The 60,948-nt window shown below is 37.3% G+C and overlaps 2 protein-coding genes across 8 annotated transcripts; one reads left to right on the top strand and one right to left on the bottom strand.

Annotated features, from left to right (window-relative positions):
• Positions 1–965: 965 nt before the first annotated feature.
• EIF2A (eukaryotic translation initiation factor 2A) lies at positions 966–35,953 on the bottom strand. 7 transcript variants are annotated; one of them, XM_047727802.1, is made up of 14 exons: positions 35,827–35,951; positions 25,235–25,304; positions 23,323–23,397; positions 20,021–20,139; positions 18,522–18,621; positions 18,084–18,166; positions 16,639–16,712; positions 16,357–16,501; positions 16,065–16,181; positions 13,073–13,644; positions 9,610–9,723; positions 3,745–3,873; positions 2,898–2,963; positions 966–2,084 (listed from the first exon to the last, which is right to left on the bottom strand). In XM_047727802.1, exons 1-14 carry the CDS (start codon positions 35,852–35,854, stop codon positions 2,019–2,021), a joined length of 1,758 nt encoding a protein of 585 aa, XP_047583758.1. In that variant the 5' UTR covers positions 35,855–35,951; the 3' UTR covers positions 966–2,018. The 7 variants fall into 7 exon arrangements, with proteins under 7 accessions (XP_047583758.1, XP_047583776.1, XP_047583766.1 ...); XM_047727820.1 differs by lacking the exon at positions 35,827–35,951 and adding an exon at positions 23,501–23,576 and having other exon boundaries at positions 25,235–25,288; XM_047727810.1 differs by lacking the exon at positions 23,323–23,397 and having other exon boundaries at positions 35,827–35,953.
• Positions 35,954–36,099: 146 nt separating this feature from the next.
• Positions 36,100–41,880, top strand: SERP1 (stress associated endoplasmic reticulum protein 1). The gene is made up of 3 exons (XM_047727878.1): positions 36,100–36,610; positions 36,911–36,986; positions 38,229–41,880. Exons 1-3 carry the CDS (start codon positions 36,527–36,529, stop codon positions 38,267–38,269), a joined length of 201 nt encoding a protein of 66 aa, XP_047583834.1. The 5' UTR covers positions 36,100–36,526; the 3' UTR covers positions 38,270–41,880.
• Positions 41,881–60,948: the final 19,068 nt, after the last annotated feature.

Genomic DNA, 60,948 nt, shown 5'->3' with positions numbered 1-60,948 from the left:
CCTCCCAGGGGAGGTAGGGAGAGTTTTGCCACAGTTCTGCCGCTTGCTGGGCCTCTGCTTGGAGAGTGGTCACCCAACTGTGCCACAGTTCCTGGTTTATGGCAACCCTGAGCTGAGAACCCACTCCTGGGCTTGCTGATTGCAGCCAGCTTGCCTGCTCTGATGCCTGGGAACTCTGCCATGTGGGCACCGCACCCTTCCTGTGACCCCAAGAACCCTGAGACCATGCTGTCCCACCCAGGATTCTGCCCCACTCTACCACCTGAGCACCTTTCAGACAGAGACATTCCTCAATGGAGCAGACTTTATTTTGTTTTATTTATTTATTTGACAGAGAAAGAGAGAGCATGAGCAGAGGCTAGGGTAGGGGGACACAATGGGCAGAGGGAGAACCAGACTCCCTGCTAAGCAAAGAGCCCAACGTGGGGCTCGATCCCAGGACCCCAGGATCATGAGGTCCTGAGCCAAAGACAGATGCTTAAACCACTGTGACAGATACCCCTGGAGCAAACTTTTAAAAGTTCTGATTTTGTGCTCCACTGCTATTATCACTTGGCCAGGCTGCTGACAGAAGCTCCTCCTCCCCACAGTTTATCTTCCCATTTATTGCCTCAGATTCACTTGTCTGCACCTTCTCCCTTGCAGTATGTAGTCACTTTTCCATTTGCACAGTTGCAGCTATTTTCTTAGATCTTTGGTTGTGTTCACAAATATTCAGAATGATTTGATAGCTATGTAGCTGAATTCCTGGGACCAGACAAAAACTAAGTCTCCTATTCCTCCGCCATCTTGGACTATCCCTCCCTGTCAAAATACCACTCAAAATTGTAATGAATTACATTTACATCCTTGCCCTGTGGGGCAAGGATGAATAATGAATTCATCCTTGCAATGAATTGTAATGAATTACTGATAAATCTTAGTAGAAACTCTGGGATATCAGTAAACTCAGTCGTTTATTCTTGTCTCTCAAGCTGTTTCTGTATTCTTTTACCTATCAGTTTAAAGATTACCTCTGGAAAATGAAAACCTGTATTAAGGCAAATGAAATAAAAGCAGTTTCAAATGTTAGGGTTCCTGGTTGACTCAGTCAGGAGAGTGTGTGACTCTTGATCTCAAGGTCATGATTTTAAGCCCCAAGCTGGGTGTACAGATTAGTTAAATTAATCAAACTTTTAAAAAAGTGACTTCAAATGTAAACCTGATTAAAAAAAATTAGTTGTAATAGACACTAAAACCATATATAAATTCATTTTCATAGGTAAGTGTCTTGAATTATCATTACATCTTTTTTTCACCATATGAATAAACAATCAAAATAATCAAGACTTGACTACAGCAAAATAATCATAGTTCATGTTTCAAAAATATTTACTTCATCCTTGAATCACCAGATCTATTATCTGAAATATCAAAATAAAATGTTTTACTATTTTCTATTTTTAAAGTCTATATTTACTTTAGAACTAAGCACAAAAACTATTTCAAATACTACAAATAATATAATCAATTTAAAATGTTTAGCACAATCAGATTTTTAAGGCTTTAATTTAAAATTTGGACAATATAATAATTCTTTAGGATTAAAAAAAGCCATTTTATACATTCAAAGGAAAAATTCCCAAATTTGTGTTATTAATTAATAAAGGACTTGTTAACTTAGGAACTTATAACAAAGCCAACGATGATTAAATTTAAATGTTTTTATTCACATGTATGGTAAATACTGTCCCCTAATAAAAAAACAATGACATTGTCTTTCAATCTGTCAAACTTATTAAAAAATTCATGTGTTTCTTTTCTGTATCATGTGTTGACATGATAAAGGATACAGGTTGTAAAAATCAATTTAACAGACATTATTAAATAATTTCAAACATATGCAGAATCTTGGATAAATGGTTAAAATTATAGATGAACATTAAATGTGGGCACATGGATATTTCATGTCCACCAATGGGTTTAACAGAAAATGTGTTTGCACTGATTTCTGGTAATAACTTGCTTTCTGTGAATCTTTAAACGCCCAATTCCAAATCTTCCAGCTCCTGGATAAGGGCTTTCTCTTTTTGAATTTTCTCCAACTAGAAAAGTTCAAAACAACAAAGTTATTAAATAGGAAATGAAATAAAATAATTACTGGATATACAGCCAAAACAGCAAAGGAGAAAAAGTTTATAAAAAGAGTATTTCTGATACTTTAACAGATCTACTGGAAAATACAGATTTAAAAATACAGGGAAACAAGCTCTAATTTTTTTCCTGGTATGAATCAAGGGGGCAAAGATGCTGTCTTATTGCAACATTGAGGGTCCAAGAAATTTTCCATTCTACACTTGGGCTTCCCTCAGAAGGAAAGAAAAGAGCAAACAGGGCAGTATAACTTGAGATATAGGAAGAAAGAGAATCTTATGTTTATCTATTTTAATAAATTGCCTTTATTTTTGATAGCAATGGCCTTAGTATACCTCTTGGGAATAGTGATTCTCTCATTCACCATGACCTACATCCTATCTTCCCCTATCCTCTTCTAAATGTAAAAACATTTTACCAGGGCGCCTGGGTGGCTCAGTGGGTTAAGCCACTGCCTTCGGCTCAGGTCATGATCTCAGGGTCCTGGGATCAAGTCCCGCATCGGGTTCTCTGCTCGGCAGAGATCCTGCTTCCCTCTCTCTCTCTCTCTCTGCCTGCCTCTACATCTACTTGTGATCTCTCTCTGTCAAATAAATAAATAAAATCTAAAAAAAAAAAAAAAAAAAACATTTTACCAAATATATGGCATATGTTTTCAAAATAAGTTTTTCAATTATAAGCTCTCCCACTTGATTAAATAATTGTTTATAGTAAAAAGAAGAGTGGTAGTAATTACAAACATAAATGAAACATGTAAAAATGACCTGATTTTTTTCTAGCTGTTTCCCAGCTGCTGCTTGTTCTTTCAGTTGTTCGATTGCTTTCAGTTTCTGTGAAAATCAAATATATTACGAGTCAAGAGGAAGGAAGAACAAGTAATTTCAGAATGCAAATTTTCTTAGTAACAACGCAATCACATGGATGGGAAAAATGAGTAAGAAGAATCAATTATCTTACCCTTTGGATCAAGGATAGTCTGTTAAAATGCTAAGGCAAAATTTTTTGTTTTTTAACTTATATGTAAAATTGAATATGTTAAGAACATGGGATTTGGCAGAAAAATTTTCAAGCTCTCAAGTAATTATTATATTATATATGTACATGTATAAGTATGTAAATATATCACCAACTTTACCACTTCTTCCAGCACTTCATTGTACCCAGACAATGTGTTTGGCTTTAAGAGATATTTTGTAATGCAGCCTGGGAAGGCTCTAGAAACCTGGTTTTACCCCAGGGCCATCATCACAAACTGGCTGCAATAAGACAAATTAATAAACTTCTTTTTCTCTCTGTTTCTTCATCTTCAAAACTGGGATAAACATCTGTTCCTACCTATCTCACAAACGTCTAATGAAATACTAAGTATAAAAGTGTTCAGCGTATTTCTGTACAAATGTACATTTCTTATTACTCCAAGAATCAATAATAAAAACTAATAATAGCTATCAGACATTTGTGACTAGAACTAAAATCAGTTCCCAAATTATAGAATTTCATAGAGAGAAAGCAATAATCAGAACTGCTACAAACTTCTTAGATGCCTCTCTTTATATATTTCTCATGGATTTCTTTCAATAAATACATCTGGTTTTTACTTAAGTGTCTCACCTTCTTTAGGTTCTTGATTTTTTTGTCTATTTCAGGGTCTCCAGAGGTTGACTGTGAGACAGTATTTCGTGGTGTGCTCTGTGGGGCAGGAGTAGTTGCCAAATCTGGACTCTTCTCATTTCTTGCTTCCTGCAGGAAACATTTTCAAAAATTCAATTTTCTAAAACGAAAACATTAAAGTACTTCAACCAACACAGTCTTGGTATATAAAATGCAGAAACCAAAAGGTGATTTTATCTTTTATACTACATTTTATATAAATGATCTGAGTTGAAAGTCTCATGAAGTAGCCACATTGTCCCATAACAGAAAGATATAATACAGCTTAAAAAAAAAAAAAAGAAAATCACAGTATAAGGAGACACCCAAAAGGATTTTACCATGCAATCATCATAGGGAACACTTTCTTAGGTCTAAAATTTGGAGCTGAAATAGCATAATAATAAAATACTAATAAATGATAAATTAATAAATAATAAAATAAAATAATTAAAATAAAATAAATAAAATAATAAAAATAAAAAATAAAATAAAATAATAAAATAGAAAATAATCTTATATATGAAAAAAAATGAAATGATTTTAGCAGAAAAACACAGGTTTCTGTATCAGCCTACAAGCCTTCCAAACTTTTGGATATTTTGGGATGTGCCACTATATGAATGGTTTAGAAATGTGAGAGGGCCCTTCTAATTTAATGTGTTAGAAGTTTCACTTTGATGATGTCCTCCAAAAACTCTAGTGAGTATGTATGATCAAGTACATGTAATGGATAATGTTACTAGATAAGCCCTGCAGAGATTTATTTATAATCAGATCAGTTCAGCTCTGTGACAAATTCCTAAGGAAAACTCAAAGGGATATTGCTCTCAATGTAATCAGACCTCTGATTCTGAACCACTTTTATTTCCCCTCAGGTGCCATATACTTGTTTTCTGGCCTTTGTGTGTGCTAGAACAACTTCAGGTTGCCTGGCTGACTCTACTTATCATAGAGGCCTTTTGAAAAATTCTCTCCCAACCCAGAAGACTGGATTAGTTGCACAACACGTGCTATGTATTCCTACTGTAACAGTATATTATACTATCTCCCATTAGATTGTACCAGAGGTTTCTTTGTTCACTGTTCTGTTTGTGCCCCCAGCATAAGACCTGCTTTATGGCACATGCTGAATAAATGAAGTAGTCAAAGAACTACTCTGCTTTTGTAATTATGACAAGACATACATTTTTACAAGAGGGGGGGAAAAGGTTATTTAAGGCTTTATTAGCCTCAAGACAGAACTTCTATTTCTTCCTTATAGAGTTCCCAGTGGAATACATAAAGCCCCAAGGCCACAACTCTTACTCAGAGTTCTGGGTAAAATGCTCTGAATACCAAAGCATCCTAGGGGGACATGAACACGGTATCACTCGTATCTAGAAATATTTGCCTGAGAGTTTTTGGAGAGCATAGAACTGGAGTCACTTTTTCTTTTTAAAGCATGTTAGCTGTACTTTTTGTACATTCCAGTTCAATAAATATTAACTTCTAACCTTCCATGTGAAAACGCATTACTAAGCAAGTACTTTAATAAATAGAAAGAAACTGTTTAGATTCTACTCCTAAGAAGCCTATTGATTCTAATAATATTCATATTATTAGAATAGTAATATGTTTTCATAATAGAAAACTACAGAAGAGTGAGTAAAAGGGGAAGAGAGATACTGCGCCTATCAAAATTCACTTCTGGGGCACCTGGATTGCTCAGATAGTTAAGCACCTGCCTTCGGCTCAGGTCATGATTCCGGGGTCCTGGGATTGATTCCCGCATCAGACTCTCTGCTCAGTGAGAGCCTGCTTCTCCCTCTGTCTCTCTCTCTGTCCCTCATGAATAAATAAATTAAAATCTTGAAAAAAAAATCATTTCTGATATCAAGTAAGTATTTTTAAAATTTAGTTTGCAAAGAGCTGAGAAAAATTTTCTTCTAGGAAAGAAGACTAATGTCAATACATGTGAAAAACTACCAAGCAAAATATGAAATTTAACTTTCTACCATATTTTTGAAAACCAAGAATAAGTTAAAATGTCTGCATTATTATACTTAAATTCTGGTCATTCTCTAAAAACAATGCATATATGGTAAGATTAGATTCTTAGGTTCAATTCCTTTTGGTAGAGTTCATAAGCTTATAAAGTCATCACTAGTTTATAAAAGCACTTGGTTAGATTATATGTCCCTAACTCCTTTATCTTTGATTACTTAACTCAAGAGTCAGGGCTGAGAAAGTGGCTATTGTCATGGACCATTTACCTTTGTTCTATCACACGAAGTTAACTAACTCTAACCATCCATTTCAATAGACATTTTCCCGAAGATGACATACAGATGGCCAACAAACACATGAAAAGATGCTCAACATCACTCATCATCAGGGAAACACAAATTAAAACCACAATGAGATATCGCCTCACACCTGTCAGAATGGCTAAAATCAACAACACAAGAAAGAACAGGTGTTGGCGAAGATGTGGAGAAAGGGCAATACTCGCGCTGATGGTGGGAATGCAAACTAGTGCAGCCACTCTGGAAAACAGTATGGAGTTTCCTCAAAAAGTTAAAAATAGAGCTAACCTAAGATCCAGTAATCACACTACTAGGTATTTACCCAAAGAATACAAAAATACCAATTCAACGGGATACATACACCCCGATGCTTATAGCAGCATTATCTACAAGAGCCAAATTATGCAAATAGCCCGTGTCCGTCAACTGATGAATGGATAAAGATGATGTGGTATATATATACAATGGAATTATGAGCCATAAAAAAGAATGAATCTTGCCATTTGCAATGACACAGATGGAGCTAGAGAATATCACACTAAGTGAGGTAAGTCAGAGACAAACACCATATAATTTCACTCAGATGTGGAATTTAAGAAACCAAACAAACAAGCAAAGGGAAAAGAGAGAGAGAGAGAAAGTGGCAAACCAAGAAACAGACTCTGAACTATAGAGAACAAACTGCTGGTTACCAGAGGGGAGGTGGGGTAGATGGGTTAAATAGGTGATGGGGGTTAAGGAGGGCACTTGTTGTGATGAGCACTGGGTGATGTATAGAAGTGCTGAATCACTGTATTGTACACCTGAAACATTATACTGTGTGTTAACTAACGGGAATTTAAATAAAAATTTAAAGAAAATCTTCTAAAATAAGTAAATAATCTTTTTTTAAATTTTTTTCTTATTTATTTATTTGACAGGCAGAGACCACAAGTAGGCAGAGAGAGGTGGACACAGGCTCCCTGCTGAGCAGAGAGCCTGATGCGGGGCTTGATCCCAGGACCCTGGGATCATGACCTGAGGCGAAGGCAGAGGCTTTAACCCACTGAGCCAACCAGGTGCCCCATAAATAAATAACCTTATAATAAAGAGGAAGAAAAACCATTTACAAAAACAAGATTCTTAAATTGAGTGGGCTTCAGAAAGCCCTTCCATCTCAACGAGAAGGAATCTTATACTGCCACTATGGGCAGATTGGAGGTTCCTCAGAAAACTAAAAACAGAGCTACTATATGACCCCGTAATCCCACTTCTGGAGATATACCAAAGGAAACAAAACCATTACTTCAAAGCGATACCTATACTGTGTTCATTGCAGCATTATTCACAATAGCCAAGGTGGAAATAACCTAAAGTGTCCATCGATGGATGAATGATAAAGAAAATATGGAATATACATATAAAATGGACTATTATTCAGGGGTGCCTGGGTGGCTCAGTTGGTTAAGTGTCTGCCTTCAGCTCAGGTTACGATCCTGGGGTCCTGGGATTGAGCTTCACTTTGGGCTCCTTGCTCATTGGGGAGTCTGCTTCTCTCTCTCCCTCTGCTGCTCGCCCTGCTTGTGTTCTCTTAAGTGCATACTCCCAATCTCTCTCAAATAAATAAATAAATATTTGAAGGAAAAAAAAGGAAATCCTCCCATTTGCAATAATATGAATGAACATGGTGGGATTATGCTAAGTGAAATAAGCCAGACTGTGAAAGAAAATACTGCATGGTATCACTTATATGTGGAATCTATTAAAAATAAAGTAAAACTCTTAGAAACAGAGTAGAATGGTGGTTGCCAGAGGCTATGGAGTGGGGGGGATGGGGACAGACTGGTAAAAGGATACAAACTTCCAATTACAAGATGAATAAACTCTGAGGATCTAATATATAACATGGTGACCACAGCTGATAATACTGTATTGTATAACTGAAGTTTGCTAAAGGGTAGAACTTCAGTGTCCTCACCTCTCAAAAAGCAAATATGTTAAAGTGATGGATGTGTTAATAAACTCAATTGTGGGCATCTTTTCACAATGTTTGCCTATAACAGCTTATCACATTGTACACTTAAAAATTTTTGTCAATTATTCCTGAAAATATTAGCTAGGAAAAAAAAAAAAAAAAAGAACTCTAATCTACCAGTACTTAAAAGGATACTACTAATTTGTAATATTCAGGGCCAGTAAGAGATTTCTACTCACACTGATGAAAGGACAATTCCTGTTTTTATACAAGTCAAATACATGGAATAGATCATTATGCTTAGAATGGCCTAAACCTGACCTATTTAAAGATTATCTCTGGAGATGAAATATATCAACTACAAAAGAGCACGCTGATTTTTTTTAAAGCTCAGATTTTGGCAGACTGGTTGCATAATACAATTCTATGACTTAAAATAGTAATTGCCTACCAAAACATAAGCAACCTAGATATGTCAAAATTCCAGCATTACCAGCAAGACTGCATTATCTGAATCTTAAAAATGTGATCACGATGACTTCACTAACCAGATACTCCTAGCCTGGCTGACAGCAGTATCACCGTAAGCCATATACAATCATCATTTGTCAATTATTACACTGGTGTGGTTTTTTTAAACTATAAAATCACATAGAAAAGGGGTGCCTGTGTGGTTCAGTCATTAAGCATCTGCCTTCAGCTCAGGTCATGGTCCCAGAGTTTTGGGATGGAGCCCCGCATCGGGCTCTCTGCTCGGTAGGGAGCCTGCTTCTCCCACTCCCCCACTTGTGTTCCCTCTCTCACTGTATCTCTCTCTGTCAAATAAATAAATAAAAATCTTAAAAAATAAAATAAAACCACATAAAAATTATTTTAGAACAATTCCATTGTTTTGGGTACTTCTGTTGTTTAGACTCCCAGTTGAACAATTTCCTACAGTAATATAATACTGAGTAACAAAATGGCTTTATGGTCATGTAATTTCTGATCTCTCTTAACAAACACATGTTTTCAGAGAGCAAACCATACCACTTCACACTCCAACAGAAGGGTCTATAACAAGTAACATACTACATAATCCCATTAAGGTTTCAGGTTTTAAGACCCGATCCAATTTCCTCACTGCCTCATTATATAAACAGAACTACCCAGAAAATCATAGGCAAATACAAAAGAAAGACATTCTGGCTATTTAAGTCTAACTTCAACTACATTTTATAACACAGTAGTCAAGGCTTAGGGTGCCTGGGTGGTTCAGTTGGCTAAGTGGCCGGCTTCTGAACTGGGCTCTGATCATGATCTCAGGATCCTGGGATCAAGCTCTGCGCTGTCCAGCTCCATGCTCAGCAGGGGAGTCTGCTTGAGGATTCTCTCTCTCCCTTTTCCTCTGCCCCTGTCCCTGCTCATGTGCACGTGCACATGCTTGCTTTCAAATAAATAAATCTTAAAAGAAAAAAAAAACACACACACCAAAAAACCCATAATAGTCAAGTCTTTAGGACTATAATCTTTAAACTTTGAGGCTTAAATTAAGCTAATTTAACTGGTTTTATTTTGTTTCAAAAAGATTAGTGTCCCAAATACCTGTTTTGCAGCTTTCTTAGCCTCATGCTTCCTTTGATTTTTAAGGGCTGTTTTTGATAGTGGCTTATCATTTCCTGCTTGTGGTTTCATATTCTGAGGTGGTTCCTCCTCATGCTGTGGAAAATGTAAAATAAACAACTGTGAAATGGAATCGATGTTTTTAAAAACATGTATCACAAAGTATACAATTTTGTTACTGTGGGATAAATGTATTTTATTAAATTTATTTTAAGATCACTGGCAAAGGATATTTTAAAACTCAGTAGTAGGCACATTCCAACTATCAGGATGGATTTAATGAGGATCTTATTATTAGTGGATATATGATGTCTTTCAGTTATACAAGTGATGGCAAAACACAGTATAGTTTTGTTAAAACAATGGAACTTTTCTTAGTACTACTACTGACACATGCTTCATAGGAAATCAGATACTAACAACAGCTTCTTCAGGCTCTTTTTGGATCTGACTACTGCCAACTGAAACCCAGTTACCTCATTTGCTTTCTTTACACAAAGAATTACTTGCTAGGTCTTTACATGCAAAATCAGAGATTAGAAGATTAAAAATAAAAGCAAATTAAAAACTAAAACAGATCAGAAGGGGAAAAAAAAACCAAACAGCAAGTGGTAACTATATTTGTAAATCCAGGATTAACATAATGAAGAAGCTCACAAAAAACTAAATAACTGGTCAGACTATAATAATAAAAAGAGAAAATCATTTCCATCAGGAGATACTTATATAACCATCCATCAACTATATTCCACAACAGAAAGGATCACTTAAGGATAGGATCAAGGAGGAGCTAGCATAGAACATGGTGACTATGGTTAACAACACTGTATCATATAACTGAAATTGCTGAAATTTGCTGAGAAATCAAATGTTCTCACCACAATAAATAAATAATAATGAGGTGATAGATTCATTAATTAACTATATCTCACAATATATACATATATCAAATCACCATGATGTACACTTAGATATCTTATCATTCTACATGTCAGTTATATTTCAATGAAAAATATATATACACATGTTTAAGTCATCTCCACAGTTGCTTGAGGCCACATGGAGCATGCGTGGTCGCACCACAGATTATCAGGCTCACGTTTACTTATTGATTTCCCTCCAAAGTGCTGTTATCTCAGTGTTAACTGTCTCTTAGACTCTTATCATACTCAGCGCATGTAAAGAACCAGATCTCCATGAAGTTTCCTAAGTACTAGATTTCAGACCCCTGTGGTACTTGTAAGTGCTATAAGGAGATGGGCAGGGCTCAAACACTGAAGGTACAGAAGGAAGAAATGAGAAACCATACTGTGACTTTATCTTAGCTGCATCAACTATTTAAGGTCATCAAAGTTCTCGGTGTGTACATGCTCTACCTGAAGTAGCTAGTATTTGTAGAACAGACAATTTGATGGCAAGTCTCTTTCACTTCTTTATTATCCACACTGCATATAATATTAGTTAAGACATAGCAGTATTTGCTGAACATGTGTTTTATACATCAAAATTCTTTCCACAGTGGCTCTCCTACAGTACCTTGCTTTGGGTGAGAAGCTTCTAGTCATGAGAACGTAAAAAAAAAATGATAAAGCAATTAAAAATGATGTAAGGAAGGACAGGTAATAAGGCTCTTCTACACCATGAACACTATGTAGTCACTGACAGACTTTCATTTCAGACACAGAAAATCCACACGCTACTACGGATCATGAGTTTTTCTGGCCATAGTACTGTGCCCACCATAACTTCATCCCTGTTAATAAAATTTGTTTTTTCATTTATGTCAATTATTACCAGACTGTTTTAATGAGTACACTATAAAAGGGAAAGTTTTTTGGAAAGCCAAGAAATACTTAAGTAGAATTCATTTGTGAATTTTTATTTATAAAAAAAGCTAGGAAGTTTTTTCTTGAAAAAATTCCATCTCTTTTTTGTCCCTTTTGCTATCTAGCCCTCCTCCCTTGTGAAGTTATTTACAAGAATGTCTTTGTTTCTATTAATTTCTTGATTATTTTTTTTGCCACTTAGCTCATTTCTAGAATTTGATACAAACAAAAATTTCTCACTGGGCATGTAATTCCTTCAACTAAAATGATTTAATAGGATCACATAATCACCATGTCACATACAAAAACAAAAATTTAGTGGAAATCTTAAGTGTTACAACAATGCTGGTTTTTTAGAAGTTCTTACAAAGTTTTATCACTATTTTCAAAGTTTATCTTTCTCTTCCTCTCCCTATCAAAACAAATTAGTTTTATGAATCAGAGAATAAAAACACATATTGACTTAGAATTTATTCCTCTTGTGCAACCTTAGAGATATTTAGAAGCCAGGATATGTTGAGGTTGTTTCTGTTTTTATCTTAGGCAAAGGAACATTTTAATACAGAGAATAAGACAAATCCAAAGACTACTGTACCTCTCTTTTTTTATTCTAAATGCCAAGTATCATAAATTGGGCTTAATTTGTTCATATATTTTTATATGTTTTTAGTAAATAATACAACAAGAATGTTTCAACAGGACACTTCAATGAAGTCAAGAAGTTACAGACTACTGCTAGGTTTTGTGGAGGATGGCTATTCTTTTGTTTTTGAGAGGGTTAGGAGTGGCACGGGGGAGGCATAGGAGTATTTATCCTCTGAAAAAGTATCTACTTCCCTAACTGCCTCATAGTTAAGTGACTATATAGCCCTGTTTACTTGGTTCCAACTTACACCGATGGTATGGTCACCACTATAATACTAATAATATTATTGTTCATTCTTGCAGAAAACTTTATTCCTTAACATCATCCCAGAGACTCAGGTCATTAGTAAATGCTTCCCCTGAGCTCTGAGATGCTAACATTTTAAAGCATACCAGAACCTGACCAATGCTCTGGTCCTAAATTTATGATATAGATGGGAATGAACAGCCTAAGGAAAACAAATACGTTTTGTTTGACCAACAGTGTTTTAAAAATTGAGAAATTTTATATAAGCATCCAGACTTGTTTTGTCTTAAAAAATCAGACATTTTGGCAAACTGTGCCCAAATCTCCTATGGAAACAATCAGCTGCTACTGTGTAGCTGTGGTGGCCTTTAAAGAGGGCATGGTCTCTCCCTTGCACCATTCTCCCCTAGTCACCAAAGCCTTACATTACCAGCCTCGCCTGACAGGCATCTGAATTTGAGCCCATGATCTCTATAAAGCCAGTATGTTATACTCCCTTCTCTTTCCCACATACGTAAAACGTGAACTGCTTTCAATTGACTACTTTGTCAACTTGACAATGCTAGCTGTTCATGATCTTCAGCAGTAGGTCTTCCATGATTTCCACTCTAGGGTTTATATTCTAATCAGGTACTAAGTAACGCAAGAAAATGCATGAGGAAAAAGGTCTCCAGAACTCCACACACTGAAAAATCTTTTCCCACCAAAGTAGTAAAACTTTGCTTACCAGTTTGGAATTGGTGACTGGCTTATTTCTTAAAGCTGGGGGTCTGTAAGCTTTTGCAACTTTAGGTTCTTCACTAGGTACATCACTTGGAACTGCTTGGTAAGTTATTGCTTTTACTGGAAATATTCCATCTAAAAACGGCTGCCAAGAAACCTGCCATAATTCTCCATTTGATGGGACATCATACTTGTGTAAGACAGAGCCAGTATAATGCCAAATCTTGTACCCATTATTAACACGTAACCTGGGAGCACACGTGGCTGTTAAGATATGCTCACCATCAGGGCACCAAGCAAAATAGGTAGAATCAGAGGCCACTGGTTTAGAAATAAGTTTGTAGTTTTTAACATCCCATACTTCCATTTGTCCCCTCAGATTTCCAAATCCAGCCAGTACTAATATATGTCCATGTGGGCTATAGTAGGCAGCATTACGGGGACCAGTTCCAAAGTCAAACACAGGATCACATTTCAAGTTGAAAATTGTTGCTTTGGCAGGCATAAAACCATAAACAGCACAAAACTCAGTAGAACTAGAATTCCAAACAACATCATAAATGGGGCCATTTTTTGCTAAAAAAAAATATAAGACCCAAATTAGCAATAAATCATTACATGAATACAATATTTATTAGCCAAGTTATAACTGTATAATACTCATAAACATGTCAAACAGTAAAAAAAATCCAAAAATTTCAAGATATGTTACAATTAAAGTATTATATGATATACTATGGCAATTAATGCTTTATCTTAATTTCTTTTAAACATTTTGGCAATGTAGGCTCATAGAAATATACATTATTAGTCCTAATAAGCTAGTTTTCATTAGAAGAAGTAATATAGGGACATAGTAATAAAAATACAAATTATATAAAATGATATGCCACAAAATAATTCCCTCCACACAAAAGCAACCCTCTATTATATTCTTTGTATATGCTTTCAAAATATTTTTGTTGAAATTAAGCATCTCTCTTGAACACACATATACACTCACACTGAAGTTCTTTGCTGTTTCATTTAGTACTCTATCTTGGAGATTTTTCCATATGAGCACATTAAGATCTGCCTCACTCTTCCAGTGGTAGTGTATTCCTGTATACTCTCAACTGTGAGTGTATACAAACACATCTGCAGGAGTGAACCTGGCTGCTCAAAGGTACGTACATTTACTTGATAAAGCCAAAATGCCCCTCAGAGAAGCTGTACCATTTTACACTATCGAAAGCATTTTTCTTTTAAAGATTATTAACTGGTTTTTTTTTGCAATCTCTAATCCCAGTGTGGGGTTTGAACTCTCAACCCAAGATCAAGAGTCACATGCTTTTCTGAGTGAGCCACGCAGGTGCCCCATGAGCAGTTCTTTTTTTTTTTTTTTTTTTTTTTTTGAGCAGTTCTTGAGTGTACAAATTTTCCCCTCAGTCTCCCTCACGTTGTGTAGTTTCATACTTTAATCTTTGCCAAGCTACTAAGAGAAAAACCTTTCTATTTCTTTTATTATAAACTAAGCACCTTTTAATATATTTATACATAATTTCGTTTGTTTCTGTGGACTGTTTTTTACTGTCCCATGCTTATTTTTCTCTCCAGTTATTGTTCTTTTACTGATTTACTTGATAGAATAACAAAATTCACCTTTCTCATATTCATCCCTTGTCTGTCTAAAAATTTTTCCCCAATTTTTTTTTTGTCTTGCTTAATTTATGGGCTTTTCTTCCTCCCATGTAGAAATCTGTATTTTATATATTTGCTTTCCCTTATTCTTCTGCTATGTTAGAAAATCTTTTTTCACTTTCAAGATTAGAAGAGAAGGTTGGGGTGCCTGAGTGGCAGATCAATTAAGCATGAGACTTTAGCTCAGATCATGATCTCAAAGGTCCTGTGAATGAGCCCTGTCTTGGGTTCCCTGCTTAGCTGGGTATTTGCTTGTTCTTCTCCCTCTGCCTTTCCACCTGCTCATGCTCACTCACTCTCTCTCTCCAATAAATTAAAGAAAAAAGATTAGAAAAAAAGAGAAAAAATCAACTTTAGAACCAGTTTATCTAGTTAAAAAAAAAAAGACAACAAACCTTGGCTTTTTAATTTTTAGGTTAATTTGGAGAGAAATGACATCTTCATAAACACTTCTATTTTTTTTTTAAGATTTTATTTATTTATTTGACAGAGAGAGCAAGCACAAGCAGGGGAGGGGGAGCGGGGGAGAAGCAGGCTCCTGGCTGAGTGGGGAGCGTGATGCTACTGAGCCACCCAGGTGCCCCTATGAAACTCTTCTTAATAAAGGTCACATTTTGCCTCTTAGAAGTTTTTTCCCCATTAGTCCTATGTATTTCTTGCCTTTTGTTAGTTTCTATGGGATCTTTCCTTTCATTATGTTTTTCAAGTGGCTGTTTATACTGTGACTTCATGTACATGCACAGATATGATTCTGTTTTCTTTCAAAACTGTATATTTATTCTTTTGATCAGTTACATTGACTAGGTCTTCCACAATATTAAATTATAGTAGAATCCTTGATGACTTCAGAGGGAATACAAAGTTTTTTTTTTGTAAGTAAGTTTTTTATGAGGAAGTACCTTACTCTTACATGTTCAATTCAAAATGAAAAGTCAAGGAGTTGCCAGAATTTTAGAACGGTAATATTCTCAGTAATTTAGCTCATCAAAACAAAAGATGAAATGGTAACATTCCTCAGTTCTGAAGACAGTGCTAAACTCACTAGACCAACTTACTGTCATAATAAGTAAGTCCCTAGAGAATACTACAATGAAATTACCTCACTCGATAAGTTCCCCAGAACTAAATAAACTGGATTTTGTCAAAATAATCTATGTTTGGGGATGATTTTAGGTTTGTTAATTAAGAGAAATTTTACTTTAAAGGTTATTAAAATATTTGAGTTTTGTCATGTGACCAAGAATTTGCATTAGATCCTCTTTATGGCATAATGATCTTTCTGTTGTTTTATCACAAGAAGACAAATGAATACTCACGCAATTGCACAACAGCACTTTCTCCATTCGCTGCAATGTAGTGCAGTGTTTGTTCCCCATAGTAGGACGCTCCTGTCTTGTCAACATCTGTACTAGCTATTACTAACACAGCAGTAGCTATAATAGTAAAAACTTAAGTTAGATTTAAAACACAAATTAACCTAATATTGATAAGAAAAAAATTCCAAAAAATGTAACAGAGCACATTTTCATTAAATAAGCATCACTATTCTTTTTTTCTAAACATACAGGAATATGTCAATATTTGATAAATGAAATATAATTATCATACCTTTTTTATTCCATAGCATTGTAACTTTATCAGCTTTAAAGAAACTTTTATTAGCTAAAGCTGCATGAGGTCCATCAAAATTAGGGTACTGATACAATCTAACAAATGAAGGTGCACCCTTACTTCCCGGAACATAGACAGCCACCTGAAATACACACATATAAATCATTACTTAGTTTTTTCAGGCATATAAACTAAGATGGACATGTTTTTTCAGTCACTAAGAACCAGGAAAAGGTTTAATCTAGTTACATTCCACATGAACAAAAACAAAGAAATTACCTTATATGGTTGGGGTCCAGGCGATAACACAAAATCATTAATTTTTTGCAAATGCAATTTATTTGCAATTGTGTCTGAAAAAAAGCAAATAGTGTTAGATGGACGAGAGAAGCTAATAGGAACACGATCAATTCTGAATGCATTATAAAAGATTAATTTAACTACACATTGATACTATTCATTACAGTCTCATGTAGGTAAGGCATACGGTGGAAAAAATGTGGAGTGGGAACAACACAGACCTAGATTTGAATTCCTACCTAGTCACTTACTAGCTGGGTGACCTTGGTGAGTAATGGGACTGCACATCTAACTCCCACTGATGATTTTAAGAAAACAGTGTTCTTTCTTATATAAATGGTCCCACTAGGTGACCAAGTAGTAGATGGGGGAATTTCTCTTTATAAAAGTAATATAGCTTATAAGTGACAGAGGAGGTGGGAGACTTGGAACATCAACAATTTGCAACCACTCATAAAATAATGGATCCAAGCACTGAACATTAATGTCAGCTAATCCTACAAAATTAAAGACCATAAGATGTCATGAGCTTCTTGATAAAAGAACTGAGCACCGCTTATGAGGTAGATTTGCCCTCATCACCCCAAAAAGAAGAATCTGAAGCTGACCAGCTCTAGATCCAAGTAGCTATTTAAGGAATAGATGAATATGATAAACTATAGGATAGGATACAATAGCAAAATTTAACCATGAGAAAAATATATGACAAGTAACCTTGTTTCTTTACTAATAAATCTTAATGGGGGGCAGAGGAGATGGGAGTGGGAACTAATAGCTTAAAAGAAACTTAAAGATATATATACCAATTTATAATGTGAGGAGCCTTATTTGGAGCCCAAGTTTAAAAAAAATTATAACATTTGCAATTATTAGAATTTGGATACTGACCAGATATTTTATAATCTGTGATAATGGTATTGTGGCTAAGTCTTAAAAAATTAAAGATATAGCCCTAATCCTCAAAGATACATACTGAGATACTTATAGGGAAAATGATGCTATGTCTAGGATTTACTTTAGCAGAGTAAGAGAGATAGATGTTAGGTAGAGAGATGTATGGATGAGGCAGGACTGGCAATGCACTGAAGGTTATTGGGACTAGGTGTCAACTTTTGTTTCAAATTCTACATAACAAAACATTTTAAAAATCCGTATCACAGAACTTTGATAGCAACTAAACACAGAAAGAGTATGAAAGTGTTTTAATTTAATAGCAATTATTAGATAATAAAAGCTTATTATAGAAAAATCTTTGTTGTAGAATTTTAGTTGGCACTTAGACTTACAAAAGTTATCCAAATGAATTAATGTAACAATGATTATTAAAATATTAACAGTACTTAGGAGAACCCTATGATGCTATATAAGGCAATAAAACTATATACACTTAGAGTAAATAATAAACTTAGTTCATATATCCATACTAAAATTGTTGTTCTCAAAGAAGTGAACTTCATTGTTAACATTTCGGGCGCAGACAGTTTCATCTTCTGACCAAGATGGACACCTATGTTGAAAAGAAAGAGTATGAACTAAATTTAGACAGGTGTAACCTCACATGTTAACAGGCTGAAGTTAGTGATATTGCTTACTATTTAAGGAAAATTACTGATAAATATGTCAAGTCAGATCCCAATAGCTTTAGTTAGCATTTGTACTAGAAAGACACCATTCTCTTTCATTCAAATCTAAACAAATGAAAGATCAAGTTTTTCCTCTACATTCCCACACACAAAACCCCTCAAGATCTAGATTTTAGTTGGACAAGTTATTTTCTATTTTAGTACCTGAGAAAAAATATTATATAATGAATACATTTAAAATATTTTGTAAATAATTAGTATTTTAAAGCATTTATTTACCAATTTTGCATTTTTTTCTGGATGAAAGACTTCAAACATATACCAGTTTTCACATCATAAAGTTGTAGGTTGGGTATCCCAGCTGTGCCATCTTTAGAAGCTAAAATAAAAACATTTTTTTTGTAGTAATTGTCTCCTAATGCTAGTAAAAAGAATTCTTTCAAAGAACAACTTTGAATAAGATTATAAAGATCAAGTGAAAGAGTTGCTTTGAATCAACTTTCTCTTTTAGCTTTAATTATGGATTTAATCATCCCTTCCTAAAGCCACAATTTGACAGCTGTTTGAGCAAAAGTTTAGCATTTCTGAAATGAGTTAATTACTATAGATTTTAAGAATACTTAAGAGACTTGTATTGTTTGACATGGTTTGCAGTTAAATGGATTAAATTCTGATATTACGAAATCTTATTTCTGTAAGTCACACACATAAACGCACAAAATTATATTAACTACTCATGATCCTCAATTTCCTTTTTATTTACTTGAAAATGAAGATTCATTCAAGTCTATGCCTCTTGGAAGAACAAACCTAGAGGGTTTATAACCCAATAACGGGCTATTATATATTTAACTTAAAATATGCCCACGTTATTAAAACATGTTTAAAAAGCCCCTATACCAGTTCTAAATTATTATTCATCTATGAAGCACAGCCATATAAAATGTTCATATAACATATTATCATATCTTTAAATGTGTTAAAAAATGGCACATTTCCTACTCTTTGTCACACCATATGCATTTCTTACCTATTGTGTCTATTTACTTCCTCTTTGAGTGACAATAATTATTTACTTATTTGTTTTTTAAAGATTTTATTTATTTATTTGAGAGATCACAGATAGGCAGAGAGGCAGGCAGCGGGGGGCCAGGGTGGAGGCTCCCCTCTGAGCAGAGAGCCCACTGCAGGGGCTCGATCCCAGGACCCTGAGACCATGACCAAGACGAAGGCAGAGGATTAACCCCACTGAGCCACCCAGGCGCCTTTGACTGACAATGATATATTTTTTTAAAGATTTTATTTGACAGAGATCACAAGTAGGCAGAGAGGCAGAGAAAGGAAGGGAAGCAGGCTCCCTGCTGAGCAGAGAGCCCAATGAGGGGCTCCATCCCAAGACCCTGGGATCATAACCTGAGCTGAAGGAGGAGGCTTTAACCCACTGAGCCACCCAGGCACCGCCTGGCAATGATTATTTAAAATATTTTTCATTTAAGGGCCATTATTGTCCTTAATTTTTCAGATCTTCTCCAACCAATGGTTATTCACTTGAGCTTTTTTTTTTTCTCTATCTCATGATGGATCTTTTCACTAACTTACTATAACCTTCAAATTACTTAAAGTACATTATATTGTGGCCATACAAGATTCATTGTTCAGTGAAGATACTCACAAACACTATTTACTATCTAAAGAGTAATTACTTTCATATAAGGTTTTAAACCTTCTCTCTTTTATTCCCCCCATTGAACTGAATTTTACAATTGGAAAATACTTACTAGTGTAAGGTTGCCACGTAGCCAGGACAGTGTTTTTTGGTGAGAACTCAAGGCAAACTGCCTTTGGGAGGTCAAAGGAGTGCAGCAGTCCCTTGTTAGTGACATTGATAACATTTATTCTGGTTTCAAAAGAAAGTACTTTAGCAATGAAATACTGTTTTAAAATAGCCAGCAAGATCCAAAACATTCATGCCTCTTTTCAAATACAGACTGCTATAAAGTGGTCATTTTCAAAAAAATCAATTTCCAGTTAATTCTAGAAAATATCTAAAGAACACCTTAAAAACAACAACAAAAAGCAAGTGTACATTTTACCAAAATGCCCCTATATAAGGTTGGTATTGGGAAACACAGACTTAGCAGAAGGATATAATAGATGATTCCATTTTTAGCTGAAAAGAAAATAGGCCTTTAAAAGTGGACATAGAGATACAGATAAGCTGACATGTATCAAACCAAGGGAAAACAGAAGTGCTAAACTGAAAGTATATTTTTTAATTTGACTAAATGGAAGTGTAGCGGCTGTGAAATCATCAAGGAGACTTTTGAGGTCTATTAAAATCTCAGAAGTAATCTCCAAAAAATAAGACTAAGAATTATCGTGATATGATAATGATAAAAATTATAATAATTGTATAATAAAAGCCGTTCCACTTTTTGGATGCTTTCTATGAACCATTTTCTGGTCTAACCACTTTATATACATTTTCTCATTTAATCCTCACAAGAAACTTAAAAGATAGGCATCATTGTCTCTATTTTACAAATGGTAAAAGCGAGGCTTAGAAAAATAAATGATTTGATGATTTGTTCAAGATCATACTATTGATAAATGCCAGAGTCGAGTTTTTTTTTTTTTTTATAATTTTTTTATTTTTTTTCAGCATAACAGTATTCATTATTTTTGCACCACACCCAGTGCTCCATGCAATCCGTGCCCTCTACAATACCCACCACCTGGTGCCCCCAACCTCCCACCCCCCAGAGTCGAGTTTTAAAACCAGTTTGGCTTATGTACTTATCTTATGTACTCTTATAGGTAAAAAAAAAAAAAAAAAAAAGATACTCCATCTTACTTTAGAAAATTGCTTAAAGTTACTTTGTTCTACTCAAGTTTGAACCACTGGTTTAGGATAAGCGAAGCTGGTAAGAATGAATAATTACTGCATACTGTTTAAACACACACACACATAAATATGCAGAATTCTTTACAAATTACTATAAATTACATATTTTAGAATTACATGAAACTTTCGTTTTTTGTTATTGTTGATAGCCTTTAATAGTTATTCTTAGTTTAACAGAGTATTTATTTACACTAAAAAATCCCACGTATTTAAGGAAAAATCAGTTATAGTTTCTGATTAATTAACTATGACCTCAGCAAAGACCACAATCAATACACTACATCTGTTTCTCTTGTCCCCAGAAACATTATATGTTGTTGTGGTTGCAGAAATTGAAGGAAATAAATGCTAGAACCAGGGATAGAAAGTATCTATTAAAAAGATGGACACAACAAATGGGCACATATTAAAAGGTTTGAGAGCTGAATACAACAGAAAGCTAATCGGGGATATGAAATACATAAAATAAATAATTGTGAAGGTGAAAACAGACTTACTCAAACAACTCTAAGCTAGTAGAGTAAGGGATACCTCAAAAAGATAATAGACAATGAAAGGAAGTATATTATGTCTCATTAGTAAATTTCTATTAGCTTATTACTCACAGTATAAACTAAAATATAGATTTTAATTTTTTTTTCAAAATTACCCTTAAAATATACATCTTAAAAAATAAGGGATGCCTGGTGGCTCAGTCAGTTAAACGTCTGCCTTCAGCTCAGGTCATGATCCCAGGGTCCTGGAATCGAGTCCGGCATCTGGCTCCCTGCTCAGCTGGGAGTCTGATTCTCCCTCCGCGTGCTGCTCTCCCTGCTTGTGCTCTCTCTCTCTCTGACAAATAAATAAGAAAATCTTAAAAATGAAACAAAATAAAATAAAACTCAAATACTGACAATAGGTCACACCAAAAATAAGAAAATTTGAGAGTACATTCTTTGAGACTGAGATTAAGACTTTGTCTGTTAACACTGTGGATAAGACCCAATATGATCATACTCTTTTTTTTTTTTTAACGATTGTATTCATTCATTTGAGAGAGACAAAGAATGAGTCGGGGTGTAGGGGGAGGAGCAGAGGGAGAGGACCAAGCAGACTCTGTTTAACATGCAGACCCCAACATGGGGCTCAATTCCAGAACTCTGAGATCATGACCTGAGCCAAAATCAAGAGCAGAACGCTCAACTGACTGACCCACCCAGGCACCCCCAATATTATTATATTCTTACTAATTTATGAGTAGTAGTTTACTGGTTGGCTTCAATAACTTAAAAAAATAAGGTGATTGACCTTTTTAATTACAAAAACTAATTCTGCCAGCTACTCATAGTCCTCCAAAGTGAATCATCTAATTCAACACAATCTTATTAGCATTAATTTTTAAAAATCAGGTGTTTAATCCAATCTGACTTTAGAATCCATCATCACTGTGTAACAAACAACATTTAAAATGTACTTATCATATTAATGAATACATTTTCTACCTTTTAAAAAACCTAAGGTATTATATCTGCTTAAAAACAACAACCAAAATAACTTTAAATCAAGCAACAAATACTTAGGCATTTTCCTGGTTCTTTGAACTGAAATGTTGTAGTGACTATGGAAAAATTGAGAGTGATTTTCTTAGTAAAATTATGAGTATTTAATCAGAATACTTTTTTTTTGCAAAACCAATTTTGTAATCTGATTATCTTATGTAACAGAAACTACACTAATGTACTTTTGAATAATTTATAAAATACTTAAATGACATACTTTTACATATAATAAAACTCAAAGAAATAACTGTTGTTATTAATTTAAAAGCATAGATTAAAGTATCTAAGTCTAAGGCAAACAAACGAAGTTATTCTCTAAGTGTTAGTGCTGAACTGAAGAAACCCTTACCAATAACATAGAGCATATTTAAAAACAACTCAGCTTCTCCAGCATTAGATTAACTGCCTCTTTTAATATATTACTTTTTAATCCTAAGAAACTATGGTAAGTCAAGTCATGGCATATAAATAGAAGTTAATAACTTTAGAGTTCTAGGGGAGCTACACTGGAGATAATATCTAACCACATCATGACATTAAAAGAAGGAATTTACTAATGACATCCAAACACTGTTATTCAAATAATGCCACTTATGCTTTATACTGATAAAAATATATTATATAAAGAAACACTAACTTTTCTCCGTTGCCCCAGGCAAACAAGGTGCCATCCTTACTAAAAGTATAGACTTTGCAATTTTTCCCAGATTCCCTGAAAATGACAAGAAAAAAAGTTTAATAAGCATTATTATTTTTCAAAAAAAAATGATTAAAAATTTACAATCTTACTACTAATTTAATGATTATGAACTTACATAAATTTAAGAAGTAATTCCAAAATGCTTTAGTCTACCAAATGCCTTATCTCTTAAAATGCAGTGCCAACAACCACTGTAAAGTAAGGTGGAAACTGATGTTACACCAACAGATCAATCTTAAGAAGAAAAGAGAGCCCTTTTGGGTCAATAACTAGTTTGTGTGAAAACTCAAAAATTAAGTGAACATGGAAGTCACCAGCTGTCAGCCCTAATCTTAAGAGGGCTGAAGGATTTCAATATGGAGACTTTGTGAAGAATGCCCCAGATCGCCTGCACAACAACCTAACTATGGATAGAATACCCTCAAGTAACCAATAAGTGCCCCTGGATTTGAAGGACAAAGATCTTCCATCAATTTCTGATGTACAGAGACAAGAAGTGTAACAACAATAAGAGGATCTTCACTTTGAACTGTGGATGCAAGTTTCTCTATAAGAACAGACCTAGGAAATCAGACTTCTTGGCAATATTCTATCCAATGATCAAAACTCTACATACTGTATCTCTCAACTGGAGATGGCTACTAGGAGTACATCTCCCAGCCATAAGGAACATACAAACAGAAATGTGTATGTGAGCACATGCAGAATGTCCATATGTGTAGTCACATAAAACCAGAACTTCATCAGCTAACAACCATTTGAATTTTTAAATAACAAGCACTGAGAACTGACCAGGACATCCCCCTTAAACTGGATACTATCTTTACATTACTAATCCATCTGAAGATGGTATCTGTGTTTCTGCAATCACATAATAATGGTAGCTTATACTCAACTTGAGGTTACTGAAACATTATTTTTTGTCCTCTTCTCACATAAACAACTATGAACAAGAAGTCCTCCATCTTCCACCTCTGCTGCAACTTATTTCATTTAATACCCAGTCCTTGGATATACAGGTTTTTAAAAGCTCCCCATGTCATTCTAGTGTGCAGCCAAATTTGAGAGCCACTCATCTAAAATCTCAACTAAGGTCACAGGAATCAACTTTAGGGGGGTCACACTAACCTTAAGATGGGACACTCTGATCATTGGGAAGAAAAAAATAATGAGTCCATACTGATATATGCAAGTCTATCCTTTCATTCTTATGCTGAAAAAAAAAACTTGGTTTCTAATGATTTTTAATATGTTATATATTTATCTATTTATATCATACTATGGATTTAAAATGGCAGTATCAATTTTCTGTTACCAAGAAAACAACTAAATGCATTTCAGAATTTTGCATGCCATCATATGGTTATGCCACCAACTTAAACTTAGTATTTTTATTATAATTTTCTGTTTACCCATTCATTGTTTTTTTCTAGGAAAAAATATATCTGTATCTACCTAATTATATATATATATTTTCTATTTCCTTCCTTTCCTATACTTTTTCCATTCTCTGACTTCATGAAGAGTATAGCCAGTGGCTGGTTATCACATTTGCAAGTTTTTCTTCATCCCCCAAGATAAGATTCTGCGAAGCTAAGGGCTTGAACTCAAATATACTAATGTCTACACTTTTTCTTTTAAACATGCTGAATTATTATTTTCACATCTAAAGATTGATCATTTTTCTCGATAAAGATTATGCATTCTTTCCATCTTCTGTTGATATTACATAACACACCCCAAGAAACCAGCCTATCTGTTCTTTCTTGTTCAGAATGTAATAGCAAAAAAATAATTTAGTATGTATCATATAGTTCCCCATAACCTTAGTCAACAATATAAACCATACCTTGGAAACAAAGTGCTTTCTGTAAAATGTGGTGGTCCATTTACCATGTACAGTCCTTCTGATCCTCGGACTAAAGAAACAAAATGGAAAAAACCACCATCAATTTGTTAATAAATACTCAGTAATCACAAATATTTTAAAAAACAAAAAGCTTTCAGGGGCACCTGGGTGGCTCAGTCAACCAAAGCATCTACCTTCAGTTCAGGTACTGGGGTCCTGGGATACTGTCTGAGTCAGGCTCCCTGCTCAGTGGGGAGCCTACTTCTCCCTCCCTTTCCCCCAACCCCTGCTCATGCGCTCTCTCACTCTCTCAAATAAAATCTTAAAAAAAAAAAAAAAAAAAAAGCTATCAAAGTATCAATGAAATTATTAAACATTTCCTAGAACTACAGAATGTTAAAAGGGTACCTTTTTCAATAAATAAATAAATAAATAAATAGGTACGTTTTTCTTAACCCTATTGCATGAAATCCTGCAACTGCTGGGAAATCAATAGGTACTGCACTGGAATGAATGTTTATGTCCCCCCACAAATTCTCATGTTGAAACACTTATCCCAATGTGATAGTATTTGGAACTGGGGCCTTTTGGAAGTAACCCGATTCATGAGGGTAGAGACCTCATAAATCAGATTAGTGCCCTTCTAAGAAGAGCTCCAGAGAGCTAGCTAGCTCTCTTTCTGCCATGTAAACATATAATAAAAAGCTGGCAGTCTGCAACCTGGAAGAAGAGGATATAGAAAGCAGGGTAGCTGTGTGATTTTAAAAAAAAACAAAAAACCGTAAAAATACAGAATATATTCAAAGTTCTTAAAAAAGTAAGGTATTATTAATATATTTACAATTTCTCAAACTAAGAGAACAAGTGGGATGAAACACATTTACTGTGTTTCCAATAATGGTAAAATCCTAAAAACTGAAGTCAGAACAGAATTCAAGATTAAGCAAAAACATCAACAGAATATATATATATATTTTTTTAAAGATTATTTACTTATTTTACAAAGAGAGACAGTGAGCATAAGCAGAGGGAGCAGCAGGCAGAGGGAGAGGTAGAAGCAGGCTCTTCACTGAGCAGGGAGCCAGATGCGGGGACCCAGAACCCTGGAATCATGGCTTGAGCTGAAGGCAGACGCTTAATGACTGAACCACCCAGGTGTCGCAGATTAAATATATATATATATATATAAATATATATATATAATATATATATATTTTAGCCTTTATTTATGTATTTGTCAGAGAGAGTGAGCACAGGCAGACAGCGGCAGGCAGAGGCAGAGGGAGAAGCAGACTCCCTGCTGAGCAAGGAGCCCAATGTGGGACTCGATCCCAGGGATCCCAGGACGCTGGGATCATCACCTGAGCAGAAGGCAGCCGCTTAACCAACTGAGCCACCCAGGCATCCCTTAATTATATATTTTTAAATGGCTGACTTAGAAGCTTCTAAAGCTGAATCAAAGAAATTGATCTGTTCATTTGAAAAATGCTTCCTGAGCAAAAATAAAAACTACCTCCCAAACCTTATGTAGAGTACTGATGATACAACAGGGAGGAAAATCAGCCTTGTGCTAACCTCATTAATCACATAATCAGTCAAATACATGGAATTCTGTAAGTGTGCTTAGTACACTTAGTACATAAAGTAAAGATTTATGGAGCTAATCCAGTGAATAACAGGGAGTTTTGATCTAAAAATGGAAGGTTAGGGAAAGTGTCCTGGAGTACAGGATTTGTGTGCTGAGTTCTGGAGGATGGATAGTAGTTAACAAGCAAAGAGAACAGCAACAAGTGCAAAAACTCCATGGCAAAAGAGATGATAGAGCTTCAGAAGCAACTAAAAGCCTTTATGGAAGTAACTGAGCTGGAGAAGAAAACAGGGCTCAGACCAAGTACGATCTCTTGTGGCCTAAGTTAGGCAACGTTGGTCTGTGGCCTAAGGTGGGAAACTTCTAAAGGGCTTTAGGTAAAAAATTTTTTTTAAAGATTTTATTTATTTATTCAACAGAGAGAGAGAGAGAGAGATCACAAGTAGGCAGAGAGGCAGGCAGAGAGAGCGGGGGAAGCAGGCTCCCCGCTGTGCAGAGAGCCCAATGTAGGGCTCGAGCCCCGGACCCCGAGATCATGACCTGAGCCAAAGGCAGAGGCTTAACCTACTGAGCCACCCGGGCGCCCCTAGGTGAATTTCAAGAACCAGTTTTGCATTTTGAAAAGGTCAATCTGGTCCAGCATAGAGAATAAACTGGAAGAAAGACTGGATAAGACTATTCAAGACAGTTCTGCAGTGGCCCCACAGGAAAGTATGGATACTTGGAAATGGTGGGGTGCAGTGGAAATGGTGAGTGTGTGTTCAATATTTAAGAGGTAAGACTGGCAGAACCTGGTGATGAGTTACTATTTTGTCGGCTAAAATTCTTGCTAGCAGCAACAGTTAAGCACTGAATAGAAGAAAAACTTATACTAAGGTTCATGGTTGTAATTCTATCTGCTTCCTTTTCTGCCAGCTGTTCACAAATCTTCCACTCTTCCTTTTAGTGAGAAAGCAGCACAACTGGTAAACAGGGCCACTCTTGGCTCCATTTTCCTTCTCAAGGTACAGTTCTCATAACACTGATTTTCCTTTTTTTTTCTTTAAAGATTTATTTATTTGACAGAGACAGAGAGGGCAAGAGAGAGCACTGGGGAGAAGGGAGGGAGAACCAAGCTCCCCATGGAGCAGGGAGCCTGATTCAGGGCTTGATCCCAGGACCCTGGGACCATGACCTGATCCAAAGATAGACACTTAACCAACTGAGCCACCCAGGAGCCCCATCATTACACTGATTTTCTACCTGAGAATTAACTAGTTCAATTTTCAGATATTGAAAGTAATATAACTTATAGTCCCAAAGTAAGTAATTTAAAGTCAGGAACTTACTAAGGAAAAGAACCACTGATGAACAAGAAAAAAAAAAAAACTATGCCCTCATGGAGCTTCCACTCTAGTGGAGGGACCAAGATAAATAAACACACAACTAAATGATGAGTTGCTTGTTAGATATCCACAAGTATACAAGTCCATACCATGTTTCCTCACATGCAAGCAGTAGACTGAATGGTCAAACTGTTACAGGTCATTTGGCCTTGAATAGAATGAAGCCTAGGGAAGTGTTCTGCGTGTATCAAGACTTGTAACACTACACAACTTACAAGGCAAGGCTGTATATGATCTGGTCCCTTCACAGCTCTGTGTGCTAGGCTTGAGGGATTTAAAAAAATGAATCCATAACTGCATTCAAGGCAATAATTTCAAAGGAGCTCAGTCTATTGTTATGCCTTGAATGAAACACTGAGATTTTAAAACTATGAACTATAATTCTCTAGCATCAAAATTCTCAACTGCTTCTCAGTTTTTTGGCTAAGATCAAGGGTAGCATCAGAATTCTTTTACTACACAGGCAAAACAGTGCTATTTCTCATCACCGAATCATTTGCTGTAACGTAAAGTACAACTCATTAGCATTTAGAATAGGCCATTCTTTTCTTTAACCCACTGAGCCACCCAGGCACCCCCAGGCCATTCTTTTCTTAATACTATAACAACAGCTTTAACAAACACTTATCTCAGGGTTTAATAAAAAGTAAATTTACCAAACTAGGGAGTTTATTAGTTTCCAGATTACACTTTAATAATAGGCTATATACAATTGTCGGCCTAATGAGGTCCCTCCCGCAAGCTGCTATTGTGGTTTAACACACTAACGGCTCTCTTACAGAATTTACATATAGACCTAGGAAAATAAAACAGCATATCGTCAGTGAAGTCCCAATGAAGTTGCAGTGTAATGAGAAAATGTGCCACAAGATGATGCAATCAAACCATGTTCTGTTTTAACTGCTGACCCTGAGAACATAAACGCTTGAAGTGGCTGGCAAAACAGAAAAAATAAGCTTTATCGATCTCATCTCAGCCCCTTGTGTTCTCATGAACTTGGAACTAATGACTTGGTCCTCCATATTTGTTCATTTTTCTGTTATCAGCAACCACAATGTTATAGTTGGGGTGAAATTCAAAGTTTTTATACATTATACAGTTGACCCCTGAACACAGGGGTTAGGAGTGCTGGATCCGGTGTAACTCAAAATTTGTGAATAACCTGACTCCTCCAAATATTTAACTACTAAGAGCCTACAGCTAACCAGAAGCCTTACTGCTGATATAAATGATTAACACATATTTTGTATATTTCATATCTTCATACCAAACTAAGACAGGTGGAAAACTCCAAAGCGCCTACTACAGACAGTTTACCACCCACATCATTCAAATGTTGAAACTTAATCCCTGATGTGGTGGTATCTGGAGATAGGCCTCTGGGAGGTGATTAGATTCCGACAGCAGAGCCCCCGGGAATAGGATTAGCACCCATATAAAAGAGACACCTGAAAGCAAGAGATTCCAGGAAGCTCCCTCGCGCTCCCTCGCCCCTCCTAGCCCCTCCTAGCCCTATGCAGGACACAGCAGACAATGGCTCTCTTTCAATCAGTAAACAGGTTCTCACCAAACAATCAAATCTTCCAGTACCTTGAAGTAGACTTTCCCAGACTACAGAAGTATGGGAAATAAATGTTGTTTAAGCCACCCACTCTATGATATTTTTGTTACTGGAGCCTGAATGGACTGAGACAGAGTAGCAGTGAGAAATAAAAACTACTTAACCTACCCTCTTTCATACAGATTGTTAACTCAAAATCTTAAAAGGCAACACTCGACAGAAAAGTCCGTGTAAGAAGTGTCACTCTTGAGTGTCACTCAAGAAGCATTCAGTCTCATGTGGTTTTCAGTTCCTGGTTTTAGTATGTTTCTAGAGAAGCAAAATCTTGAGTGAAATTGATCAACTTCTTTTCAACATGCACATGTTCACATTCTAAATAAAGAGTTTTAAAACAAAAATCCAAAAAGTTGTATGTTCTGATTCCATTTATATAACATTCTCGGAATGACAAAATCACTGAGGATAGATCAGTAGTTGCCCATGGTTAGAGTAGAAAGAAGAGTATGACTATAAAAGGATAGCATCTTTTTCTTCTTTTTTTAGAGAGAGAGCGCGTACAGTGAGGGGTAAGGGGTAGGGGTTGCGCAGAGACAATCTTATGTAGGCTCCACACCCAGGGCAGAGCCTAACATGGGACTTGACCTCACCACTCTGCGATCATAATCTGAGCCAAAATCAAGAGTTGGATGCTCAAATGGATAAGACATCCAGGATCCCCAAGGGTAGCATCTTCTTTGCAATGATGGAGCAGTTCTATATTATGACAGTGGTGGTTACATGAATCTACATATGTGATAAAATTTCTTAGTACACAAACTGGTGAAATCCAAATAAGGATTATAGTTTAGTAAATATTCCTGTACAAGCACCAATTTCCTAGTTTTAATAATGTACTATGATTATATATTATCACTGGAGAAAGCTAGGTGAAGGGTACACTAGGAACTCCCTTTATTGTTTTTGTGACTTTTTATAAGTCTTAAATTATACCAAAATATAAGGCTTTATAAAAGACCACCATTTTTTATAATGCTTTTTCAAAATATGGCAAGAAATTAAGCCAATCAAAAGTCTGGAAAAAAGTTTTTGTTTTTCTTTTTTTTTTTTTTTTAAAGATTTTGTTTGTTCGAGAGACACACAGAGGGAGAGTGAGAGGGAAAAGGAGACCACCCGCTGAGCAGGGAGCCCAACGTGAGGCTTCATCCCAGGACCTTGAAATCATGACCTGAGCGGAAGGCAGATGCTTAACCGAATGAGCCACCCAGATACCCCTGGAAAAAAGTTATTCAACATTTCTCAAGAATGGATTTGCTTAAGAATACCAAATAAAAGTGTTTCATTAAAATAAAAAATTGGGGGTGCCTGGGTGGCTCAGTGGGTTAAAGCCTCTGCCTTCAGCTCGGATCATGATCTCAGGGTCCTGGGATCGAGTCCAGCATCGGGCTCTCTGCTCAACGGGGAGCCGGCTTCCCCCACCTCTCTCTGCCTGCCTCTCTGCCTACTTGTGATCTCTGTCAAATAAATAAATAAATTCTTTAAAAAAAAGAAAATAAATAAAATTAAAAATTGAATAGATCAAGATTTTTGTACTAAGATAAAAACAAAGTCCATGAGAAAAAAGTACAAACTAGAGCTACTTTAAAACTGGTGATACTGGTGGTTATATTCTTATAACAGATATGTCTATTTTAGGGGGACTAATTATCAATTGAATTCATCATAAAAATCATATTGGGTCACTACAGTCTTGTTCATACATACAATCACTATTTTTTTTCTTTTCTTTTTTTTTTTTTTTAAAGATTTTATTTATTTGACAGACAGAGATCACAAGTAGGCAGAGAGGCAAATGGGGAGGGGAAGGAAGCAGGCTCCCCGCCGAGCAGAAAGCCCGATGCAGGGCTTGATCCCAGGACCCCGGGATCATGACCTGAACCAAAGGCAGAGGTTTTAACCCACTGAGCCACCCAGGCGCCCCTACAATCACTATTTAAAGCAAATATTTTATTTCACACCTCCTTACACAGAAGCATAACTAAAATGCTTAAATAATATAATAACAACAAGCATAACTAAAATGCTTAAATAAAATAACATAAAGTGCTATAAGACATTTTGGAACCACTAAGATACTTTACTGGATTTAATCAGTTTCAGTAACTTATACAAGAATAAATGGATATGCACAGTGTATTAGAAGACACAAAATCAGATTCATAACAGAACATAAATTGTATTACAAGTTAACAAAAGCAAAAACATAAATAAGAATTCAAAAGTTATTTTCAGTAATGAAAACAATTTTTCTACATGACTTTTAATGAGGAATTCATTTTATTTTTATTTTTTATTTTTTAAAGATTTTTATTTATTTATTTGACAGAGAGAGAGAGATCACAAGTAGGCAGAGAGTGAGGAGAAGCAGGCTCCCCACCGAGCAGAGAGCCTGCGGCTGGACTTGATCCCAGGACCCTGAGATCATGACCTGAGCCGAAGGAAGAGGCTTAACCCACTGAGCCACCCAGGTGCCCCAAGAAATTCATTTTAATTAGAAATGACTGAATGCAAAACATTGAATAGACTGTAGAGATAGTTTAATATAGTGTACTGAGAGTTGCTATGATCTGTTTTTAATGATCTTCCCCTGTAATCAAAGGGGATCTGGGGACGCCTGGGTGGCTCAGTTGGTTGGACGACTGCCTTCAGCTCAGGTCATGATCCTGGAGTCCCGGGATGGAGTCCCGCATCGGGCTCCCGGCTACGTGGGGAGTCTGCTTCTCTCTCTGACCTTCTCCTCGCTCATGCTCTCTCTCACTGTCTCTCTCAAATAAATAAATAAAATCTTAAAAAAAAAAAAAAAGGGGATCTGGAAACATGCTCTATTAGAAAGAAAAACCTAGAACGTGAACAGCTCTTTTCAGTAAAGCAACAAATAAATGCCAGAGTTTCACACAGAAAAACTGTTTAAAATCAAGAATATTAAATATTGTATTTAAATAATCTTTTTAAAAATTAGTAGCCTTTCTGGATACTCATATACCACTTATTGCTCTAGGCCTGAATTAATATAAGAAAACTACTAGGTTTCAACGAACAAGGGTTCTATGCCAGGGATATGGTGATCATTATAATGGGATACTTTTTCCAATCCTTACATCCACTGCAGTACCTATCAATGTAGGACAATGACTCCATTTTGAATAAATTAACTCAGTGGCCTCAACCAGGCAAGCTGATTAGAAATATGGGTTTCACATAAGGACCACTGTTTTACATGCCTGGTATCCAGAATCCACCTTCTAGAAGACTCTAATTTTCCAGGGAAAACTGTCGAAGCATGAGAATATAATTTGGTCCTGGTGATTCGATTAACAACTGAATGATTCAAAGATAAGCAAGACCCAGCCAAGCCAAGCCAAACAGACAGCATTGAGATTGGCAAAAAACATGCTTTCCTTTGGGGCTGCTGAGCTGGTTGAATGTAAACATGGAGAGCATTAGCGTGAGAATGAATTTTGTTTTAAACATTTATTTATTTATTTAGAGAGTGCACACATGCAAGCAGGAGGAGGGGCAGAGGGAGAGAGAAATGGAAAAAATCCCAAGCAGATCCCCCACAGAGCGCAGAGCCCAAAGCCCAACTCAAGAGTGGCTTAATCTCATGACCCCGAGAGCATGACCTGAACTGAAATCCAGTCGGATGCCCAATGGATTGAGCCACACAGGTGTGCTTTGGCTTTTTATCATTTCCAATTAAAAGTTATGTCTACCAAAATTTACTTAACAATGTCCAAATTATTTTAAACTCTAAAATTCCATGAGTCTAAGTTTAAAAAAAGATGTTGGAAGTAAAAGAATCTATTATTGGCTGAAATATCTACGCTAACAATGTTTACAAAATTAATCTGTATGTTTAAGTAAAAGAAAAATGGACCATGGAGTTGAATGACTAAATATAATCCTGATTCTGCCAACTTGGAATAACAATCTCTCTGGGTCTCCATGAATATGAGAATATGAGGAACAGAAAGACTAGTTGACCTTTAAGCTCTTACAAAGTCCTTGATTTTAAGCATTATAAGAAAATTGTCATTCTTAGTTAATTTGACTGTAAATGAAGTGATGATCCTTCATTAACTTATTCCTCCAACAAACATTTAGAGTGTCTATTGTTTACCATGCACTGTACCTAGTACTGAGAAGTCAGGGAGGAGTAAAACTCTGCCCCCACTACCAAGTTCACAGTCTAGCAAGGCAGAAAAGCATCTAAACAACCAGATAATTAACCTATGTGGAAAAAAAAAAAATTCAAGTATATATGAAGTACAAAAATAGCCTAGGACTGACTGATCATCTGGGAAGAGTGGAAAAAAACTTCAAAAAGCAATGATGTTTGAAATGAATTTTAAAGATGAAAAGAAGTAAGTCAAATCAAGAGGAACAGGATAATCCTAGACTGAAGAAGTTCATTTCTCAAGGGTTTTATAAGCAGTTTTTTATAAGCAGTTCAATACTGATGGAGCACAAGCCGGGGGGAGAGGGGGATGCAAAGAGCTTTTCAAGGATTATGAAGGGTTCCACATTCTATGCTAAACTGGAATTTACCCTGTAAGCATGAAGAAGACCCTGTAAGGATTTTTAAAGGAGAAAAATTTATAGATAATTTTAATGTACTATTTTTTTATTAGAGTTCAAATAAGCATTTAGTATTCCAAAAATGTGAACATACAAGTTATCTTTATGAAGCCAGTGGAAAAAATTCATTTAATTATGTAATTATGCCTTTTAAAACAGTATCTGCCTGGCATAATCATCTAACAAATTACAGTCAGCATTTGATAAAAATATCTGATGAAGGAACTGCGGTAGCCAGACTGAAATGAGTGGACGTGGTGCTTAATAATAAAGATCCTAAAATGCAGAATGGGAAAAAGTGCAAGTTTTTAAAGGTTCCTTTCAAGTCTCAAGGGGACATAACCCTATTCCTCAAAGGTAGACAACCTTGGGGCGCCTGGGTGGCTCAGTGGGTTAAGCTTCTGCCTTCAGCTCAGGTCATGATCTCAGGGTCCTGGGATCGAGCCCCGCATCGGGCTCTCTGCTCAGCAGACAGCCTGCTTCCGCCTCTCTCTCTGCCTACTTGTGATCTCTGTCTGTCAAATAAATAAATAAAATCTTAAAAAAAAAAAAAGTAGACAACCTTTCTGTTAATGACCTTCTCCCTTCTACATAAGCTGTCCACGACTTTTAAAAAGTCTCTATTCTTTTCTTTCCCAACACCTTTCTCTTTACTTGATAGTCATATGAGAATCCCAACCGATACTGTAGTCCAGTCTTCTCGGACACAGTCCAAGACTAAGTTAATTATTTTTTCCAAAATTATAAACTCTAACTCCACTTCAAAATCTCAGGAATCCTCTCATGTTCAAATTCGAAAATGCTCATAACCATTTCAACAGCAAACGTTGCCAGATCATTTCTATAACACTCACTGCTACAATCCCAGAGCACACTTTCATCACTTTAAATCTATACTAATACAGTTCTACTCTCTCTATTCTATTCTCTATTCTAATCTAATTAAAGCAAGGAGCACAGAATTTGGTATTACTTAAGTTCAGGTATATTTAATATGTGTGCTCATTCTAGGATCTTAATCATTTGTTTTTGTTTGTTCCTTATTAAAGGGATAAATGATTTCTCACTGTCAACAAGGTCTGTCACCAGATGAGGGTTCGTATAAAACCAGTGCTGCAGACCCGGGGTAACAAATTCAACCAGCACCTTCTGATCTTATCTTCCTTCCCCAATTCCAGTGGAACTTGAAGCGACATGGAGGAATGATGGATGGGCCAAAAGGGTGGGGAATGCTGGGGCCCAGAGGCGGGGGCCTCACTTCCTATTGCCACGCTACACCAAGAAACCCAAAAGGCCTTCGAGATCTTCCACAACCCACAAGGAAAAGTGCATCAGACACCAATGCTTCTCGGGTTATCCCCAAGAGCAAAGACACAAAAAGAAAGTGCTCTGAAAAACAGTCCCTCGCTTGTTCAGGACTCACCTGTCAGGAGAGGCGTGGACGGCGCCATTTTGTCCCGGAAAGAGAAACCCACGCGCTTGGGTCAGAGTTCAGGAGGGCCAAACCCGGCCCCTACACGTCTGTTCAAGCGTGGAAACCGCGCAGAGCTGTTTCCGGTGTCACAAGCCTCGGGGCCAATTCACTTCCGGTTGGAGAGAGTAGCGGAAAGGAGCCCGAAAGCGCACGCGCAGCTCCGGGGCAACACTTTTAAGGGCGTCGGGAGGCTAGGCTTCGTCCTCCCTTTTCTGTTTCAGCAGGCGGAGCCCGCGCTTCCGCGGGGCGGATCCCGTCCAGTGCTGACGTTGGCAGCCGAACCCGAAGTAGTTCGAGGTTACGGACGGCACTGCCCGGTTGTTGCGTTGCATTTCCTTCCTCTTTCACTCCACGCTCCCGGCGGCGGCCAGAGCGGCGGCGCAAAAATATCCCGGCAGCCCGCTGTCGTCCCGCGCGCCCGCCTTCGGCCGGCCAGTCCGGCGTCGTCAGTCAGTCAGCGGCCCGCGCCCCGCTAGCGCTCGGCGCTCGTGCTCGCTTAGCCCAGGCCCAGCGGCCGGAGCTAGTGCCCCGCCTGAGAGCCTCCTAGCTCCGGCGGCGCAGGCACCGGGAGCAGAGCGTCGCGGCGGCCCAAGGGGAGGCGAGCGTGCGCGTCCAAGGGGTTCCGGGGGCAGGTGGTGGCGCCGCGAAGATGGTCGCCAAGCAGCGAATCCGTATGGCCAACGAGAAGCACAGCAAGAACATCACCCAGCGCGGCAACGTCGCCAAGACCTCGGTAAGGAAAGGGCAAGCGACCCTCGGTCCGCCAGCCCAGGCTCAGGCCCGGGTCGTAGGGCCGCGTCGAGTTCTCCCCGAGACCCGAAGCTAGGGGACCGGGGCCGCGAGCTGGACTCTAAGTTGGTGGGGGCAGGGTGGGGGAGGTTCGGGAAAGTGGGTGCCGGAGCTTGGCGGTTCGGGAACGCAGGGGAAAGCTGTGAATTGAGAGGACCCGGCCACCTGGACCGAGGTGTAGGCTGCAGGAGCCCGGGGTCGGAGCGGGGTTTTGCATTTGAAAAGGGAATCTTCATTTTTACAGAGAAATGCTCCCGAAGAGAAGGCGTCTGTAGGACCCTGGTTATTGGCTCTCTTCATTTTTGTTGTTTGTGGTTCTGGTAAGTGTTTGGGGGCTACCGTTGGGTAGGGCTTTGGATGTACTGTTTGGGATGACGTGGTGACCCATAAGTAGTGACTCTTACCAGCGTAGTTCTCAACTTACCTGCCGGGAGCCCCACATAAGTCTCCTTCATCTGAACCGAATTACTTGTCCCACATATGCACAGAGGGTGGTGCTCCAGAAACTTCTCACAGGTTGATTTGTGCTCACAGGAGATCAGAAAAAGAGGTCAGGTCCTTAGTAATGATCAAGTTGGAAGAAATTTAGACCAAAACAAAAAAGCCTCACGGAATGAGAATTCAGAATGTTTTGCAGCCTCATTATCGATACATTTGCAAAAAAGCTTAGGAACATGATGTATGTTAGAGACATTGAACTTAGTTTAATGTGTCCCAGAGTCTAATGTCTTTATGTCAGAATTGGGTATATTTTATAAAGTAAAGAAAGCTCTTGCAAAGAATTGATTCTGTATAAAGGAAATGGACCTGATTGGCAACTTAATATATGAGATAAATGTTTTTAGATTAAAGAAACGTTTGACATATGGTAGGAAAAATATCAGGTTAACCTGCTGTTAAAGTAATAGATTCTTGCCTCTACAAATTACAGAATATCTTTTCCTCTGTTCATTTATTATCTTCATTTATTATTAATATGCAAATTGTTGCATATTAAGTTGTTGATATTGAAGTACACGTTTTTGTTTTTTACATTCTGATATTCTAAAGTTACTGAGGTTTTTCTTAAACATTTCACTTTGCCTCCTTCCTAAACTTACTAGTTAGAAGCTTTCTTGATAAATGGCTAAGAGCCAAGCAATTTACATAACCTAAGGATTATCAAATTTCAGCTTTGTGAGAATGAGGAAACATGATTATATTACAGGCCAGGCCTTAGAAGGACACTTAATATTTTGGGGATAAATCAAAATAATTCTATGCTAGAAAACCTGTTTGCTTTGGTGCTTGAAGTTCTTTCTGAAATGATTGCGTATTGCAAAATCTCTTGGACATTTAGACATAAAATTCAGAGAAGCTGAAATTTAAAAATATAATTTGACATTCAGTTGTTTAGAATAGGCTTGTCTTTACTTTTTTATTTCGGTGAAATTGTATAGCATTTGCAAGTAATTGAAAAGGTGCTCTTGGGTTCTTGTGAACTACCTTAATATGTATTTATTGTGCCAGACCTATTTTATTCAAAGCATGCTTACTAAAACATTTGCTCTTTCTCTTTACAGCAATTTTCCAGATTATTCAAAGTATCAGGATGGGCATGTGAAGTGACTGACCTTAAGATGTTTCCATTCTCCTGTGAATTTTAACTTGAACTCATTCCTGATGTTTGATACCCTGGTTAAAAACAATTCAGTAAAGCATCCTGCCTCAGAATGACTTTTCATATCATCCTTCATTTGTCATTCCAAGGTTTCTTCACAAGTCATTCCAAGTTTTCTAGTCCATACCACAGTGCCTTGCAAAAGCACCACATGAATAAAGCAATAAAATTTGATTGTTAAGCTACAGTAGTGGACCCTACTTATTCAGTCAGTAAAGAGTAAATTTTTTTAATGTGGTTATTAAAACAGTATCCATTATAGATAATTAGATTAAATTTATGTAGAAAGGGTCTAGATTTTGTTAACCCTAATGTGTAAATGCAATTAGCTTAATTTAAAATTTGGAGTTACAATTTTTATATAGCTAGGCACTTTATTACTGTATCTTGAATTGAAAGCACACTCCCGTATAGGGTTATGTAACAGTCCTGTAATAAAGTGCTTATAATGGAACAACTACACAGTTAGCCTAGTTTCCCATAACTTTTAGCACCTAAATTTTTTAAAAGCTTCTAAATGCTTAATATAAAGGGAAATGCTTATAGCTACAACATCTGTTTTAACAATATTATTTCTGTTACACTACCTTGGATTTTGCATGAGTAATTATACTAACCTGAAATGCCATAAGAAAACAACTTGATTGAGCATTTTGTAACTTAATGAGTCAATTTATTTTCACTAAAAGCTACCGTGGTGGAGTAAAGTCAGGGAAAGTATGTCACCATTAAATTCACCAAAATTATTTTAATATATCAAAGAGGTCTACTATGCTAGACAACATGTTAGGGAAAAATACTACTAAAACTGGGTGTCTCATCAGGACATACTGATGAGTCCAATGTGCCATCAAACATCTTAGCACATGAATAGCACTTTTAATACCAAAAAAGGCACATCAACTAAAAACTTAGTTTGGAAATAATTTTCTAGATCTATGATTAAAATTTTGTTAGGTACTAGATACATCAGACTAAAGTGCCATCTGGAATTAAATGGATTTACTGATAAGGATCAGTGTTTAGTCTTCCCTTCGTTTTATAATTCTATAGGTTATGATCAAAGTTTCTTTTCACTAATGGTAAGGGTGAGAAGGCAGGTTTTGGGTTTTCTGGTACCAGAAAATTTAAAGTTTAGGCTATTTAAATGTGTAGTCATAACTTGATTGAAAAAAAAAAAAAGCATGAGAGTGTATCAGTGAATTGGAAAGAAAGCTGCTCATTTGCTTTGTTAATTGTCTCAGGATATCTCTTAAAATAAACTCTTAAGAGGGACAGAAGGGAAATCTACCTAGTCATGCACAGTGTGAACCTCAGAGAGAGCTTCTGATACGCCTAAATACAGGGGAGAATGAGGGAGAGGAGCAGGTAAGAATGTTTAGGAACTTAACTACTCAAGAACAGGGAAGGAATCAGCTGACCTTGGATTGGCAGGTTTTTATCTGCATTATTAACCTGCCTTTGTCACCCAGGAAATCAACCCTAGACTTGTTTCCCTCTTTGAAGCAAGTGTCTTGGTTGACTAATTCTATTTTATTGTAACTTTAAAAATGAAAGTTTTTGTTCTAAATTTATAGCAGGTGCCTTATTCTTTGCTTTGAGTGAAACCATTCCATATCCTCTGGTTTAGTATAGATAATTGGCTTTAAGATGTTAGGGTTTTTTTTTTTTTTTTTTTTTTTTTTAATTGTACGTCTTTATTAATTTGACTGTTAAATTGCTATGGCTAGCAATCATTTACATATGTAAAGTTGCATTCCCTTTGTATTTCATGTGTAATTTCCTAATTGAGTACATTTTATATTAAGGATGGATTATGCATGTTTGGGTCAATGAAAGCTATGTCTTACTTGATTTGTCCTTTAAAAATAAAGTTCCCTGAATATTTGATGCCTTCTAAAAGGAAATGATTTTACAGATTTCTTATCGGAGTGTACTTTTTATAGTTAGTAGAAAATTATTTTAAAGAATGCCTACTATTATGTTGTACTTGAGTTAAGTAAGTACTCAGAGACACAGATTAAAAGTTTATAACTGGGAATAAGTAGCAAGAAATACATTAAAAGCACAGTGAACTAAATACTTCCTTTCCTAGGGTTTATCCTCATCTCATTAGCCAAGTCTGATTCGAGGAAAAATCACAGTTCCTTCGGTCTCCCTTTCCCAGTTGGATTTTATGTCATGCAGTGTTGAACACAGTGTGATAATATTGGGGGGTTGTCTACATTATCCAATTAATCTTTGTCATTTACCTTTAACATTTCGAGGAGTTGTCAGTGATTTCATTGTATCCATTGGGTTGTATATAATGTTACTCAAAATAATTGAGTGGGCTTCCAAAATAAGGAAAGCTTTTCATTGTAACAGGATGTATTGTAATGGGCTTTGACTTAACATCAAAGAAGTGTGTATCTGAACTCAACAGCTGGGCCATCGCTCTTCTCACTGAGATTACTGGGGTTTTACTGGCACAAAGGAATATCATGGAGATCTGGATTGTGTTCTTGGGAGGTTCATCATCAACAAAATTTTATTGCTCTTATAGTATCTAAAAATTTAGAGCCTCAAATTTTCCACTTAGATATTGTTTTGACGTTTGATTTGTCTTTACCTACCTGTTTAGTTTTTTAACATACTGTTTGAGGTGCAAACCAGAACTTTAAGAAGCAGGAGTTGGGTTCAGCAGCAAATTCTCTGTTCCTTCCCTTAGAGAATCATTTCCTGTCAAAACTTCATCCCACTCTAGCTACTTGTACTGTGTTAGCTTCAGGTTGAATTAGAACAGAAATTTCCTAATTTGAAAAGACCAAAAATGAGCAATAAAGGCTAGAAGCCAAGCTGAAGGGGAAAATTCAGCCGTCTGGACTTAGTTAATTCAAAGTAAATTCATCTGTAGTACAGAGTCCTAAAGATAGGACATGGGTAGTTTAGTCTAACTGCCCCAGTTTACAGGGGGGAAAAAAATCATTTATTCTGTAAGTATTGAGCTATGTGCCAGATACAGAGTTAGAGCTGTGAATACAGTCCCAGCACTCAAGTATCTTTCAGTCCTGTAGTGGGGGGAAAAGACCGCAAAGTGAAGACTATATTTGTGGTTAGTGTTTCAAAAGAAAAGTAAAATCAGATAAATGGTGTCCAGTCTCTCAGAGCTTGTTGAGGTAGAGCAGAAACTAGAATCAAGATTTCCGGACTCAGGGGTATCCTAGAGAAACCATAGGAATGACTGCAGAACGTCCACACACAACACTTCTGTTTTCATGAGCTCTTTACTTCTGCTTTTAGGAAAACGAGTAATTTAAAAAATTTTTTTGCATGTTGCAAACTTAAAAAAACTTGTCCTTTTATAGATGCAGTGTCTTTTGAAAATGAATTTAAGTGACAAATTTACTATCGATATTTCCTGTACAGCACAAAAATAGATCAAATCAGTAATGTTATTCACTGTAACATATCCAAGAGTACATTTTTAAAAGGTATTTTGTTATATAACCTTACTGTATTTTGTTTTAAAAATTTTCACCTGTGATGTTGAAAAATCAGTCTGGTAGCCCCCCCCCCCCCCCCAAAGAAAGGAAAGAAAATGGAGTCATGTCCTACATAGATTCTTTTTATTACAAAATTTCAGTGAATAAATTGTGTGACTTTTTTTCACAGTGTGAACTTCTACTTCGGGATGCAGATAGAACAAATTTGCAAATTTAAATAAAACCATGATTTCAATGTCATTAAAAGCACAAGTAACACGTTTTTCTTCTTTTTTCATTGTTATGAAGAAGTCTGAAACAAGGAAATGAAAATAACTGATTTTAGACCGAGAAGGAACTTTGGAAATTATCTTGATTAGCTCTTTTATTTTACACTTGGGGAAATTATGGCCTAGAGAAGTGATCTTTCCCATTACCAAAGAACCATTGACAGAACAAGGATTAGATAAATAGTCTTGGTGACCTAGTTGGCTCTTTTAATACGTTGAGTGCTAAAGAATTCTGATTCTACTAGAATATTTTGTTTGTTTGTTTGTTTTTTGGATAACATGTTAATCTCATGAAACCCTTAAGAGTTCTGTAAAGGTAAAATCTGAATACCTACTAAACTTCAGTGGCTTCCTGCTGCCATTGAAATGAAATGTCTCTTTAGCTCTGATTTTTTCAGGAAACTTCACAGCATGGCCCAACCTACCTTTTCAGCTTTGTCTCCCACTGCTTCTCTTTTCAGTCAAGTTAGCCCAAAAAGTTCACTTTTCAAATACCTGTGCTCTAAGTGTTTTTGCTTATTTTCTCTACATTACAATACTACTTTCCCTTCAATATCTAGCTTAAGTATCACCTCTGAAGTTTTCCCATGTCATGGGAATTAGAAACACTCTCTTTGGGATTGATGACTCTGGACCAGTTAGCATTTATTATGTTGCCATGTTCATTAGCGTTCTCAATTTCCCAGCTAGAATATGGAATCCTTAAGAACAAATGCCATGATTTTCGTTCTTTTTTCATCTACTTCCACCACCCTTGAGGCTAGTATGAAGCTTTTTTTTTTTTTTTTAAAGATTTTATTTATGTATTAGCACAAGCAGGGAGGAGCAGGAGAGGGAGAAGCAGTCTCCCCACTGAGCAGGGAGCCTAATAATGGGGCTCAGTCCCAGGACATTGAGATCATGACCTGAGCTGAAGGCAGCACGTAACCAACTGAGCCACCCAGGGGCCCTGAGGCTAGCATAGAACTTTGCACACATGAGGGGAGCACAACATTTTAGATGAGTGATAAAGAGAACACCAAATGCCCTATCAGAATAATCTTTAAGGTAAGGACATGTAAAATAATCCACCCCTGATACAAAAGCCATCCCAACTACTTCCAGTCTTGGCAACCTCTGCTTGATGGGTGGGCTCAGCACCATAATCCAAGTTTACCCTATCTCTTAGGATAGGCTTGATATTTGGAAATATATCAACAGTTGTATTTGTCCTTCAGGCATATTTGAGAACCGTTCATTATAAGTGTCATTGAGAAAACTATAAAATGTGCTTTGTAAAGAAAGCTGACACCTCACCACACCAGTCTGCCCAGTTATAAGGAAAGAGTCTGACAACACTGTTCAGAGCAGGTGCCCATGGGCTGTTAGCCGCCCTCTGTCCCAGGCCCCATCCTATAGCACAGAAAGGGACAAGGATATCACAGTGGGCACCTTTCTCCAAACCAGCCTGCAAACCCAGATGGCTCTGTTCTTCCCAAACCAGATCCAGTCCCTGAAAGGGGCCGCTTATTCTCTTCACAAAGAAATTCCCTACAGGAAGTCCACACCACACCACACTGGCGAGCTTTTATCATGTCATGTGGTTACCAAACCAGATCTCTGACATTGGACAAAGGAAATTCTCAGGGCCCACCTGGGAAAACGTCATCCATGCAACCATGTGGAAAACCACTTAATTCCTGACACCCAGGAGCACCATGGGACTAGGATGAACCGCCAAGATTCACGAGTTTGTGTTCTGTCTGACACTTGAGCCACCAATTAATGAACAACTGTAGATGCCAAGGTCCAAATGCATCTGGGATTGAGACAGAGCTGACAAAGCCCAAATTATAAAGGTAAACACTGGCAATATCCAAGCATATTTCCACCTAGTTCCACCCTGGGTTACAGGTGCACAACTTCCTGTTAACCACAGATGGATTACATGAAGAAGGAAGGTCTAACAGTCATTTCTGCTTGATTGAGAACAACATCAAAATGCTTTTCAAGGGCCACCTGGCTGGCTCAGTCAGTAGAGCATGCGACTTATTCACAGGGTTGTGGGTTCGAGCCCCACTTGGGTGTAGAGATTACTTAAAAATAAAACCTTTAGAGACGCTTGGGTGGCTCAGTTGGTTAAGTGTCTGCCTTTGGTCAGGTCATGATCCCGGTGTCTTGGGATCGAGTCCTGCATGGGGCTCCTTGCAGAGTCTGCTTCTCCCTCTCTCTCTGCCTGCCACTCACCCTGCTTGTGCACTTTCTATCTAACAAACAAAATAAAATAAAATCTCAAAAAAAAAAAAAAAAAGGAATGCTTTCCAAGGCCAGATCCCTTTCTTTTCTAAACATTGTGTTAAAGCCCATCTGTACTTACAAGTACCCGCAGGGAAAGTGGACCAACGGAGTTTAATAACCAGCCTATGTCAATGGTCTTATCTATTACTCAGATTGGGGCCAGCAGACCCACGGTAACCTTGAAGTCTGTTAGGAATATAGAATCTTGGGCCTCACCCAAGGCCCACTGTATCAGAATTTTCATTTTCACAGGATCCTTAGGTAACTCATATACAAATTAAACTTTGAGAAGTGCTGAAGAGGTCTCAGAGTTCTGGTTCTGAAATGGATACCTAACTTCCTTGGGCTTTGTTCTCTTTGGCTACAGAAAAGAAAGCACTTACCCTCCCGTTTGATGCAACTGTTGTGAAAACTTGCTGCTAAAAGCACTTTGAAAAGCTAAAATAATCTACATAATAAGATCCACTAATTTTACAAACTGCAAAAACAAGATATCTCCCATAGGCTGAGGGGCCTTCCTCACTGAAAACAGAAAGTAACAGTAGCCTCTGTATTGGGCTTGGCAGAAGTCACCTACTTCTTAGAGTCACTTGCTATTCATATATCTTGAACTAAATCTCCCTTTCCCAATCTTCTGCCTTCTGAATGGCTTTTCAAAACTTACGGGACTGTGAATCCTATCCAGCTAATCAGGATTGGAATAAGAAGACATATTACATTTGGAAAGCTGAAGAGAAACCGGGGAGTACATGGGTCTCAAATGAGACTGAGCCACCCAGGCATCCCACCTTCGCTCATTTTAAAAATAAACATAGGTGATGGGCATTAAGGAGGGCACATAATGTGACGAACATTGGGTGTTATATGCAACTGATGAATTATTGAACACTATGTCTGAAACCAATGATGTATTTTTTTATTAACATATAATGTATTATTTGCCTGAGGGGTACAGATCTGTGAATCATTAGTCTGACACATCTCACAGCACTCACTATAGCACATACTCTCCCCAGTGTCCATCACCCAACCACCCTCTCCCTTCCGCCCCCCCTCCCCACATCCACCCCCACCACAACCCTCAGTTTGTTTCCCAAGATTAAGAGTCTCTTATGGTGGGACACCTGGGTGGCTCAGTGGGTTAAGCCTCTGCCTTTGGCTCAGGTCATGATCTCAGTGTCCTGGGATGGAGCCCTGCATGGGGCTCTCTGCTCAGCTGGGAGCCTATATCCCCCTCTCCCTCTGCCTGCCTCTCTGCCTACTTGTGATTTCTTTTTCTCTGTCAAGTGAATAAATAAAAATCTTAATTAAAAAAAAAAAGAGGCTCTTATGGTTTGTCTCCTTCCCTGGTCCCATCTTGTTTCATTTTTCCCTCCCTACCCTCCATGATCCCACCCACCTCTAAAATTCTTCATATCCTAGAGATTATATGATAATTGTCTTTCTCTGATTGACTTATTTTGCTCAGCATAATACCCTCTAGTTCCAACCACATAGCTGCAAATAGCAAGATTTCGGGTTTTTTGATGGCTGCGTAGCATTCCATTGTATATATATATAATATATACCATATCTTCTTTATCCATTCATCTGTTGGTGGACATCCAGGTTCTTTCTATAGTATGGCTATTGCAGACATTGCTGCTATAAACATTCGGGTGCACGTGCCCCTTTGGATCACTACTAATGATGTATTATATGTTGTCTAATTGAATTTAAACAACAACAAAAACTTAGATTTACAGAGAAGTTGCAAAGATAGTACAGAAAGTTCCTTTGTACACTTGACTCAGCTTCCCCTAATGTAAATGTCTTATGTAACTATGGTACACTTGTCGAAATTAAGACATTAACACTGGAGCGATACTATTAACTAGATTAGGACTGTATTTGGATTTCACCAGTTTTTCTACTAATGTCCTTTCTCTATTTTAGAATCCAGTCCAAGCTACTACATTGCAATTTAGCCCTCATTCCTTTTTTTTTTTAATGAGTAAACTGCACCTAATATAGAATATTGTGCTTTGGAGTTTTAAATATTATAATTGTAAAAAATTTCCAATATACACAAAATAGCATGAGATGTCTACATGTCATCATCAATATGCCACAGTTGTTAAAATTTTGCCATATTTGCTTTAAATCTCTTTTTTAAGTATAAATAAAATGTTAAAGATACAACAAATACACCCTTTGCCTTATGAAGTCACTGTAGGCCATTCTTATGCATTTTTGTACCCTTACTACACATATATAAATTCATAAACAATACATATTCTCGTGAACTTTTATGATTTACATAGGTAGTGTCAAACTGTACATTTCATATGCAATTTTACTTTTTTTTTTTTTTAAAGATTTTTATTTATTTATTTGACAGAGAGAGATCACAAGTAGACGGAGAGGAAGGCAGAGAGAGAGAGAGAGGGAAGCAGGCTTCTTGCCGAGCAGAGAGCCCGATGTGGGACTCGATCCCAGGACCCTGAGATCATGACCTGAGCCGAAGGCAGCGGCTTAACCCACTGAGCCACCCAGGCGCCCCCTGCAATTTTACTTTTTACTCAGCATAATTTTGAGGTTTCTCCAGTGGATCTGATTCATTCATTTTAATTGCTACATAGAGTTTACCTATTATGAATAAGCCACACTTACGTGTCCAGACTCCTGAGAAATGTTTTTATATGTTCACTGTTACACTCTGGGCTGCAGTGAATGCGGATAATTATACCTTATTTCCTCTTTTTAAATTTTTAAAAAGATTTTATTTATTTATTTGAGAGAGAAAGAGCACAAGCAGGGGGAGCAGCAGAGGGAGAAGGAGAAGCAGGCTTCCTGCTGAGCAGGGAGCCTAATGCAAGTGCTCTATCCCAGGACCCTGGGATCATGACCTGAGCGGAAGGCAGATGCTTAACAACTGAGCCACCCAGGAGCCCCTAAACGTTGGTTCTTTGTATAAATATACAGAGAATTTTCCTGCTCTAGAAGTGGAACTTAAAAAAAAAAAGATTTTATTTGCTTATTTTAGAGAGAGAGAGAAGGGGAGGGGCAGAAGGAGAGAAAGAATCCCAAGCAGACTCCCCACTGAGTGTAGGGGGGAACCAAATGCAGGGCTTGATCCCATGACTCTGAGATCATGATCTGAGCCAAAATCAAGAGTCAGATGCATAACTAACCAAGCCACCCAAGCACCCCCAGAAGGGAAATTTCTGAGCATGAGGTATATGCATCTTCAAATGTGTTAGGTATGGTAAATTAACTATTCAAAAAAGATTGTGAAAAATTAAGTTTCCATCAGCAATATGTAAGAGTTTTTATGTACTTGAGAGCTCACTAAAATTTTATTTCATCAGACATTAACTTTTGCCTTTCTAAGAAGAGGGTAAGTTGATTCAGAGTTGTTTTAATATGCTTTTCTCTGGTTACTAGCAAGGTTGAGCAACTTTTTTTTCTTTTTTTTTTAATTTTTAAAGATTTTATTTATTTATTTGACAGAGAGAGATCACAAGTAGGCAGAGAGGCAGGCAGAGAGAAAGGAGGAAGCAGACTCCCTGCTGAGCAGAGAGCCCAGCTCCGGGCTTGATCCTAGGACTCTGGGATCATGACCTGAGCAGAAAGCAAAGGCTTAAACCCATTGAGCCACCCAGGCACCCTTGAGTAACTTTTCAAGTGTGGCTCTATACTCATTTGCATCTTTTTTTTTTTCACTTTGTTCCTTTGTGACCTTGAGAAATCTTTTCAATTCTATTTCTTCAGTTACAAATGAATTAAATGAGCAAATGTAGGTAATGCACATAGAAAAGAGACTGGCATAACAGGGTGTCCCAAATTCACCTGAGATCGTTCCTTCCCTAGACTTGGAACTGTCATCTATGGTTCTTTTTATCAGGATACGGTATTTAGAGATTACAGTCTAAACTCTAGGGGAGTTTTTTGCAACTGTGTTCTCATTGTTACTAAGACTGTTGGTGAACAAAACTAAAAAATAGGTATTTTTAAGGGAAAGTACATCATGATTTTATATTGGTATTTCCAATTCAAACTTAAGATGACAGGTTTTCACTAGTTTCTTGAATTTTATATTTGCATTCTTTTTTTTCCCCTTAAATTGAAAATCTTGGTTCCTAACAACAATAATGTGATTGCTTAGTCACTTTATCCTACTAAATACACAATAATTTCAAAATATAACAATTTTATTAACAATATGACTATTGAAAGCAGTTTCTAAAAATATATATATTTATCTTTGAAGTTCTTTTTGTCCTTAGGTAGTATTTCATGAGGGATATAGAGCCAAATTATTAGCCCTTATTTGTATGTATGTCTGTATTATGTATGTATGTACGTTTCACAGTGCTTGGGTTTTATTTAACATCATGTCCATGACCGGAGGCCAGCTTGGAATCCACAGTCAGGACAAAGTCACATGGTCTGGGGCCCGCCGGGACGCCCGTTCTGCCAGTCTACCCTGTGCTGACATAAGCCAAGGGGCCCCCATGAAGCAGGCATGGGACTCAGTTCACTTGCAGGTTTTTAGAGTCCTTGTAAAACGGATTCCCAAAGCAGCCGCTTCTCCGGGGAAACTGACCGCGGTGGTGGGCGAGGCAGGGTGGGCTCCCAGGTGCTGGTCCTCTTTGGTTGTGGTCTAAGCTTGTCCCAAGCTCTCTCCAGGGCCACTTTCCCCATGAAGAAGGTGATGGCAAAGTTACACTTGTATCAGTCTCTGTTAGAATACACGTGCTTCAGAAAATTTTTACTTAGAAATCCCTTGTAAAAGTCAGTCATTTCTTCTGCGTGTAATGTTGCTTTATGACCTGATCCAACTCTCAGTTCCGGTCCTTTCGCCGTTAGTGTTGAGTGAATAAATTCTTCTTTTTCCTTATGAAATGTAGAGTTCTGGTTTGCCCAAAGCTGTTGGAGCCATTCTTGTGTTTCTTGCCCTCATCCTCTTGGCTTTTGTTCCAACGGGGATTCGTCTTGGGGAAGTAAGAGTGAACGGGCCGAAGGCTTGAATGTTTACTGGCAGAGTGCGGAGACCCAGCTGGAGGCCGCATCCCTGCGCTCTGCGCCAAGCTCGCGCGGAGCTGACCGCCGGGGCCCGCGAAGCCTGGGCGCAGAGCCCAGGCAGAAGGGCCCTCCCCGGCCGCCTCAGCTCACGACAGCAGATGACTAGCTTCTAAATCGTCTGAAATTTCTCCGTGGGGTTGTGCCACTAACTTGATATCCAATTAGGCTCACTTGTCCCATTTGACTTTGCTTTTCAGGATTTGTTTTTTTAAAAAACAGCTTTTTGGAGATGTAGTTCACAAATCATTGAATTCGCCCATTTAAAGTGTGTCCTTAAATTGTTTTCAGTGTGTTCAGAGTTGTGCAATGATCACCACGGTCAGATTTTCATAACCTCAAAAGGAAATCTAGTATTTCTGGGCTCTGACCACTCAGCATTCCCCGCCATCCCCCACGCCATAGCCTAATGCAACCACTAATTTCTTTTGTCTCTATATTTGCCTACTATGGACTTCTCATATAAATGGAATCATTGACTATGTGGTATTTTGTAACTAGCCTCACCCATGTTGTAGCATGTATCAGCACTTCATTCCTTTTTAAGGCTGAACAATATTCCATTATAAGGATATGCCAAATTTTGTGGATCCACTCACTATTTAATGGAGATTTTAGGTTTTTTGCACCTTTGACTCTAACAAATAATGTTGCTATAGACATTTGTGTACAAGCGTTTGTGTGGACATATGTTTACATTTTTCTTGGATATATACCTAGGAGTAGAATTGCTTGTCAAATGGTAACTCTATGTTTTAACTTTTCTGAGGACCACTAGAGTGTTTTCCAAAGTAGATGCACCACTTTACATACCAGCAGTGTATAAAGATTCTAAGTTCTCTATATCCTTGTCAACCCTTGTCAAAGAATGTCAACATCCTCTGTTATTACTATCTTTTTTATTCTAGCCGTCCTAATGGGTATGAAGAGTTATTTCATTTGTGGCTTTGATTTTCATTTCCAGGATGGCTAATGACTTTCATATGTTTATTGGTTATGTACATATCTTCTTTAGTGAAATATTTTTGGAGATCCTTTGCTTAGTTTGGTTTATTAAGAATACTTAATAGTGGCACCTGGGTGGCTCAGTGGGTTAAGCCTCTGCCTTTGGCTCAGGTCATGATCTCAGGGTCCTGGGATCGAGCCCTGCATAGGACTCTCTGCTCAGCAGAGAGCCTGCTTCCCCCTCTCTCTCTGCCTACTTGTGATCTCTCTCTGGGTCAAATAAATAAATAAAATCTAAAAAAAAAAAAAAGAATACTCAATAGAGGGTACCTGGGTGGCTCAGTGGGTTAAATATCCGCTTTTAGCTCAGGTCATGATCCTAGGTCCTGGGATCAAGTCCCACATTGGGCTCCCTGCTCAGCATAGGACTCTCTGCTCAGTGGGGAGTCTGCTTCTCTCTCTTCCTCTGCCCTCCCCGCTGCTCATGCTCACTAGCTCTATACATGTCATTGCAAATGGGAAGATTTCATTCCTTTTTATGGCTGAGTAATACTCCATTGTATCTATATACCACAGCTTCTTTATCCATTTATCTGTCAGTGGATACTTGGTCTGCTTCCATAATTTGGCTACTGTAGATAATGCTACTAAAAACAACAGGGTGCATGTATTCCTTTGAATTAGTATTTTTGTATTCTCTGGGGAAAATAGTGCAAATGCTGGATCATAGGGTAGTTCTAGTTTTAACTTTTTGAGCAACCTCCATAGTGTTTTCTACAGTTGCTGTATCAGTTTGCATTTCCACCAACACTGTAACAGGATTGTTTTTTCTCCATATCCTCGCCAACACTTGTTGTTTCTTGTGTCTTTGATTTCAGCCATTCTGACAGGTGTGAGATGATAGCTCATTGTACTTTTGATTTGCATTTCCCTGATGATGAATGATGTCAAGCATCTTCTCATGTGTTGGTTGGCCATGTCTTCTTTGGAAAAATGTCTATTCATGGCTTCTGCCCATTTTCAAATTGGATCATTTGTATTTTGGGTGTTGAATTTTATAAGTTCTTTATATATTTTGGGTACTAATCCTTTATTAGGTATATTGTTTGCAAATATCTTTTCCCATTCAATAGGTTGTCTTTAAGTTTTGTTGACTGTTTCCTTCATTGCTCAGATGCTTTTTATTTTGATGTTTATTTTTGCTGTTCTTTCCCTTGATTCAGGAGACATATCTAGAAAAATGTTGCTATAGCCACCATCAGAGAAATTAGTGCCGGTGCTCTCTGCTAGAGTTTTTTTTTTGTTTCAGGCCTGATATTTACATCTTTAATCTATTTTGAGTTTATTTTTGTGTGTGGTGTAAGAAAGTGGTCCAGTTTCATTCTTCTGCATGTGGCTGTCTAGTTTCCCAACGCCATTTGTTGAAGAGACTTTTTCTCCTTATATATTCTTTCCTCCTTTGTTGAAGATCAATTGACCATATAATTGTGAGTTAATCTCTGAGTTTTCTTTTTTTTAAAGGTTTTATTCATTTATTTGTCAGAGAGAGAGAGAGAGAGAGAGAGAGAACAAGCAGAGGAAGTGTCAGGCAGAGGGAGAAGCAGGCTCACTACTGAGCAAGGAGCCCAATGTGGGACTTGATCCCAGGACCCTGGCATCATGACTGGAAACAAAAGCAGATGCTTAATTGACTGATCCACCCAGGCATCCCTATTTCTGGATTTTCTTTCTGTTCCAATGATCTATGTCTTCTTCTTCTTCTTCTTCTTCCTCTTCTTCTTCTTTTTTAAGATCGTATTTATTTATTTGACAGAAAGGGAGAGAGAGCATACAAGTAGGGGAGAAGCAGGCAAAGAGAGAGGGAGAAGCAGGCTCCCCACCAGGCAGGAGCCTGACATGGGGCTCCATCCCAGGACTCTGGGATCATGACCTGAGCTGAAGGCAGACGCTTAACCAACTAAGCCACCCAGGCGTCTCATGTGTCTGTCTATTTTTGTGCCAGTACCATACTGTTTTGATTACTACAGCTTTGTAATATACTCGAAGTCTGGAATTGTGGTACTACCAGTTTTGTTGTTTTGTTTCTCTTTTTTAAGACTGCTTTGGTTATTCCGGGTCATTTGTGGTTCCATACAAATTTTAGGATTGTTTGTTCTAGTTGTGTGAAAAATGCTGTTGGTATTTTGATAGGGATTGCATTAAATCTGTAGGTTGCTTCGGATAGCATAGACACTATGACAATGTTTGTTCTTCCAATCCATGAGCATGGAATGTCTTTCCATTTCTTTGTGTCGTCTTCAATTTCTTTCATCTGTGTTTTATAGTTTCCAAAGTACAGGTCTTTCATGTTGGTTAAGTTTGTTCCTGGATAGTTTATTGTTTGGGCGCAATAGTAAATGAGATTGCTTTCTTAGTTTCACTCTCTGCTGCTTCATTATTAGCATATAGGAATGCAACAGATTTTTGTACATTGATTTTGTATTCTGTGACTTTACTGAATTCATTTATTAGTTTTAGTAGTTTTTTTGTGGCGTCTTTAGGGTTTTCTCTTATATAGTATCATGTCATTGGCAAATAGTTTAAATTTTAAGACTTCCTTTCCAATTTGGATGCCTTTTATTTCTTTTTGTTGTCTGACTGCTGAGGCTAGGACTTCCAGTGCTATGTTGAAAAAAAGTAGTGAAAGTGGACATCCTTGTCTTGCTCCTGACCTTAGGGGAAAAGCTCTGTTTTTCCCCATTGAGTATGATGGTCGCTGTGTGGTTTTTTGTTATGTTGAGGCATATTCCCTCTAGACCTGCTTTGTTGAGGGTTTTTGTCATGAATGGATGTTGTACTTTGTCAAGTGCTTTTTCTGCATTTATTGAAAAGATCATTTGGTTTTGTCCTTTCTCTTATTGATGTGATGTATCACATTGCTTTCTGAACATTGAACCACAATTGCATCCTGGGGAAAAAAAAATCGCACTTGATTGTGCTGAATGATTTTTAAAAATGTATTATTGGATTCAATTTGTTACTATTTTGTTGAGGATTTTTGTTTCTATGTTCATCAGAGATATTGGTCTGTAGTTCTCCTTTTGTGTGTGTGTGTGCGTGCATGCATGTGTGTGTGTGTGTGTGTGTGTGGTCTCTTTATCTGGTTTTTGTATCGGGGAACACTGGCCTCACAGAATGAATTTGGAAGCTTTCCTTCCTTTTCAATTTTTGGAATAGTTTGAGAAGAATAGGTATTAACTCTTTAAATTTCGTGGAATTTGCCTGTGAAGCTGTCTGGTCCTGGACTTCTGTTTGTTAGGCGTTTCTTTATATTACTGATTTAATTTCATTGCTGGTAACCAGTCTGTTCAAATTTTCTATTTCTTCTTCCTTCAGTTTTGGTAGGTTATATGTCCGGGCATTTATCCATTTTCCGCTAGGTTGTCCAATTTGTTGACATATAATTTTTCCTAATATTCTGTTACAATTGTTCATATGTCTGTAATGTTTTTTTATTTCATTTGTGATTTTGCTTTTTTGAGTTCTCTCTATCTCTTTCTCCTTTTTTATGAGTCTGACTAGAGGTTTATCTATTTTGTTAAATTTTTTGTTTCATTGATCTGTTTTCTTAGTTTCTCTATCATTTATTTCTGTTCTAATCTTTATTATTTCCTTCCTTCTGCTAGTTTAGGGTTTTGTTGCTCCTCTTTTTCTAGTTCCTTGAGGTGTAAAATTAGATTGTTTCAGATATTTCTTGCTTCTTGAGCAAGGCTTGTGTTGTTATAAACTTCCCTCCTAGAACCACTTTTGTGGCATCCCAAAGACTTTGAAATTACATGTTTTCATTTTTATTTGTTTCCATGTATTTTTTTTTATTTCTTTGATTTCTTGGTTGACCTACTCATAGTTTAGTGCATGTTACTTAACCTCCATGTATTTTTCCTCTTTCTAGATTTTTTTCTTGTGCTTGATTTCTAGTTCCACACTGTTGTGGTCAGAAGGTACACGGTATGACTTTGATCTTTTTTAATTTGTTGAGGTTTGTTTTGTGGCCTAATATGTGATCTGTTCTGGAGACTGTCTCATGTGCAGTTGAAAAGAATATATGCTCTGCTGTTTTAGGGTGGAATGTTCTGAATATATCCGTTAAATCCATCTGACCCAGTGTGTCATTCAAAGCCACTCCCATTGATTTTCTATTTGGATGATCTGTCCATTGATGTAAGTAGCATGTCAAAGTCCCCAATTATTATTGTGCCACTATCAATTAGTTCCTTTATATTTGTTATTAGCTGCTTTATGTATTTAGGTGGTCCTATGTTGGGTGTGTAAGTATTTACAATTGTTATGTCTTCTTTTGGATTATCCTCTGTAATATTATATAGTGTCCTTCCTTGTCTCTTGTTACAGTCTTTGTTTTAAAGTTTATTTTGTACCATATAATTATTGCTACTCTGGCTTTCTTTTTACATCCATTTGCATGCTGGATGTTTCTCTGTCGTCTCACATTCAATCTGCACGTGTCTTGATGTCTGAAGTGAGTCTCTTGAGGCAGCATATAGATGGGTCTTATTTTTTTAATCCACTCTCTCATCCTCTGTCTTTTGGTTGGAGCATTTGTTCCATTTTCATTCAAAGTAATTATTAATAGATGTGTATTTATTGCCATTTTGTAATTTGTTTTGTGTTTGTTTTGTAGTTTTTCTCTGATACTTCTCTTGCTTTCATTTGTGGCTTGTTGGCTTTCTTTAGTGATATACTTGGATTCCTTTCTCTTTATTGTTTGCATATCTGTTCCTGGTTTTTTTGAACAACAGAGGTTACCATTAGGTTTGTATATAACATCTGCATATAATAGTCTATAGTAAGTAGATGGTTACTTAACTTTGAATCCATTCTTTACTCCTCTCCCCTCCCATGTTTTAGGTATCTGATATCATATTTTACATTCTTTTATTTTATGAATTACTTGACCTTAATGAAATACTTATTTTTAATGCTGTTTTGATTTTTCTTTTTTTTCTTTTCTTTTCTTTTACGCTTTCACGTATAGTCTCTCTTTTCTACTCAAAGAGTCCCCTTTAATATTTCTCATAGGGCTAGTTTAGTGGTGATTAACTCTTTTAGTTTTTGTTTGTCTGAGAAACTCTTTACCTCTCCTTATATTCAGAATGATAGCTTTGCCAGATGGCTATAGATTTTTTTTTCCCTTTCAGTGCTTTGAATAGATCAAGCCACTTTTTTCTAGTTGCAAAGTTTCTGCTGAATAATTCTCTGATAATGTTATGGAGTTTCCCCCTTGTATGTAACTACCTTATTTTCTCTAGTTGCTTTAAAATTTTTAAATTTATTGCTACTTTTTGCCATTTTAATTATTATGTGTTGACGTAGATCTTCTTGGGTTGATTTTTCCAGGGGGAATCTTTGTTGTCTCCTGGATCTGGATATCTGTTTCCTTCCCCAGGTTAGGGAAGTTTTTAACATTATTTTTTTCAAATAAATTTTCTTCCCTCTTTTCTCTCTTTCTCTTCTTTTGAGATCCCCATAATGGGAGTGTTATTGTGTTTGATGGAGTCACTGAGTTTCCTAAGACTATTCTCAATTTGCATGATTTATTTTTTCTCTGATTTGCTCAGCTTGGTTACTTTCCATCACTCTGTCTTCCAGGTCATTAATTCATTCCTCTGCTTCCTTTAGCCTGCTATTTAGTCCCTCAGGTGTATTTTTTTTTTTTAAGATTTTTTTTATTTATTTATTTGACAGAGAGAGAGAGATCACAAGTAGGTAGAGAGGCAGGCAGAGAGAGAGAGGGAGAAGCAGGCTCCCCGGCGGGCAGAGAGCCCGATGCGGGGCTCAATCCCAGGACCCTGGGATCATGACCTGAGCCGAAGGCAGAGGCCTTAACCCACTGAGCCACCCAGGCGCCCCCCTCAGGTGTATTTTTAAATTTCACTTATTGTGTTCTTCATCATTGACTGGTTCTTTTTCATCTTTTTGTTTTGTTTTGTTTTTTTGTTTTTTTTTTTTTACACAGAAAGAGATCACAAGCAGGCAGAGAGGCAGGCAGAGAGAGGGGAAAGCAGGCTGCCCCCTGAGCAGAGAGCCTGACACGGGGCTCAATCCCAGGACCCTGAAATCACAACCCGAGCCTAAGGCAGAGGCCCAACCCACTGAGCCACTCAGGTGCCCTGGTTCTTTTTTAGGGTCTTTTTAAGGTTCTTTTCATGGGTCTCACTGATGTCCTCCACTCTTTTCTCAAGTCCGGTGAGTATCTTTATGATCATTACTTTAAATTCTCTATGGGGCATATTACTTATACCTGTTTCACTTATGTGTCTTGCTGTGGCTTGGTCCTGTTCTTTTATTTGGGTCATATTCCTGTCTCCTCATTTTCTCTACTCTCTGTGTCTCTTTCTCTGTGTTAGGAAAGTTAGCTACGTCTCTTGTTCTTTAAGGTAATGGCCTTATGAAGAAAAAGTCCTTTGGTGTCCTGTAGTGCAGTGTCATCTGTTCCCCGGGACCTGGCACTTCAGGGAGCATCTCCCATGTTTGTTGTGTGAGCTCTGCTCTTGAGGCCTGGACTCTTTTCCTTTAGTCCAATCATCTGCAGAGGCTGCCTTTGTCTGTTGTGGGCAGAGTGTTTGGTCCCTGCTGGGTGGGGCACATTTTAAGAAGGTATGCACTAGTCTGCCTGTGAAACGAGACCTGCCACCGTTGCTGCCAGAACAGAGGCCCTGCAGAAGGCAGGTCTGAAGACACGGTGCTGGTGAGGTTTACGCTCATCTTCTGGGAGTGGGGGTGGGGGTTGCTGCAGTGCTGGGACTAAGGCAGGACTGGTAAAAGTGGCTCTGCCAAAGTGCAGGGGGCAGGGCTTGGTGTAAGCAAGTTAGGCAGCAAGTGTCCACACTGCACTGGTTCCCACAGGTGGCCTTGTCCTCATGTTGAGGGGAAGGGAGGGAAATGGCACCTGCCAGTTTCTTTGTTCCCAGAGGGGTCTTCCTGTGACCACTGCTTCTCAGGGCCATGCTATGACATGAGTAAATCTTTCTCTGTCTCATTTGCCACATGTGTTTTTCAAATTGCTGTTTTTATGCTGTTTTTCTGCTGGCCATGGAACTATCTCTTTAAGGGTGGGGACTCAGCTTCCTCATGCTCTCTAGGCTCTCCCATCGTCCACTAATTTTTTAAAATTCCAGGCTTTAAGTTCTGCTGGTTGCAAGAACTCATGAATTTCAGCCCTTCTTGCCTTCCAAGCCTAATGTTATAGGGATTTGTCTTCCCTGCGCAGGCTCCCTGTTGTCATAGTCTGTTTCTCATTCTTCTCTGAGGCCTGTCTCTCTCTCAGCCATGAATGGCCATGGTCCCTTTTGCTCCCATACCACATCTTCACCCTTCTTACTTTCTTCGATGTGGCCTTTTCTCTGCCTTTAGTTGCAGAGTCTGTTCTGTCAGTCTTCAGCTCATTTTCTGGGTTATTTACACGGATGTGAGTGTTATCTAGTTGTATCCGTGGGGTGAGATGAGCTTAGGGTCCTCCTACTTGGCCATCTTCCCAGCCTTCAGATGTGCAAATACATTTTGGAGATAAATTCTTAGAAGTGAGAACTTTGGGTCAAAGAATATGTTAGACATTAACAAATTCCCTTCCATTCTAGTTTCCATTCCTAGCCAGTATCCCTATGTGGTTACCTGTTATAATGTGCTATATAGGACTGAAAATAACAATGTGTTTTCTCTAGTTTTTGGTGCCAGTCCCGTGGTTGTTCCTTTGGTCAAATTGTTAATTATGTTGTTTAAATATATATTTTTATTAATTTTTTACCTTCTTGGTAAAAGTTTATGGGTTTATTAATTTCTAATATTTTCATACATATTTACTCTAAATATTTTGAGGATATGTTAGATGTATTTTATTTTATTTTTTAGAGATTTCATCCATTTATTTGACAGAGAGCAAAGAGCACAAGCAGGGGAAGTGGCAGGCAGATTAAGAGGGAGAAGCAGGCTCCCCGCTGAGCATCAAGGAGGCCAATGCAGGGCCCAGTCCTGGGAAGGCAGATGCTTAACCGACTGAGCCACACAGGTGCCCCTGTTAGGTGTATTTTAGTTCAGGGATATCTTTTTTGATAGTTTTTTTTTTCATTATGTAGTATCCATCCTAATAATGCTTTTTGACTTAATCTATTTTATTTTGTGTGTAAATATATATTCACCTTTCTTTTGGATATTGTTTGTACAGTATATTTTTCTATCCCTTTATGTTTAATCTTTCTATGTCATTATTTTTTGTGTCTTGTTTAAACAGCATGTACTTGGATTTTGATTATGTTTTAACTTGTCTTATCATCATCATCATCATCATTTTATTTTGCTTAGTTTTAACTTCCATTTCTACCTTCTGTAATTGACTGGGACTTTAGCTTTCTGGGGCTTTTTAAGGGTGAAATATACCTTAGTGGCACGACATTTTCTTCATTATAATTTTTACCTGTGGCTCTTTTATTTCAGAAATTGGACGGATACCTGGGTGGCTCAGTCAATTAAGTGCCTGCCTTCAGGTTAGGGTTCTGGGATTGGGTCCCTGCATTTCATCGAGCTCCTTGCTCAGCAGGGAGCTTGCTTCTCCCTCTGCCTGCCACCCCCTGCTTGTTCTCTCTCTCTCCACCTCTCTCTCTGACAAATAAATAAAGTCTTAGAAAAGAAATTGTAGACCATCTTTTCATTACGTTGTAGTTTCTTCGTCCTCTTCCAGCTTAGGAAAAATTTGAGAAAAACTTATTTTGTAGAAGTTAGTTTGAAATTATCTTCCTCTCTAAGTCATAATTTAAGTGTACATAAGGCACACAAAACTGTATCTTACACTGTATGAGGCTTTTGGAAAAAATACATTTTTATTTTAATCTCTTATACTCTACAAATATTCTGGAAATTCCATCAAAAGAGACTCTTTTGAATATTCCCGTTATTAGGAAATACACACTAAAACACTTATGGATAAGATTCATGTTGTATGTAACTTATCTGCAAATGGTTCAGGAAAATAACTATATATACATACATAGATTTATTAGAAAGAAAGGGAGAGAGGGAATGATAAAAGTGAATGGTATACAAGAAACAATAAATGTTGGTGAGGTTGTGGAGAGAAAGGAACCCTCTTGCACTGTTCATGGGAATGCAAACTGGTGCAGCCACAGCACTGGGAAACAGTACAGAAGTTCCTCAAAAAGTTAAAAATAGAACTACCTTATGGTCCAACATTTTCACTACTAAGTATTTCCCTAAAGAATACAAAAATACTAATTCAAAGGAATACCTGCATCCTGATGTTGTTAGCAGCATTATATACAATAGCCAAATTATGGAAGCAGCTCAAGTGTCCATTGATAGATGAATGGATAAAGAAGATGTGGTATACAGAATACAATGGAATATTCCCACTTACAACAACGTGGATAGATCTAGAAAGTATAAAAATGCTAAGCAAAACAAGTCAGTCAGAGAAAGACAAATACCATTTGATGTCACTCATATGTAGAATTTAAGAAACAAAACAAACAAGTGAAGAGGGAAAAAAAGAGAGACAAACCAAGAAACCGACTCAAGTACAGAGGCTACCAGAGGGGAAGTGGCAGGGGGGTGGATGAAATAGGGGTGGAAATTAAATAGAGTATACTTATCAGGATGAGTACCAGGCAATGAATAGAATTGTTGAATCATATAGTACACCTGAAATTAATATAACACAGTATGTTAACTATAATGGAATTAAAGATTTTTAAAAAATCTCTTTAAAAAGAAACAAAAGTGAATGGTATAAAATGTTAACAATAGGTAAATCAGGGTGAAGGATCTAATTATGTTTTGGATACTATTTTTTTTTAATTTTTAAAAAAAGATTTTATTTATTTATTTGACAGATCACAAGTAGGCGGAGAGGCAGGCAGAGAGAGAGAGAGAGAGAGAGAGAGAGAGGGGAAGCAGGCTCCCTTCTGAGCAGAGAGCCGGATGCAGGCGTTCCATTCCAGGACCCTGAGATCATGACCTGAGCCCAAGGCAGAGGCTTTAACCCACTGAGCCACCAAGGCACCCCTACTATTTTTATTTTTGCAATATTTTATAACTTTGGAATTATTTCCAAAGGAGGAGTTTTAAAACTTCATATTTAATAAAAGGTTAGAAAGGTAGCTTCTTTTTTAAGATTTTTCATTCATGGCAAGTAAAACACACACACACACACACACACACACACACACACACACACACACACACACACCCCAATACATGTTTTTGATGATTGGGTGCCCCCTAGCGTTCAATTTCTGCAACTACAAAACTAACAAACTCAAACCCAATTTCTCAAAACTGGTTTTGGAAAGAGCTTTTGTTGATTTCTTTATGATGGCAACATAAGACTTGCAAAGAATGTGTGTGATATCAAAATTAGTAGAAAAAAGAAAAAAAAAGCTCAAGCTACTAAACTATTAAGGAAAGAACCATGCATTGAGATATCAAATGCAGATTTCTGCCTCCTTTAAATCTTAACAAAGTCGCATGAAGACATCAAAGTAAATAGAGGATTCAGAAGGACTCCAAGCGGTGC

The sequence above is a fragment of the Lutra lutra genome, chromosome 1 (assembly GCF_902655055.1).
Source record: "Lutra lutra chromosome 1, mLutLut1.2, whole genome shotgun sequence".
Lineage (NCBI taxonomy): Eukaryota > Metazoa > Chordata > Mammalia > Carnivora > Mustelidae > Lutra > Lutra lutra.
The sequence above is the reverse complement of the archived record's forward strand: the minus strand, read 5'-3'. Positions and strand labels throughout refer to the sequence as shown.

Bases quoted from the DNA above. Each gene is read 5' to 3' on its own strand.
- SERP1 (XM_047727878.1), top strand. From the start codon at position 36,527: ATGGTCGCCAAGCAGCGAATCCGTATGGCCAACGAGAAGCACAGCAAG. The intron at 36,611-36,910 runs GTAAGGAAAGGG...TCATTTTTACAG, and splicing joins GCAACGTCGCCAAGACCTCG to AGAAATGCTCCCGAAGAGAA. The intron at 36,987-38,228 runs GTAAGTGTTTGG...TTCTCTTTACAG, and splicing joins TTTTGTTGTTTGTGGTTCTG to CAATTTTCCAGATTATTCAA.
- EIF2A (XM_047727802.1), bottom strand. From the start codon at position 35,854: ATGGCGCCGTCCACGCCTCTCCTGACAG. The intron at 25,305-35,826 runs GTGAGTCCTGAA...TTGTTTCTTTAG, and splicing joins GTCCACGCCTCTCCTGACAG to TCCGAGGATCAGAAGGACTG. The intron at 16,713-18,083 runs GTATGGATATAT...GCTTTTTTTCAG, and splicing joins CTTTGAGAACAACAATTTTA to ACACAATTGCAAATAAATTG.